At 28.4% G+C, this 62,650-nt stretch overlaps 3 protein-coding genes across 5 annotated transcripts in view; 1 reads left to right on the plus strand and 2 right to left on the minus strand.

The window, feature by feature from the left end:
• Positions 1–9,319, plus strand: part of LOC100165996 (neutral ceramidase) — a 17,254-nt gene extending 7,935 nt beyond the window's left edge. For both annotated transcript variants that reach the window (XM_001948560.5, XM_016807047.2), the window contains exons 3-12: positions 2,337–2,480; positions 3,525–3,701; positions 4,207–4,334; positions 5,927–6,125; positions 6,369–6,575; positions 6,842–7,159; positions 7,266–7,490; positions 8,064–8,330; positions 8,598–8,713; positions 8,794–9,319. In XM_001948560.5, coding sequence (XP_001948595.1) covers positions 2,337–2,480; positions 3,525–3,701; positions 4,207–4,334; positions 5,927–6,125; positions 6,369–6,575; positions 6,842–7,159; positions 7,266–7,490; positions 8,064–8,330; positions 8,598–8,713; positions 8,794–8,983 — 1,971 coding nt within the window. In that variant the 3' untranslated portion in view covers positions 8,984–9,319. The remainder of the gene's footprint in view (positions 1–2,336; positions 2,481–3,524; positions 3,702–4,206; positions 4,335–5,926; positions 6,126–6,368; positions 6,576–6,841; positions 7,160–7,265; positions 7,491–8,063; positions 8,331–8,597; positions 8,714–8,793) is intronic.
• Positions 9,320–11,703: 2,384 nt separating this feature from the next.
• Positions 11,704–18,255, minus strand: LOC100168026 (heat shock protein 70 B2). The gene is made up of 6 exons (XM_001949802.5): positions 17,938–18,255; positions 15,060–15,299; positions 13,711–14,352; positions 12,592–12,861; positions 12,106–12,494; positions 11,704–12,035 (listed from the first exon to the last, which is right to left on the minus strand). Exons 1-6 carry the CDS (start codon positions 18,109–18,111, stop codon positions 11,879–11,881), a joined length of 1,872 nt encoding a protein of 623 aa, XP_001949837.1. The 5' UTR covers positions 18,112–18,255; the 3' UTR covers positions 11,704–11,878.
• A 10,003-nt stretch (positions 18,256–28,258) lies between these two features.
• On the minus strand, positions 28,259–60,731 carry LOC100163959 (pancreatic triacylglycerol lipase). Of its 2 annotated transcripts, none has more exons than XM_016807050.2 (13): positions 60,638–60,731; positions 60,343–60,414; positions 46,915–46,961; positions 39,605–39,733; positions 36,133–36,287; positions 34,868–34,987; positions 34,242–34,388; positions 32,599–32,824; positions 31,573–31,817; positions 30,871–30,997; positions 29,854–29,980; positions 29,544–29,750; positions 28,259–28,623 (listed from the first exon to the last, which is right to left on the minus strand). In XM_016807050.2, exons 4-13 carry the CDS (start codon positions 39,726–39,728, stop codon positions 28,500–28,502), a joined length of 1,602 nt encoding a protein of 533 aa, XP_016662539.1. In that variant the 5' UTR covers positions 39,729–39,733; positions 46,915–46,961; positions 60,343–60,414; positions 60,638–60,731; the 3' UTR covers positions 28,259–28,499. The 2 variants fall into 2 exon arrangements, with proteins under 2 accessions (XP_016662539.1, XP_016662538.1); XM_016807049.2 differs by having other exon boundaries at positions 60,577–60,705.
• Positions 60,732–62,650: the final 1,919 nt, after the last annotated feature.

Consider the following 62,650-nt stretch of genomic DNA (forward strand, 5'->3'; position numbering starts at 1 on the left):
TTGCAGGTAAACACAATTTAATATTTATAATAAATTATTTGCAGACTTCAACATAATTATAATTATATTTTGATAACTCACTGATATCTCTTTCGTATTTATTTTGTTTTAATGACTTTATGAGTTATAAGTTTATAATTAAGGATTATAGTCGGGGTTCAAATATTTCATAAACATCGTGATTTAATTAAATTAACTAAAATCAGTTAACTATAATAATGCATATTATCGCTAGAAAAATAAATGTTATAATGATATTATACAATATTGTAAATTTCACAATTATTAAACATATAGGTATATTTCTGAGGAATGCCCAAAATGCAAATCAATATACATAATAACTCTTAATCTGCTACGCAATATTAAAGTAGCCCTCAACGAAGACGAAGCTACAATAATTATCACCTTACTTCTCAATGTAATTTACTTTTATTTAAGCTATTATTTAATTTACTTTTATTTAATATTAGGTATAAACATTAGCAAATCAAACATTGTAAATATTATCATTCTGTTATCATAAAATACAATAAATAATGTTAGCTATCAACCCTAGCCGTCGAACCAGTAAATCCATAGGTAGGTAATAAAAAATAAATTGTTGTTTGTTCAAAAATTATCAATAATAGGCATTTCTAATATATTATCGAGGTTAATATGCTGAACAGGTTGTGACGAAGTCGAATACAACTCAAAAACTCTGTATTTTATAAATAAAGAAAAATCGGAAACAATTACACTGTATACGTAATTTTTCGAGTAAAAAGTAAACAGTCGATTCAAGACTTCACTTAGTGAATTATTTAATGGAGGTAGGAATACAAAGCAAAACAAGGACAATTTAATCGTTTTAAAGGTGGCACGGGAATAAAAATAAATATTGTTTTTACTAATAATAAACGTCGTAACGATTGTAAAAACACAGAAAGAGTTGCCTAGCAGAGATGCATTTTATACATGGACTCAAATATCGAAGCAATCAAAAACAAATGTATATTATAAATTAAAATTAAATAAAATGTTGAAAATTCATATTGTTCATTTGTTGGTTTATTTATACCGTATGGGTGTATGGGACATAGGTAGTAAATATTACACTATAGAGCGTTTTCAATTTCTCCATCACCATATTTCGACGTTTAAAATAAATATTCATGTACATAATATGCAATATACATAATAAATTTGTGTGTGTGTGTGTGTGTGTATAACGAAAGAAGTACAAAACTTATGATTGGGTTCTTAATCATAACGTCTAATCACTAAAAATTGTGAATTATATTTGAATTTTGCGAGGAGTCGTTGAAAATGTATCATTAAAATTAATTATTATTTTATGTATTTTATGACGGATGGATTTGTATTTATACAGTTTATATTATTATTAAGTGTTCTAATTTTTATTTTAATACGTTGTCACGAGTCAAGCGCGCTATTTGTCGGTCGCGTGATTTCCAAAATTGTATTTTCACTGCAGTTGCCCGTTAGCCATAGTTATAACTTTTATATTATAAAGTCAACCCATTTGTAATTTTAATTTACAATAAAACCTCGCCAAGACGGAATCGCTTGGGACCGTCCAATTTTTCGTCTTAACGGGGTTTCCAACTTTGCGGGGTTCACATGCATTATGTATTTGAATCAGGACCAAAGAAATTGTCCGAGTCACCGGGGTGTCCGTCCTACCGAAGTTTTACTGTAATATTATATGAGTCATCATTACGAAAACCATTCAAACCCATGCAAATTAGTAGGTCATTTATTAGTAGGTATAAGACTTATATGACTGCGTACAATAAACCAAAGATTTGTTAGCGAGTGTACAAACAATTTAACTCTATTAATATTATTAAATATACTTGACCAAGAACAAAACGAATTTCATACGAATATTTTTGACGGTGCAGATTAAGTGGCCTTACGTAAAAATGGAGACGACAAAATAATATTTTTATGACAATACTTCTACGTCCCAACGGTGGTTTAGTTTGTCTTCGAATCTCTCATGACACAATATACATCAACAGTAGATTGAATATTAACACATATAACCATTATAACAATGTTATAATATCTCGAGTGTTATGTATATGCGTTTATAATATATTCCTACTTTTTAATTGAAACCGTTGATTATGTAATATTATTTAGAAATTGATTTATTTTCTTTTATCTCAGATTTTAATATTGTCAAACAGGTTTTATGAAAGTTTTGATGACACGTTATAATAAGATACATATTAATATGTTACCCATACGCTAATCACAACACTGAGATGTATAATAACATATTTATTGCCTATTTTGTATTATGTCACGTGTGTATTGTTTAGTTGGGATACGGAAAAATGGAACAAAGCGGAGAGGGAATCCATTTGCGACAGTTTTCCAGGGCGTTTTTAATTGAAGATTCGACATCTAGAATAGCATTCGTCAGCATCGATTCTGCGATGATGGGTGACCAAATAAAGAAAGACGTGAGTGGAAAATTGAATATACCTATTAGCTATTATTTTATTATATTATAAACTATAATAATACAGTAGATTCTCAATTTGTAAGTTTTGTAAATTCTAAATTCTAAAAAAAAATTGATTGTCATACAATTTTTTCTTCAATATTCATTAATGGAGTCCATATGAGTTTCTGCCGATTGAATTAAATATTATTCTTCGTATTAGTAGAAATGACACAGTTCACAAATTTTAGAATACGGCTTACAGAAATGATTAAATATTCATATTTTGTTTGTATTAAACATATGCAGTGAACAAATCACTTTTAAATTCAAACAGCATTCGTGGTCAGATTTATATAAAAATATAATGCGTCCTAAGCCTTCACTTTTCAGGTATCATAACAATACTATATAATATCGATTTCCAGTGAAATTTCACAGTCTTATATTATCATATTACTTCTTAACGGTATTCATTATTTAGATTACGAATTAAAAATTCCAGTTTTTCCCGATTATTTTTTTTTTAAATACTGGTCATTTATACTTTTTATCCCCCCCTCCACCGTGATCAAAAAAGTATCAACTAGATCCAATTCGCTACCAATAACCAAATTCAAAGTTATAACTGAAAATCGAATCTTTTTTTTTTACTGTTTCCTAAGAGTAAAAACAAAACAAAAAAAAACAAACACATGAGTCATGACCAATACATTTATCGCTGTTTTTAGAATTTAAAAGTGATTAAAATTGAAAAAAAAACATTCAATATTTGAAGTAGATACTTCTTAATTTATTATTTTACTTATTGCAACGCAATCCTATATTATTAATGGATATTGATGAAAACGTTCACGACGAACAATTACATTTTTTGTCGGCCTTTTTGATAAAACTAGAGAATTGGAAATTAAACTGTACATAGGTATACATTTAAAGAATTGTTTTTTTTTTGTCTTTCTACACTCGAGAATCTACTAAATAATATTATGATATTGTCGTAATAGTTTGATTGACGATGAAATATATTGCAATGTAATCAAACGACGAATACGATTTGAAGGTATTGAAAAAATTGAAGGAGAAGCTACCGGGCTTGTACGACACGAATAACCTTATGCTTTCGTCGACGCACACACACTCGACGCCGGGAGGTTATATGTTACATATGCTGTTTGACTTGAGCACATTGGGTTATGTTCAACAAACCTTAAACTGTTTAGTAAAAGGTATTACACTGGTGAGTTTGATATACAAAAACAAGTAATATTTGAATTCTCATAATATAGATACGCGTGTATTTGTAAAAACACCCATCATATTTGTTTTGCAAATGGTGTACGCTTCAAGGCGAATAAAAATACTTCGTTCGACTTTTTTTTTTTCGTTTCTTTTGATATTAAACTATACACCTTGAATAAAAAATTATTTGACTTTTTCGACGTCTTCAAATTCGTTTTTGCGCGTACCAGAAATTAAAGATTTTTGTCACGATTCGGCTTCGATATTATAATAATATCATTATGTTGTTACTAGTAAATTAAAAATATCATTATACATCAATGGAAATACTACGGCACCTATATATATTATAATATCCATTTAAAATATTAATACAATAACAGTATAATAATAAGATGATGAGCAATGATGTTATTATTAGATTTTTTATATTTTTGAAAAGCGGTCTTTTTATAAAACCTTAACATTTTGTATACTTACACTGATCTGATTTTTATAAATAGAGTATTCTACGGGCCCACGACAAATTAGATTATGGACGTATATTTGTTAATAAAGGTGAACTAAAAGGGATATCGATGAGTAGAAGTCCTCAGTCATATTTATTAAATCCGGAAGTCGAACGCGCGCAGTAAGTAGTATTTTATTTCATACTATAAGTCATGCAATACACTCATAGGTACCAATATTACACGCAGATCGAAAAATATTATTATTTAATGTTGTTGTTGATTAATATTTTTTATTGCATGCGGTAATAATAATAATAATAATTCACTAAGGATTTTAATAGAAAACAAATACGCGAAGGTAATCGATTTTTGCTGTTGGCTAATATATAAGGGTTTAATACACAAGCACTCGGTGAAGAGAGAATGGGGGGCACTTTACCCCCTCCAAATTTTTAAGATCAAACGCGAGATATAATAGCAATATTTTCCATAATATTTTCTAATATTATTTATACAAAGTATAGGTAAATATTGAAAGGCGACGATCGTCTAACATATTATATTATACCCTTATAAACCACCTTATGTATTCCGGGTGGAGGTGGCAAAGAGAGAATTTGACCCTCTTCTTCCCTCCCCCCCCCCCCCAATACCTTAGTAGCGTAGTATGTTTTAGCCCGTGTTTTCCCCTGTAATGTCATAGTACATATATCAAGTGTCGCCGATGCCAGAATATTCATATTTACATATAGAGCTGCAGAATTCAGTATTTACATACACGCGAGTTTGTTGTAAACATTGATAAATAACAATTTTCAGAATAAAGTTACCCAGTATAGTTTAGTACAGTGGTCTTCGACCTTTTTGGACTCGCGACCCACTTTTTTAGGCCCACATTTTTCGTGACCCACGTAAGCTTAGTAGAAAAACAAAGCTAAAATTGCTTAATGCCTATATTGTATACTAATACCTATTATAACTGAATAAACTGAATATACTCTGATTTGATATCCATTATATTATAGATTATATAAACTGCATTTTTATTTATTTCATCTATTAAACTTATTTTTTATATTAAAAATAAGACGTATCGCGACCCAATTTTAAAGCTTACGCGACCCAAAAATGGGTCGCGACCCACCGGTTGAAGACCACTAGTTTAGTAGAACATCAGTCATAATTAGGTTTCTTTTTCATAGTTTTAGTGATCGGACTGACTTGGTGACGAAACTCGGCTTGCAGGCGGTCTTTATTTAATCCAATATGCGTACAGGAAATTAAATTTAAATAATTTTAAACGGTCACTAGATAGGTATAGTTGGTGATAGACCACTTTGCACATAACCAAATGTGTCATTTAGAATTCGTTGAATAAAATATATAGATTGGTTAATGCTAAAATAAGGTTAGGTTAGGTAAATTTAAAAATATTTACTAGGTTTTATATTAGTATGGTCCTTTGATTTATTTCCTATATACCTACCGATTCAATATTTGAATGATAAATTATTGTAATAGTTAATGTAACAGGTATACTTTTTCAGTTTAATGAAGTTTAATGCTTTAATGTCATTATTAAATATCAGAAGTTGCCTTAGGTACTTATATAGTAATATCGTTGTAGTATGATGCCCCCCCTCCCCCCGAAAAATTGATCTTTGAATCCGTCAATGTGTATTGTATTATCAGTATAATAAAGTATATAATAATATTAACCACGATAAGTGCCTCACTTCGTTTGTTAATCGGATCGCTGTTCACGATATAGATACGCACATAACGTCGACAAGACTATGGTGCAGCTGAAGTTTGAGAGCGAGTACGGTGTGCCGCTGGGCGTGATCAACTGGTACGCGGTACACGCGACCAGCATGAACAACACCAACAGGCTCATCTCGTCGGATAACGTCGGATACGCGTCGGTGTTGTTCGAGCAAAAGATGAACCCCGACAGTTTCATAGGCAAAGTGAGTGTCGCCAGGAGGCATATAATATTATAATGTCCTGTCGGTATAGGTGCAAGTATATAGGGACTAAGCCAAAAACTCGAAGGTTTCACATTATTACATCCCATATGAAAACATTTTCGTCTCTATGTACAAATCTCAAACACTATTTGCGACTATGCCTGCAGATTCTGGACGCTTATACAGGCGATTAGATTTTTTCGGAATGACCATTAGACACGTGTCACATTTTTTTTCGTACAGGGTCCGTTCGTGGCTGCGTTCGCTTCGTCCAACCTGGGGGACGTGACACCCAACATCAAAGGTCCTCGGTGCCAGAAATCGGGAAAGCCCTGCGACATTCCCGGACCTTCGTGTGACGTCGACGAACTGTGCGTGGCTTCTGGACCGGGCGACGACATGAAAGAGAGCACCAAAATAATCGCGCGACGACTGTTCGACAAAGCGTATGTGAGTTTGTTTTATAGGTTTATACCTGTAGATTATAGGACGTGCCGATTTTATCTATTTGAATAATATTATATAAAATATTTACGAACTCATTTTATTCTTCATTTAGGTACCGTACTCTTATATAACTCATAAAAAATAAAGTTACGTGTCACGTTATAAAATTAATTATATATTAATATGTATATATATATATAGTTAATACACAGAAGAGTAAAGTTATCGAATCCAGACGTAAAGATAATTTTGTATTATGTGTTTTTCAGGAACTAATGGCTGAAAAACCAATCATCGAAATCAAAGGACCGATTAAGTCCATACACCAGTTTGTGGACATGACCATGGAGGAAGTAGACTATAAGGTGCCCGGAGGAGAAATGGTCAAAGGAAAGGGGTGCAAACCTGCGATGGGTCATACGTTTTCATCGGGCACTATCGACGGGCCGGGGTTGTTCTCGTTCGAGGGTGGCTCCAAATCTTCGAACAATCCTCTCTGGGACCTGGTGACGAACTTCGTGCCCAAGCCTAGTCCAGAACAAGTGGAATGCCACGCGGAGAAATCGATTTTGATATCGACCGGAGAAGTTAGTGAAATCAAAAATACAATGATATTATAATATTATATAATATTACGGCCGTTGGACCGCAGTCGTGGTAATACTAGTTTTTCGGACGTATTTTTGGTTTTAGTTTAATTATCCATTGGCTTGGTCACCGAAAATAGTTGCCACCCAGTTAGCCGTTATCGGACCGTTGATCATAGCGTGCGTCCCGGGCGAGTTCACGACTATGTCGGGGAGACGCGTGAGAAAAGCTGTCAGCGACGTCCTTTGCAAAAGCTCATGGTGTACAGTAGTTATTGCGGGACTTTGTAATTCATATACCGATTACATAACCACACCCGAAGAATACAAGGTACTAACAATAGAAGATGCATTAACAATATTAAATTAACATTATTTATACTTGCGTTTAAGAGAAAAGTGTATGGTTCAAATTCGAAGACATAGATCTCGATGTGCCTAATAAAAAATAGTAAAAAGTTTGATCGATATTTTGCGTAATAAAGCTAGTAGGTGCCTATACTTTAAAATTACTTTGTTTGTGAGCAAATTATATTTAAAAGAAGGTTTAAAATTAGGAAGAATTATTTATACGTCTTAATAACTTAGAAATATTCTCCAAACTATATTATGTGTTTATGCATACCTATATAAATCATATTTCTTCAAAATACATGTTTATTAAAAAATCACTGAAATGTGCAGTTAATTAATATATGATGAAAATAAAAACTATAGAATACACTAAAAATTAAAATATGTCGGTATAGCTGTATAAGTATTAAGGTTCTTATTTTATTTCACAACACGCGCTATATGCGACGTATTCTGCGCATTTAATGCGATCACCTAGAAAACAATTGAAAATAAATAAAACCTATGAAATAATTAGTTATAATATTATATTATTATTGGATTAATACAGCTGCAGCGTTACGAAGGTGCTTCCACGTTGTTCGGACCGTACACGTTGCCCATTTACCTGAAACAGTATACGAAACTGGCCGAGGCGTTACTGAACAGTGATGTCAAACTGGACCCAGGTCCTGACCCGGTCGACCTGAGACCCGATGTGTGGTCGCTACTGCCGTCTCCCATGCGCGACTCTCCGATTGGGCGTCACAGTTTTGGAGACTGCATCGAACAACCACCGTACTCGGCCACGTGGGGCCAAACGGTTAGAGCGAAATTTGTAAGTACAGCGTATTACGGTATATCCATTTAGGTACGATTCATAGGTATTATAGCAGTATAGGTACAATTTATAGGTTATAGCAGGGGTCGGTAATAGGCTGCCCGCGGGCCAAATCCGGTCCGTGTAAGGGAAAAACTGGACCGCCAAGAATATTATTTTTAATGCTGTTTTCCGCACATAATAGATATTTGATCTATTTTTATTTTGTACTTGGGTGTATTTTGGCCCCACATATATACATATACATTGTCTTGTTGTCTCCAGGTATCAGGTCATCCTAGGAACAACCCCATGTTGGAACAGACGTTTTTGACGGTTGAACGGCTCACGGACGATTTAAATTGGAACATCGTCGCCACTGACGCCAATTGGGAAACTGAGTGAGAAGTCAAGAGCTCGTTTTTGACGCAGTTTTTCACATAATTCACTAGACATATTAAGTTTTATATGATTTCCACAGATTCATATGGAAGTCCGTTTCGTGGATTTGGGCCAGCAGTGTAGCGGAAGTCAAATGGACAATACCCGAAAACACTACACCAGGGCTCTACCGCCTTAGGCACTTTGGATATTTTAGAATGTATTTTGGAGGTGGCAGACTCGGAAAATACTTTGGCACTTCGGAAACGTTCAAAGTGTCGAAGAATTAATGCTAACGTCAGTTTTGTTTCAAAACACAGATACATCATTCAATTTTTTCCATTTTACCTTGAGAGTATGTTTGGTATCAGTTCCTGTCCATAATATTGTTAAAATAAGAAACCCACTTTTTCCCTCCAAATGTCAATTTTGATTTTTATAATATTTTTATGATACGATTATGGCATACATATCATTATTAAATCATTTAATATACACGTGTTAAACAATAAGCATATGATGTCAGTGTAATTCGATTTATAATAATTGTGGTGCCGGTCAAACTTATCATATAATATTGGTAAGACCTGATAACTAATATAATATATAATCATGTCGACGAAAAAGAAATTGTGTATTTAAAATACTTATACGTAAATAATAGGTATATTGTTCATTTTTTGATATGGTTAATATAATATTGGTAATATAGGTCTATACGTCATAATATTATAACCTGTATACATGTATATTATACTTGTAGGTCAGTATATTATTTTTTTGATAGGTACTGTTTGATAATGTGAAAATTAAAAAAAAAAAAATCACTAAAAATATCATACATACCAATCATCAACATATATATGTCCGTTGACTTTTAAAACCGCACACTTTTGATAGGTTAAAACCACACAATTTTTAAAATTGTTGTATCCAACACTTATGTTTTTAACCCCTAAAAGGTCTTTACTGTAATACTTTAAAAATTATTGTGTATGTGTATATAATTTCTAATTTATTATTTATTCAAACAAAAAAATGTATATATTTTATAAGACTTCGCATGATTATTGTATAGTAGCATGATCTTAGTGTATGGTTTTAACCCACTATAAGTTTAGCTATACAATGACAGATAAAGTGTGCGGACCTTTTTTAGATCAAAATCAAAAGTGTGCTGCTTCGGATGCAACCATACCTATAATATGTCATTTTTGAATTACTTTTTTGAACTTTTCAACAAATTGCTCGTATTAATAAATATTGAATTTTAGTTTTTTATCATTGATATTAAAAATAATACATTTGTAGCGAACCATAATAGGGGTTAAAAACATAAGCTATAAACACGCCCGAGTCTCAAGGAATCCATTGATATAATTTTTATTGAAAACGGTCCAGTAGTTTTTCAGTCTACAGAGGACAAACAATGAAACATTAATATTTGTATACATATTGTAATTAGATGGATAAGCATACTTTATATACAGTAATTTCAATGATAAGGAAAACATATTCGTTATGGTAAATAATCGCATACTACTTAACTTTAAATAAACGTTTTAAATTATTATTTAAATTAATTTATGAATTGTCTTAATATAAAATTATACTTTTTTTGAGAAGAAAATGATATTAGGTATGCATTAATATAAGAAGTATATAGTTACCTACAATATCATGTACCTATTTAAGACGCAAAACATAATTCAACCAAAATACTCTTCGGAATTTTTGTTCGATATTTAAGAATAATATTCTTGTGATATACATATACCTAACATCCTTTTAAATTTTGAGCGGATCAATGAATGTATGGATTTAATGATTCAACAATGTGTGTGTGTTTTTTTTTCATGCGTCTGAAGATACTTTTTACATTAGAAAAAAATGATTAAATTCTAACGTCGATATAATTTCTGATAGGAAGTGAATCTAGTTGGTACGCTAAGGGGCCGAAAGTAAAAAATTCCTAGTTATATTGAATAATAATGAGAAGAACAAAAAAAAATTAGGAAAATCATCATCGACCGATGCGCCATCGCCGCGCCGCCGCCGAACATGAAAGTGAGTAAAGTTCTGTAGATCGATTGCCGTTGCGCACGATTTCACGGCGTTTTTTTTTTACGGCGGTGGTCGTCATTGCCCGATAACAGGTGGCCATTACCTAGTTAAAAAGTTATTTTTTTTTATTATTTTAATTTTAACTAGTTATACTCAATTAACTGATCAACTTATGAACTTTACAAGTTCAATCGACAGTTAAAATAGCTACGCTTTTATTAGTTGATTTAAAAATAATCACAAACATTTCTGTTATTTTTCCCGATAAAATAATTTTGTATAATATAGATATATTTAAATAGATTAGACAGGCATAATATTATATTATGACTTTCAACTGCTATATTTGAATTAAAAAAATTAATATTTATTAAGTTATTACTTATTATTAATTTACATTTGTATAGCTTAAATATTTAATATAGGTACGTCATACGAGGTACACAGTATACGTTATCTATGATAAAAGTTCGATAAAATTGTATATTTTAATTTAGGACATTTTAAAGAACGTAGTCACTCTTTATGTGATTCACATACTAATTTAAAAAAGTAGGTCAACTTTTCGAATTAAATTTATGATTTGTTAACTGTAACTCCTTGGGTATCAGGTATGTATATTTATATTATTTATTATTGTCATTAACATTTGAATTAATACCAACTTATCGTAACTTACAGTTATTAATAGTTACCTCGTATATAAATAGGAAACAGCATACAATTATTGTATAAATGTTTTAAAATTTTAATTTTGTATATACATTAAATAATATACCCTAATAGTTTTTAATCCCCATGAAAAATATTTTTGAATCAGATACCTGCACAAAATCATTAAAATCAATTATTCTTCTTATATTAAAGTCATACTAATTATTGTATATTATGTTTACCGTATTTTTAATAAAACGATATATTCAATAAATAATTATACTCCATAGAATGTTTAAATAAAATATTTAGGTATTTTTATTATAATATATTGACCGCAATATTCAACAGTTCAGTACCTACTCATACTTGCGCAGGCAGTTAAATAATTAAATTTATTAAATATTTTAAAATTGTATACAATTCACATTGAAGATTAAGCACATTTTGAAAACAACTTAAACGATTTAATCAACTTCTTCGACGTTTGGTCCTTTTGCACCAGCTTGATGTAGTTTGGTCATGATTGGTGAACACTCTTTTTGCAGGTCTTTCAATTTATCTTCAAACTCGTCTTTATCAGCTAATGTGTTTGTTTCCAACCACGTGATCACCGCTTTACAGCTACAACACAAGACACGGGTATTCAATTAAAGTGAATTTTTACAATATTATAAACAAGTGGATTTGTTACCTTTCCAATATAGTTTTCTTGTCCGTCTCTGGTAGTTTCGAACCAGCTTCTTCGATCGCTTGTTTGACACTAAACGCGTAGCTCTCCAATTGGTTCCTGGCGGTAACGCGTTCCTTTTGTTTTTCGTCCTCTTGTCTATACATCTCCGCTTCCTTCAACATTTTGTCAATATCTTCTTTGGACAACCGACCTTTGTCGTTCTTTATGGTAATCCTCTCGGATTTTCCCGTGCTGATTTCCTTGGCGGACACGTTGAGAATACCGTTGGCGTCCAAGTCGAACGTCACTTCGATTTTTGGGACGCCACGTGGTGCAGGAGGGATTCCCGTCAAGTTGAACGTACCCAACAAATTGTTGTCCTTGGTCATTGCTCGTTCACCTTCATACACCTAAGACAATAGTTAAACTCGGCTCGAACAAAGCATACGACAACAACAACAACAACAATGTCCTAAGTAGAAAGTGGATATTATTATAAATGCGCACCGTTATCGTGACAGCCGCTTGGTTGTCGGAGTACGTAGTAAATGTTTGCTGTTGTTTGCACGGTATGCGAGAATTGCGTTCCACGAGTTTAGTCATTACGCCACCTGCTGTCTCGATGCCGAGTGACAGGGGAGTGACATCGACCAAAAGTACGTCTTGGATTGCCGAACTGGTATCGCCACTGAGAATGGCAGCCTGGACGGCAGCTCCGTACGCCACGGCCTCGTCAGGATTGATGGACAGGTTTAGAGATTTGCCGCAAAAGAAATCCTGCGCCGAAACGACGTGTAGGTATATTATATTAACATAAATAGATTATAACACATTCAGATAACTACCTACTTAACCAGTAAAGGGCAGTACGACGAAACAACGAAATCGCAAATGGTGAAAATTGCCTATGGTACAACGTAAACTAGCTTATGTATATTATGTAGTTATAACAGCGAATTCAATATTGTTGTAAATATAAATGTTGATAAATAAAAAATGTGGTATTGTCAAAATAACGTGTTTTTTTTTATGTATAATCAGTAAACTTACAACTAAAATTGAATTTCTATGTCGTCATTATAGAAGGTATATTACATGTCGTACTATAATATTATATGCAATTCTATAGGTAATATACTTTAAATATAATTTAGACATTATCTAATATAAAACTAAAATAAATAGATAATTCTCATATTATGATTAATAGGAAGATACAAATCAGGGACGGATCCAGGGGGGCCTAGGGGCCAAGCCCCCCCAGACATATTTTTTTATAAATATAAATTTTATATATTAAATAACAAATGAACAAAATCTAAACTTTTTTCCACATTGTCGCTTTTTATATTAAATAATCAATAATTTATTTATCACATTGATCACCTATAACCTAACCTATATCTACTATTATGTCAACATTTTTAATTTATAAATAAAGTAAAATATTTTATTATAATAAATGTATTTGTGTTGTGAAAAATTGTTATTAAGCTATTTTAATAATATAATTTCACTATTTACGTTTCGCCGTTTCGAATTAAATATAATGTTATAGTATACCTTTACTGTACCGCTACTGCGACGGTGGTTACAGAAAAAAATAACCAAACAATAAACACTGACCTGTAACATTTTCTGGATCTTTGGTATTCTAGTCGAACCCCCGACGAGTACCACGTCGTGTATGCTGCTCTTGTCCATTTTCGCGTCGGCCAGTGCTTTTTCCACGGGAGAAAGTGTGGACCGGAACAGGTCCATGCACATCTCTTCGAATCGAGCCCGGGTGATTTTCGAATAAAAATCGACGCCGTCGTGCAGGGCGTCGATCTCGAGGGACGCTTCGGTGCTCGACGACAGTGTCCGTTTGGCCCTCTCGCAGGCCGTCCGCAGTCGTCGCAGAGCTCTCGTGTTGCCGCTGATGTCTTTCTTGCACTTCCTCTTGAACTCCTCGACGAAATGCGTCACCAGCCTGTTGTCGAAGTCTTCGCCGCCCAAGTGCGTGTCGCCGGCTGTCGACTTCACTTCGAACAACGAACCCTCGTCGATGGCCAGGATCGACACGTCGAACGTGCCGCCGCCCAGATCGAATATCAGCACGTTCTTCTCGCCCTTCAGGTTCTTGTCGAGACCGTACGCCAGAGCTGCGGCCGTGGGCTCGTTGATTATCCGCAACACGTTAAGTCCGGCAATGGCTCCAGCGTCTTTGGTAGCTTGTCTTTGTGAATCGTTGAAGTACGCCGGTACGGTTACCACGGCGTCAGTGACCTATGCACGGTACACGCATGTACGGCCATTAGTCATTATAGTCATTAAAGATAACAATACATTATAATACAACCGATATCAGTGGTTCAGAGGGGTAGTGGTTGGGGGGCTTAAACATTTTAAGCGACCTCAAGGACCAAAAATATTAATATAGGTATTATAGGTACATTATATTTGGTAAAATTATAACGTTTATTTTTCTCGTTTATTGGAGACTTGTTTGGAGACATGTTCGGAATGTTTTCGAACATGAATCTTGGATGTTGATAAATTATATTATATTCGAACCGGCTGTACTGCTTCTATGGACTTAAATGTATTATGCATTATATTTATGCATATTTTATTCTACCTAATATAGGTACCAATAGCTGCTATGATATTATAGTCTATACAAAAACAATGTTTTATATAACATTAGACTTATAGTTTAACATAATATATTGTAATATTATGATCACGTACATCATGCATATCACTTGCTATAAAATAATAATAATTTATTATTCATTTTTTCAATTTTTATTTTTGTAAAATGTTTTATGGAAACTGCCGATGACTTTTTAAAATGAAAATAAATCAAGCTTGTATACACCAAATAAATTAAACATAGTCTAAAATACAAGTTAATAATAATGGTAAACGTCACAAACCTATATAATATGCATTACCTACCGATTAAACAAATTAAAAAACACACTATTTACCTTGCCACCTAGGTAGACTTCAGCGATTTCTTTCATTTTCGTAAGCACCATTGAACTAACTTCTTCCGGAGCGAATATTTTCCTCTCGCCTTTATACTCGACGGCTATTTTAGGCAAACCACCCTCATTGACCACTTCGAACGACCAATGTTTCATGTCCTCTTGTATTTTTGGATCGTCGAATTTACGACCTACCAAACGTTTGGCATCGAAAACCGTATTTCGCGGATTCATGGCCACCTAAAATAATAAACAACGTCAGGATTGATAAAATGTTAGATAACACAAATAGATATTGACGTATATAGTATAGTGCAGACGTGCAATATTAGATAATGCGGTTATATTCTGTGGTAACTATAACACACTAATACAGTGCCTTTTAATAAATGAGAAAAAATATCGTAAACCCGTGTTATTTGTTTATTTTTTTCAAAACAAAATACAGATACAGTGAAACCTCAATAACTCGAATCGGTTGAGGGTGAAAAAAAAATTTGAGTTATTGAAAATTCGAGTTATACAAACATTTTGTGTAGGTACTTGTTGAAACGCAGGGACGAAGGTATTCGATTTATCGAGGTTTCATTATACATATTTTATATTTTTACAACACATTCACTTATATACGTATATTTAATATACACACATTTTTGTCGATTTATTAATTTTATACTGTATATTTTATTTTATACTATATAGTATATTGTACAATTACGATAACGATTAAATTCAACGATTATTATCAAACACTTGTTGTTTTTATACAGTTATCAATTCGTATTATATAATTGTACTATACTTTATAGTATTATTGTATTCAATAGGTAACTTTCTATTTAGAAAATATGCAAGAAAAATATATCTTGCCATATTCTTGTTCACATGATATATGATTATAATAAAAATATGCATTATGTATATATTTTTATCGTGTTCTATATGACTATATACAATTCTATAGACATTTCATATTTGCGCATTTCCATCTATTTGTATTAATCCAAATTATTATAATAACGCATAAAACGGTTCGACGTCGAAATAATTTTTTTTTCGATTAATTATGGAGGGAAATATGTTATTGGACCGTGCGCAGTGATATTTGAATTTGGATGAATCATCGTCGTCTAAGCGCCCGCCTCCATCTATGGGCACACACACACAAACTACAATAATATTTCTCACACTTCTTGCGACACATAAACGAAGTATATCTACAGCTAATATCGTGTGTGCGTGCGTTCATCAAACTCCCGATTTGGTAATTGAATGGTTGTAAACAGGCCTAAACGGGTAAGGTCACCTATATGAGGATTCCGTTCTAGTGGTTTTGATTTTGTTTCGTGAATAATAATATTTTATTATCATTATTATTTATGGTCGGTCTAAAAATACGTTACACGCATCGCGCGACTCTAGAAATAACCCTTTCCAGATAAAATCAAACTGGTAGCATAGTGCACATGTGTCATCGGGATATTTTTGTATCTGCCCAGTGGTGTAATGTCGTTGTGGGTGAGAATAATTAGATACGTGGGTTTGCGTTCGCGTTCGCCAAATTCGATGACGTTTGTATAACGGTTATGCGCGAATATAATGTATCGAATGCATGTGTATTTGTAAAATAATCTAAGCACATATCACAATATTATATATTTATATTATTATTATTTAGAAATTAAAACGGCCGGAGAAATCTAGATGCAAATAAAGTACATGGAGGTATTCTTAAAAATGGTCCGAAGTCAATGAAACGAAATTTGTGAACTACAAAATAAGAAAAATATACATTACATTAATATTATTAAAAAGAAAAATTAAGTGCGTATCTACTACCTACAGTAATTTTAAAAACGTATTATTAAACCAATGAGGATTTATGTACATAGAAAAAGGCACTTTAATTACACTATTACAGTCTAGGTATTATAGTTGGTACATATTATTATTGTTTGGCGCCTAAAATTGTGTGCAGTAGCAAATTAAAGAGTTATAGGTATCTACCAAATACTATTTAAACTAATTTACTTAAGTAGTAGGTACTATTAACAGTTAACATGAATATGATAGGTTATTAAACTCACTACGCAGAAAGTCTGAAAATGTTGATTATACTAATTAAATATAATCATTGAGCATATATTGTACAATATTAATAATTAATATTGTATACTTTAATATTATACTATACTATACTATCCAGTTCAAGACTTCAACAACTCAAAATTTATTTGTTTATTGGGAATAATGCGTTTTCTATATTGTTTCTCTGTGTAACGTAATGTAAATTATAATATTGAGAATGCTCTCTTGTAGTCAATAATTTAACTACCTATATTTTATTGCGTTCTTGAACTGAAATCGTCGTAAGATGGTCGATAAGATGGTGTACATTACTAGGATTTGTTATATTTCGAGTTGTTGCAGTCTTGAACTGGATAGTCGTAATATAATATACTCTGCGATGATATAATATTAATGATAGGTAACTATAAGATAACCGCTTTAATGATTAATTTGTTATTAAAGTGATATTGAAATTTATTATTGTTAAACTTCACAATGCGTTTGATTGTTGTAAAATAAATAATATGTGAACTGTTCCAAATTTTCAATCTTTAATCTAAGTTATTATTTTGGTTATAATCAATTAATTTAACTATTTATTCGGATTTCGGCTACGTATATAAACTATATATAGTGTAAAACGCAACACAATACGATTGGTTCGTTGAGAACAGAGAAACTTTTAGGGGTGAAATTGCATTTACAAATTACGAGGGTCATATTTGATCGTTTTAATCAATATTGTAATATTACTAATTATTTGTAATACCTAAACGTAATAACGGTTAACGTCTGCTTTTTTGCGTACCTGACTCTTGGCGGCATCTCCGATCAGCCTTTCCGAGTCTGTGAACGCCACGTAGCTGGGTGTCGTCCGATTTCCCTGGTCGTTGGCGATGATTTCCACTTTTCCATGCTGCCACACGCCCACACACGAGTAAGTGGTACCCAAATCTATACCCACGGCTGGTATTTTGCTCATTTTACAAAATATTTTAACAAACGAAAATGGAAAAACAAGTTGTTATCACTCTGTTGGAGCGAGCTAAAAACAAAAAAAAAAATACTTAACGGTCACGTCTTGACTGTTGAACTGTCGAAGAAAACGTATCCAAAGCTGAACACACGGTATTTATACTTCAGGCCACCACTTTTCTCCGCCAGATCATTTATAGACCGGAACCACGCCCACGTCCGAATGTTTGTTTTTATTCAACATAAACCGTTCGTAACAATTTTAAAAACACAAACATTATTATTATTATTTTTTTTATAACTATATTTTAAAGATACCCTCGAATGTAGTGGTTGGTGGGAGAAAACATTATTATTCATGTATTTATGTTACCTACAACGTGCAGTTGATTTCAGATTTGTATTTTAAAATTAACACAAATGTCACGTGTCTCATTTTCCATTATAATAATAATATACTCATTGATATTATTACTGTTCTGTAAAAATTGACCTTTAATTTAAATTCGGTTATAGTTGTTTGTGTATGTATAACTACTAACAAATAGGTATCTATTTGCAGATGCCGAAGTTCTTTGATTTGTTTTTACACACATTAAAAAAAATCATAACTTTATTTTAAGCATAACATAGACACATTTTACGGTCAAATGGTTGAAAAAAATGAACGCATCGTCCATTTAATAATTATTGAAAAAGTAACAGTACCTAAGTAGATACTGTTAAAGGTTTATTTAATTCTTTACATTTGAACGCAATAATAAACCAATTGTATAAAATATACATGATTAATAATATCGTATGGGAAATAGTACCTAGTCCAAAAAACTATTTTTGTCGTTTAACTGGTATATTTTTTTGGTGTCTAGAAAATCAAATTTATCGTGATGGTTAAAGAGTAAAGATAACCTATTGGCTGTGTGTCCTAATATTATTTCCAACTTGAGTTAAAATTTCTGCAGTGAGATTTTAATACGTTTACATAATGTTTGGAGCCTGCAGATGTTGTTTTGAATTGTTTTTGATTATCCCGTGCTACTCTTAGCGCAATCTTTACCCTATCGGCTCCAACCTCGAGTTCCATTTTGCGAATTAGCACTCATATTGTTGGATGACAATGTCCTACCAAGTGTGTGAAGTGATTGTTCCACAAATCACATAATATTATATTATTAGTTCTGTGTTCATTATTTAAAGTGGCTTCAAAGACATTCCATGTTTTTGGTAGAAATAAGGGTTTAAATGTTTTTAATTTTATATTCATACTAGCACCAACTCTCTTGTACGAACAATTTACATATTGTGTGATGTCGAAGTAATTTAATAATTCATTCGCTTCAGGGATATTTGTTTGTTTTAAAAACTCTATTTCCTCATAAACCCGTTCAAGGGGAAGGAACTCCAGTGACAGACCATCAGTCGTAGAATAAAAGTGACAAAATTTGTCACCATTCATATTATACGTTATTTGTAAACCTAACTCCTGACTTAATGAAATGTACTCTGGCTAAGATGGTAAAAACACCCTCTTATAATTCTGAACTGAAAACATTATTAGCTTTTGTAATTACTGCCTTTTCAAAATCGACATGTTAAGTCCTATGGTCGGGGAACAAATTTTGCTGTTCATATTTTTCAAGAATTGTTTTAAACATAGTTTCATAAATTGAAGTTGTCTTACGTTCTAATAAATAATATACCGCGGTAATAAAATCATGTAATAAAAATCATTTTTACGGACTCCTATAACATATTATAATTTCATAAAATAATCAGGATTGAGGTTAAAATTTTAGTCACAATACCAAGTACTTGCTTCTCCACAGTGAAAATTATAACTCGTTCATGGTTTAAATCCAAGTTTTCGTACAACGAAAACCGCTTTCCTTCTTTCAATGACCTAAAATACAAATTAAATACAATTTATACTGCATATAGGCTACATGATAACATTTTTCTATTTATGTATAATAAAATTTAACTCAAAAGTTTAATTGGTAATAAAAATATGTACAGTTTAAAAATAATTTATCAGTACCTAATCTTTACGTGTTCAAATAGTTTGAAGTTAATGGTAATTTTTTTTTGCATATTACTGCACATTTAATGATTATCGAATATTTCTGCATAATTTGACAAAAATCAAAATGTTTTGCATGTTAAATCAAAAATTAAAAAAAATATTTTATCAACCATAAAATGTAATAATACATTATGTAGGCACTAAGTGAATATTATTATTATTTTTATTCATTTAGTTAATATTTAATTATAAATTACAATTTTTTTTTTGTTTATATTAATAGTAGCTGTAATATATAATAGTTATTTAATATATTTAAAATTATTATTGAGTCACACTTTTATAAACTATTAAATTGAAAATTTTTTATCATATGCACAATTTGAAGTATTTTTTCTTGCATATTTGTTGCACATTTTTACGATTTTGACTGCATATTATATGGCATATTTTGACACTTTTTAGTGCATACAAATTCGCACACTAATTGATAAACAATAAACAATTATAATTTAAATTTAATATTTGGGAATAATTTATACCTATCTATAATACAAAAGCAACAATCTTTGAACATTATACAAATAATCTGCTATATTTACCTTCAATTTTCAAATCTTCTAAGCAAGTAAGATAAGAAGGGTTGAAATTGCTACGTTAACGTTAAAGCAATTGCTTTTGTATAACGCATTTAACAGAACTTTCGTTTTGTAAATTACATAAAACTTCATTTGGAAGATCACCGATCGCCTTATCAAAAATCTGATAGGGTTTATTGCTAGATATTTTAAAGTTTTCTACTTTCAATGCTGCAGTGTGATTTCCGGCATTATTATGTTCTATTAGTAATTTTGCTTTAGAAATCTCTTTCGGTGTTCATAATACTGCATCACACGTATTGTATTTATTATTCAAGCTATAGCTATACATTTCTATCGTATACTATTACTTAGTTTAAGTTGAATCGTGTACGAGAACCCAACGTACACTATTTAATTAGATTTCAAGCAATTGACATCTTATAATATTCATATTATAACCTCCCTGCATGACGCGCAAACAATTTTCTTTCATGAAATTGTTTTCGTAGAATAGTCTGGTTGTTGCATAGTGCATAGTGCATTACCTCTGCCGTAAATCGTGATCGATGAACGCAGAGGCGTGACAAAAAATAGTAGGTGTGGCTCGTGCGGGAAGGCAATTTCAGTCTTTTGTGAAATGACTGCGGTTCGCCCGCGACTGAAATAGCTCACTTCCAGCCCTTGTCACACAATATACTTTTGTTTATACCAGGGCAACCCAATGCCACTAGAGGGCCAATTTCGAATGTTCAAAAATCTAGCGGGCTAGAGAACATAGAAAGCAAAAAAAAACCGTATAACTATTATACCCCTATAAATTATATAATATTACTTATATTTAATAGTTAATTAACTATAAATTTAAATACTGGATAAGAATTTATATCTACGTTTACGATAAACATAATGCTATCGGTTTTAATAATTTTATAAGTATAATAAAATAAAATACAGAAAAATCTTAACATTTTATATTTTTATAAACTAAATTGAAATATAGCACGGGCCAGTGAAAAATGGTACGCGGGCCGGATGCGGCCAGTTGCCCATCCCTGGTATACACCTACTTCAATGACGTTATATATTATTATTATATTAGTATGACGTATAAACTCTATGTCGTATATAAAATTGACAATATACTCTGTTGGCTAGTATTGTTTAATGTTGACGACGATTGTGCTAACTGCCTATACAGCGTACACTGTTTATTCGAATAGAATTAGCTTATATTTTATTCAGTTTAATTAAACTTAATGTCTTGTAAGCCTTAAACTTTTTTTAAGTTTGGTATTTATTAATTTTATAGTGTTTAAAGTAAAGTAAAGAAAAGTAATGTTTTCAATTAATTTAATTATTTTTCGTCGACTTAAAATAGCTGCCAACACAGTACTGAGCGTGCTGAGTTTCACGCGTGAAGTGATATTCTGTCAACCAATTAAAATGTGGCTGCAGGTCGTAGTTATGCTAAAGTTATAGTTGTAGTTAGATTCTATTTTACTTGCGTCAATATTACTTAACGTAATTAAAATTAGTTATACAATTATAGCTGGTGCACTTAGGACAGATTTGATAAGCCAGATTTATTCAAAAACAACTTTTAGTTAAATAATTTACCAGCGGAAGGCCCATCAGCCTGCAGGCTCGTTATATTATATTTAACATTAATACGAATCTAAATTCCTTTCAAAAAAAATGTATTTAACGACAATATAATTGGAAAAAAAATCGAAAAAATATTATTTGTTGACCCCTATAAATTATATTATATTATGTACTAGCTACTTAAGACTTAAAACTTCTGATCCGATTGCAAATTTTTTTGATTTCATATAGGTGGGTACTATAAGTTCAAAAAATTGATATATTTTACAATATTACTATATTAAAATAGGTACCTTTATTGATTTATTTTTCTTAATTAATAATGGCATCAGCTGGCGGCATTAAATTTTGATTTGTTGAACTTTTTCAGTATCCTTTTGTGATAAATTTTATATTTTTTAATTAGATTAATACATACTATTTGTATACTTATTTCAAATTTTTAATATATCTACATATTTTGGGTTTTTAAAAATGTTGGGCAATGAAAAAATACCTAATTACCGATACACATTTTGATCCCTAGCGATTAATAATTGAACATAAATGGACATATTACATTTGTTTTCATATAATATACCGTCACACTCTGTACCTATAGTAGATACGTAACTATAAACCTACCTAGTTTTTTTGATATTTCTATGATTAATAAATGGCTTAACTGTCTTGCTAATACCAATAATAACATGACGTATTCCAATATATTTTTACAATATTTCTGAAACCTTAATTTTCTAAAATATACAATTATCTATAGTAAATCATTTCAAAATCACCTTTTAAATACGACAATCAAGTTACTTAACCTATTTGATTTTATTGACGTGGCAACGACAAACACATGATTCAATTTACACTTATCTGTATTTACCATTATATATTTTACTACTCAGTGCTCTTGCTGTATTAAGGACTGTAATATTGCATACAATTTTTCTTAATATTACGTGAAATATTACATATAATACTTTTGACAAGAATTTAAACTGGTAAATATATAAACATATAACATACAATATAACGTGGTTGGTATTAGAGTTCATTTTATGGTGACCTGGAGAAGCGCGGTGATTGGACGCAGTCACTAATATAGTAATGTTTGCAGCTGTCGAGCAGGCTCCCGGATGGGTGACCACCCGGGTTCTTTGTGACGACCTCACATAAGAAAAAATGCGTACCAACCGTAGCCCCCACACAAATCAAATGGGGTTGCCGAGTGTCGAAAAAGCGAAGTTCATTTTTGATTTATTTTTGAACCTCTAGCATGACATAGTGAATTGCAAGTTAAAAATAATGGTGTAGAATATTGTCCACAGTAAAAACCAGGTAATAACCATGCAGTTTGAAGTCTTAAGAAAATGATACTTATAACCTCCTAGTTATTTACCCAAGGACTTTAATTGGCACCGACGAAAATAGTGTTTGCACTTTTTTATCTACTATAGTCAGCAATTTCAAAAAAAAAAACATTATATAGGTTTTTTTAAATTAATAGAATTCATTTTAAATATAGTAAAATATATAATAGTATAGTTATTTGAGATTAATTAATGTTTTTTAAAATTAAATCTAAATTGACAATAGCAATGAACACATTTTTAAATTATCAAAAAGTTAAGTGGGTATAAGTAATTGTTCATTTCCACACCTAAAAAAATTAGTTTCACTGAGTTTTGGATATAATGTTTGAACATATGTACATATTTTTTTGGTTATTAATTAAACCTCTTCACCACTTTTATCGTAAAAAGAAAATTAAATACCTATATTTTGGCGTTCTTCAGTTTAGTATAGTCTCATAAAAAAGGGAACATCACTGACTTGAAGCTAATTTAAATGATTCTCAATTAGAAAAAGATTTAGTAAGTTATAATATCAATATGTTGATACATTAAACAATGCCCTTCAAATTCTATGTGAGTAATAATATAATTATATAGATTATTAAGGATAAATTTATCTCAACTTTATTTTATAAAATACAATATCTTATTATTATTATTTTTTTATATATTTCCTCGATTTTTAAAATCATAAATAATAATATGTTTAAATAAATCTAGATTTTAAATTATTAAAATAATTCGTTTAATTTTTATTTTAACATGGAATGTGTCATTTATTTTAATTTTTATTTTCTGAAGTTCCTGTAGGTACTAGATAACTTGTTGTATGACAGTTTTCATCAACATTCCACTGGCTTCCCCTAAATAAATATTCTGTTAAATTAAATTATAACTATAGGTATACCCAAATAATATTATATTATACAATTTGGGTGTGTACGGTTGGCCCAAAATATACGTATATTAAATGTTGAATCGTGTCACATTTGCCTATCAAATCAACTTTGAATCCATTTTTGGATGTTGATTTGTGGACGTATATTCAATAGTGATTCAACTGAATTTGCACTTTGGGTCAGAGGTGTGACACAACAAATTTAATATTAGGTAACTTGAACGGGAAGGTACTAGTATTTTCACCCACCTAGAGTGTTTGTTTCACTTTAATAGAAGTATAGAATACAAAACAGTTTTCAGATAGATGATATATATATTATATTCAAAACATTTTATTCTCATCATCGACGAGGAAGAATAAATAAAATATTTGGTTTTTTTTTACTTGACTAGGAATTTTTACTTCAATAATAGTTTTTGCATTCATAGATATACTTACATTTTTACAATTCACTGCTCCCATTTGTGTTAATTCTATCCTTACAGTATTTTTCTCTAACAAACGTGTGTCATAAATTTAGTTAGTCTATAATTGTTCGATGAAGAGATTAGAATTTTGTAGTTTAAATATTTAATAATGAATGTCCACGATAAACATAGAATCGGAAGCATACACCATCTTAACAGTTTGTTTTCTACAAAACTCTAAAGTAATATATCAATTTGAGTTTTAATCATTTTCTTTGGTACAGAAATCACGGTGATAAACACATAAAATGATTCATCAAAACCATTTCTGAGGGAAAGTTTGATCTCAGAAGTTGAAATAGTTTTTTCTTCATTTAATTTTTTCCAATCATTAGATGTACTACTAGTGTTATTGTCTGAAGAACCTTCAAAAAATAATATAATTTCTAGTCAATATTTTAGACATTTAGAGAATAATGTAAATCATTTACAATCTACATAAACAAACAAGTGATAAAATAATACATTTTTTTTTATACATTTTCTAATATCATACTTATAAATATTTGATTTTCTAGACTTTGAATTAAATTAATTTTGGGGAGTTCAATATTTTCAATGTCCTTTTCTTCGATACATTTAAATTCTTCTTTCAATCTATAGAAATTATATTAATTTTTTTTTCTAATTTAATTATTAACTATCAATTTTTTACCTATTCGCTTCAGGAATGTCAGGATTTATTATTATTTGTTAAAACTAAATTTTTCTGGTATTTATATTCTCAAATTTTGACGTTTCTGATAGTATTAATTATGTTATGTAGCATTGACTTAATTATTTATGTACCTATACGATCGTAACTCCACAAATTGTACGCGTTCTATACGGAATACCGATATAACTTACCGATAGCATTATCTGCAGTATGTTTTCTATTCGGATTATCTCCGTCATCTTCAGGCGAGCGTTTTCGCTTATTGCACACATTTCTTGTAATGTGTGTTTTCTATTAGTTTGCCAATAAAGTTTGTTTTCTGACATCGAAAACGATCTGTCTCGTATAGTATCCGTAGTTATCACGTTTGTGTACTTTTTTTCGTTTTCACCCATCGAGAAAACAATTAGTTATTAGTATTTTTACTATCATACATTTTTACGCATATTCACGCTTATAAACAAATATCGACCATAGTAATATTTAGCATTTCACGCGAATATCTGTGATTTACCCAATTAAATTTACCTACGTTTTTGGATACTGCACTTGGGGCTGCGTCTGTATGAAGAAAGTGGCTCTTAGACCAAAAAGCCAGACAACACTGAATGGATTTGGTTTGATGGATTTTAGTTTTGAAAACGGATTACGATTGATTAACAAGATTATTAGATATAACGTACCGATAGCATTATCTGCAGTATGTTTTCTATTCGGATTATCTCCGTCATTTTCAGGCGAGCGTTTTCGCTTATTGCACACATTTCTTGTAATGTGTGTTTTCTATTAGTTTGCCAATAAAGTTTGTTTTTTGACATCGAAAATGACCTGTCTCGTATAGTATCCGTGGTTATCGCGTATGTGTATTTTTTTTCGTTTTCAGCCATCGAGAAGAAAACAATCATTAAATAGTATTTTTATTATTATATTATTTTTACGCAGATTCACGCTTATAAACAAATATCTGCTATTGTAATATTTAGCAGCGAGCGCGAATATCTGTGATTTACTTAATTAAATTTACCTGCGTTTTTATGCATTTGCATTATATATTATGTTAAAACACTTATTATACACAGCTGCTTCAACAGTTCAATACAATTCAAATTTAACACAGCCCATTGCAGTGACCCACTCAACACCCACTGCACAGTAAGCTTAAGAAATATTTGTACCTACCCATTTGATATCATGACGTTTTATGTTAGAATTATTCTATTATTTGACAATTTATCGATCACAAATTTCGTTGACGCAAGGGTAAGCGTAAAAATTTGAAATATGCTGTAGGACCCATCGTTAAGGGCACCCACGTTTGTCCAATAATTGCGCTACTGCAGTGGCAAGGAATTTGAATATTTCACACCAACAACAGTAAAACTCGTTTGAATACAATGTACGATTATTTATATATATATCATGATTCATAATATTATTTTGTTTGCTCTTGTCCGGTGGTAAATTCTTGGGATATGGTCGAATTGCACTTATTTTAGTCGATCTGCACTTGGGTTTAAAAAAGGTAATGGTCGAACTGCACTTGGGCTTAGAAAAGGTATTCCAACAAAAATATTATGCATTTGAGCCTTGAGGGGATTAAACGTTTATAAATCACTCATTTCCCTCCCACTTATAGGCTTAGAACTGACAAAGATTTTAATCATTTGCGTAGTTAAAAATTATTGTTTTACACATACCATCATGTCCATGATGTTAATATAATATTATATATACATATATTAAATCATAAAATAATATTATTGTCATTATTAATAATATATATAATTTTGTTGTTCTTTTTTTTAAATCATCAAATATTATTTTACAATATTACTGTGTTTGAGTAGAGGTGGTTTTTAATATACCGAATGTCGTTATAGTGTAACGATGAATAATATAAATCAAAAATAACATATTATTTGCATTCATTGATATCACAGCTGAAAAAATAGATAGGTACTTATTCAAAATAGTCGCTGTAATATTAATAAAAACAACTTTTTTTAAATCAATATCTCTCTTGCAACACGCTAAATCTTCTATAATAAAAGTATTAGACGCTAATCTAAAATAAATAAGTGGTAGTAGTGTTATTAGTAGAGGATGATTTTATTAATTTTTGTCATAACTATAATTTGACCATTTTTATTATGGCAATCTTGAAACGTTGAACATTATCACTATAGCTATGGGTATAGGTACTTGATAATATTAAATTGTATAACTCCTGCTATAGACGTAAGCTATTAAACAGGAAATGAAAAATTGAAAACCAACATCTCTATAAATCAACACAGAATTTAATGACTGGTTTTAGTTGTGTTACATAATTTCTCACTATACCTATACTCATTAAAAGTATAATAATAATAATAATAATAATTATAACACTTTATATAATTTATAGGAGAAAATCAATTATTTAATTTATCATTAGGTATATCATATTTCTTGTTAGCTATTTATTCATACTCAAAATTATACTTTTTGAAATATATTATGATATTTTAAGTAAGCACAACAATAAGGTACCTATTAGAATATTAAACTTAAAAAAATAACAACACAATATCTCAATATATAAAAACATTATATTATATTACAAAATATCTTATAACAGTATATTTTTGATATAAAATGTATAACATTTTGAAGGTAGGTAAGTAATATCTATCACACATTTATGTACATAATATTTTCAAAAGTACACACTAAAATGCATAATACATGTTTAATGTATATAACTTATGTACATTAATTATAACCAATCTTAATAATATTATAATACTAGAGCTGTATACATAAACTATTTCATTAGTTTAGAAGCTCTTGGTCTTCACATTTGTCGATGAACACGGCTGAAGTCCTTGAGGCAATATCAGCATACTCTCTCGGACCCTGGCTGCACAACTTAGTATCCACTTGGATACCTCGTTTACTAAAGATTAAACAATAATTATAAATTTATACATAATTAAATAGCAGTCATGGATTCTATTATTATTTTAGATTATTTTAGGTATTTTAATATTATATGACATATAGTGTTATATTAAAAACTAAGTGTTTGTTTGCCGATCACTCGGATTGTTATCGGTACACTAAACGAGTGATTCCCTAAAACTCGATGTATGAAGAAAACAAATCAGAAGAGAAAATTAATTATTTGTTAAAACGCAAGTTTTTTATTTCTAAATTACAATTTATAATTTTGGAAATATTATATAGATATTAAAATAAGAAGGTGTTATCCAATACTATGATTTTTTTTAAATGCATATTTAAATACCATATTTATTGATTCTCTAGGTCATATATGCATGCATATTTTAAGGTTTTTTAGGGCACGAAGTTCGTAGCTCTAATTATTATAATCTCGAACGAGTGTTACTTGCAGGTTTATTCAATAGATCGCGACACGTATAAGTACATTGTTCAAAATATAGTGTTAGTACCTATTGAAGTTAAAATAAATATTAACACCTATCAATAAAACACTATAGTTTATTATTTAAGTTAATTTAAATAATTTATTTACTATGGGACTGTTGTTTAAAATGCAATAAATCGTATTTATTAATTCAGTTGTAGACGGTATATTATATCTAGCCCACTTAATACTAGATTATTATACAATATTTTATTAATAAAATTGTTATGTGCGGCAACCAGTACAACTATCCGTGTTGATTTAATTTTAGTGTAAATACGAAATATAATTTTTTTTCATTTTCATGGATTTATTGTTACTAGCCTACTTGATTGGGATGATGTCGACATGTTATCGTTATATATATATGCAAAAATGTACTTATAAGTTACTATATCATGAATATTATTACAATATGACAGGCATACCCTCTATTTCCGTCGTCTTCGGCTTCTGTTACACCGATACTAGACACGTACAGATGGTCGTTGCACCAGAAGAAACATATGGACCTGGGTTGTAGCACGTCCATGTCATACTCCCAGTAAAACTCTACTCGTTTCACTTGTCCTATGTCGTCCGGATGGGTGACCACAAAGCTCCGACTGGTCCCGTGCTCCATACGCTCATAACCACTATGGCGTTGAGAAATGCATTCATTAATAAAACAATATTATGCGAATAACGCTATAGGTATATTACCTATACTGTTATAATAATAATATATGGTCGTCTTACTTGGGAGTTAAATCTAGGTTTCTGATAACACCGTTGTCACTATGTAGCGACACTTTCATAAAACCTTGAACCCAAGACTCAGCCCTAGGTGGCTTGGCCAAATCCAACATGACCTTGTATTGTCGTCCTAAAAAATTATCAGATCAATAGCTTAAATTTAGCGTTCCTATATAATAATTAATTATTGATAATAAAACTTAATTCATAATAAATTGACATATTTTATAATGGCTAATTTCATGTAGGTAAGAGCCGTAAACAATAAAATATTAATCGACAGGTGGCTATAATCTGATAATGATTGTTTTCAAATATGTAATCGTATTAATTGTAACAAAAATCTATAATTTTAGGTAAGAAAAACTTTTTTATCAATCAATCGTTTTAACTGACTATTACAGACTTAAAAATAACTACATAATCTTAGTATTAGACATTAGTAGGTACTGGGTATGCATTTTAAATCTATATTATTCAAGTAAACATTAATTTATAATAATTAATAACTATCAATTACTTTTAACTATAAAACTTTTATATTTAGTTGGTAGGTATACGCATGATTTTATCTTAACGATATAATATATAGTTATAGAATAGTATAACATATTAACATAATACCGATCAGCAGGAGCGTACCGAAGAAAATTTTATGGGGGTCAAAGTTATTGGTTCGGCCAACTCTAAAAATTGATCAGGGACAACATGTATTTGTTATTTCGTTGGAGCCATTTTATCACGTACGATGCGACTGCCCGGCCATTTCTAAATGTTGAAAAATGTTTGCCCCAATATTTAGTAAGAATTTGCATGGATAAAATTAAAAGTTGCATGATATTGGTTATTAACACCTAAAGCCAACATTTGAAGGGCCGGGCTGTCACAGCGTACGTCGTTTCAACATCAAGTTGTATAATATACAATAATATTATCATCTTAATTAATTATAGTTATGGAAATTTAATGTAAGCTTCAGGTTCGATAAAAATCAAATATTCTCTTTGTGGGTATACTCACTACAGTATGGCGTATCTTTCCCAGTAGATATGAAATACTTGGAGCCCGGTGCATGGTTTGGTCTTACTGTATTTAAGCCCATTATGGCACAACCTGTATCATTCTCCTTGCACGAGAAGCATTTACCCTTAAACATAATTTAAATTAAATTCTTGTTATAACACGAATACTCAACACGAATTGGTTGTACTCATAATTTATTATTTCTCATAGTTAGTCAAAACACATTTTTCTTAGTTCTCCAACCGATAATTGATGGTATAGATTATTGTGCAATAACGATAGAGCAAGAATATTTTAATGTAATATGTACTTATTATAATAATAAGTAAACATTACAGGCGAAAATATTGAGTACATTTCGTAACTTAAAATATTATTTCCAAGACAATCTTTAAGAAATATGCAAATGACTGAATTACACCTCAGATCATGACATAACAAAACATTTTTTTACATTTATTTTATAAGACTTCATTCTGTACACTAATATATATTTTTCTTGAAGTGCTATAAAATGCAGTGATGCAAAAGGCAAAACACTCAGTATACAGACTTTGTTTATTGCGCAGTTATTTATATACAATTTAATAAACGTTCAAATAGTATGTGTTTGTAAAAATTAAATACCTAAGAATTTTCGTTCTAAAATTCATATTGGTACAATTATAATATATTAAATACACAATTTTTTTTAATTACCTGTAAGAAGTTTTGATACGAGTTGCATTTGTGTGCGACGTATGGACATTTTGAGTTTATAGACTCGATGAACAGTTTTATGGCTCTTACGTGATTACAAGCAACTAAAACACGACTTGCTTCTTCAATTCCCTCTTTGATGAGAGTGAGAGGTAATGGAGTTTCCGTTAGATCACAGCCAGGCTGTTCCTTACCGTTGTTTGGATAAAAGTCAATGTGGCCACAAGGTTCGCTCATCCCGTACCCTAAATAAATATATATACGACGTTAAACGTAGGTATACTGAAAGTGTGTTTTACTCAAGTTCAAGGGGAAATTTGAGTATCTTTTTCCATTGGTTGATGAATTTAACTATTGAATTCTATATTTATTACTGACTGATTTTTATAAGGTAACATATATAATAAATTAATCTAGGTCAATATACCCACCGCTTAAAAAATCTAGAGTTAAAACATAAACGGATGAAACAAATGTCTGCTTATATAAAAAAAAAAAAAATAATTATAATAATGATTATAAGATTATTTGGGTATATGATTGTTTGAAATGTTCATAATATGTAAGTAGGTATACTATTATTTCTCGAAAAACTATTCCCTATTTGCCTATATAATATTATTTTTTATTTTTAATTGATTGTTGGCACTTTGAAATCATTATTACATTTAATATTTGTATAATTTATTTAAATCTAAATAATTTAATTAGATTTTCATAATTATTTAAAATTTATAATTTTTTGTTATTACATTGTTTTTTGTTTATTACGTTTATACGTAATATTTCATATTTGAACACCACACCAATAATTATTGTTAGGGTTCAACCCGTCAACTTGTGATTTTAAAACTTTATCAAATCTACGAAAGGTTAATGAATAAATAAAATTGTGAATAACTCATATACCTATTAATTCTTCTAGGTCTGTCAATCAAACGAACGATTTGAAAATACGCTCAAACACATTTTCCAAAAACGTTTGGAACGTCCGCAAACTGTATTCTTAAGTGCACCGATACTTACCCAACAGAAATATGGAAGACCCGTCGGTGTGTATGACATCCACAAGTTGCGCATCGGAAGGATCCAGTCTGGAGTGTGAAGGCATTCCTTGGAAATATGGTTCAGCAGGATCAAGTCCGGTGATTCGTCCTAGCCCTTCGATCCGTTCACCGGCGTACCCGGCAGTGTGAGCGCCCAGACTGTGTCCTATCAGATGAACATGTTTCGGATTTAAGCCCACGTTATCCTAATACGTTACAAATAGAAAAAAAAAATAATAATAATAACACAAGAAAGTAATAGGACCAATAGTGAGAGTGGAAAATATTTTTGATTAAAAGTTTTATTTTATTATTTTTATTATCGTCGGTGTCAGTACTATACAATATAGGTACGCTTATATTTTGTTATTATAGCGTTAATATACTTCAAAGATTTATGAACATTTTTTTTATCAGAACTTAGAGGTCACAAACACTTTTCGTTTAAGCATTTAGAAATAATCCGATGTGAACGAAATTGTGCGACGAGTCGGAACAATAAAATAATACGATACTACAGTTAAAAAAGTAAAAACCGTTTAAAACCTGATATAACTTAATGCATGTTATATAACTGAAAAACATAAATAGCAGCTGTTACCGTAATAATATTACACAATATAGTAAATAATAAATACATAATTAAATACGTATTTCCTTAAGTTTTGAACGATTGTGAACCAAGTACAATTATTATTGGACCATGGATATTTTAAATATAAATTTGTATTAAAATAACTAATTCATACGTATTTTAGTAATATAGAGTGACTACCTTTTTATTTCATACTTTTAATCATCTGTCCACGATAATATCAGTCACTATAAAATGTCTGTACTTGCTTATAATGAAGTAATTTCTTTACTTCATACAGTTGTTAATCTAACGATTGAATCCATACGTTTTAATTTCTTAAATAGGTATACAAGATTATATGACGTATGCAATGGTCGTATAAAACCTTTATCAACATATCACACGTTATATAATATTATTGTGTACACGTAATAATTTATATTATTTATAATCATTTTGTGGTTAATCTATATTGAACGTGTGGTTATATATATATATATATAGGTAGATGTAAAATTTCCTTTTAAAATACCTACCTATCATAAAAAATAGAAAATAATAATAATAACGAGCACGCTAATATCCTGCAAGTTTCACAATAGTAGGATCTTATGTATGAATTTGTAAAAATGAAATATAAACAACAATATTGATTTTTAATTTTCTAGTGAAATACAAAAATAATAAATTCAAACCTAGATACATTGTATTTACTATAAAACAACACGATTCTGAATAGATTCAAATATTTGTAAATATTATAGTGGATTATAATTATGCGGATATATGTGGATATATTGTATTGAATTATTTACAAATAAAAAACTATCAAAAAGCATTTGGTTTATAAAATATTCTTATATATTATATAAAAATACGTATAGTATATATTATGTATATTTTTTTATTGCTGGTATGGCTATCAACAGTATTCTATCGATGTTTTAGTTTAATTCTTATAATTCGTACTAAAACTGAACATATTTCGTTTCTGTTCAATCGATCCAATAATATGTGCTTAATGCTAATCCAACCCATTACATTACTTTTAAATAGTTGATGAAATAGGCGATTTCTAGTCCCACAAGCCGCGTATTGGCTGTTGCCTGCGTGTATAAAGGCAACGACCCGCCGGCCCAGTCCACTACAATTACATTCCAATCAGAATGTTTCAGAAGTTCTCTCCTCATTTCCTATGGACGAAACAAATGTAAATAGGTACATTAAATAACGATAAGTTTATATTGTTTTCATGAATAACATGAATTTAATTCAGTATTGTGACCCGTACACTGTTTTTGTATAATATGTTTTGGGTTATGCCCGTGTATAATATTATTGTAAAAATAAATTAATAAACTTCAAGAAGAAAGCTAAAGGATTTTAGCCAACAGCTGAATTCATTAATAAATTATTAACTTGAAATAATAAATTGATTTTAAATCATCTCAAGGACGAGCCATCGGTGCTATTAGTTTCATTTCGTAAGTACCCCTTTTCCTTAAATGGGAATCGGAAATAATTTAAAATTTTAACAATATAAAATCCGATAGCAAAAACGGCCTCGTCTTCAAAAATAAATATGAATTAATTGCATTACGAATAATTAAAAGCGATTTTATTATCACTATTATTATTATTATTGTCATTATTATATTATGTTAACTATTACCTTGACCCAATTGCTCAAAGGCGTGTCTATAAAACCGTGTATAATGAATTTTGTAGGTTTTTTGGGATCAAAATTGGACTTTTGTATTGTTTTCTCCGATTGTACTTTCAGCATTTGACCCTAAAAAAAAAAAAAAAAACTTTTGTTATAGAAATACCTAAGTTTCCGGTTCCATTTTCAATACTCATCAATGTTTAATAATTACTGTAGAATAACTAACTATAGTTATAACTAAACAATACTACAATTTATTTTAATTTTAGCTTTCAAAAATATCAAACAACAAAACACTTTAATCAAAATATTATACAGAATTTAATTCAAGAACTAATTTTTCAATAATTACGATTCATGTACTGCAAAAATGTTATATAAATATTATTGTATTTTTATTATGTCTATTAAAACAAATTATTATTCTAAATATAAAGTAACTAATGTCAATAGATTATAAATGTAGAGAATCTACTATGATTTATTTAACAAGTTTCATAAATCAAAATAGATTAATATTAACTATATAAAATAAGTGATAATAATACTTTTATTAGGTAAGTAAAACACTAATTGTATAGTAAAAATGTAAAATAAAGATAAATTATAATTGATTTTAAGTTATTATAACAAGAACAACCAATAGGGCATAGGTATAATAATTATACTTGTGCAATGATAATATTGTAGCTGGTGAAAGGCGTATACTGATATAAAATATTAGTTCTAATGATTAAGTATAATTTTTATTTTTCGAACAGATTTTTATATACCTATATCTGAATGGTTTAATCTAAGGAAGTCAATTTAATTTTGTTTTTAATTTCTTAAGCTAATATTTAAGAATAAATATTAATATGAATAATTGTTTAAATTGTATACATATAATATCTTATAGGTCCTAATTTTGTTATTTCCAATAGGGATAATGTTAATAATAACATTATCCCTATTGGAATTATGGTAGTAACTATATTTGTTATTAATTATTTAACCAAAATAATTAAAATAAATCCATTTATTCCTGTAATACTATGTAATTCGTTGCAATAATAATAAATACATTGTCTTTAATTGTTTGATTAAATATATTAAAGACATTTCGACAATGCTCTAATGAAAGCTAACCTTGTTGTGGTGAAAACTCTAAAAAAAATAGGTATCTTCGTATGTATTTTTTATATTTTTTTTATTAAGTTTTTAATATGTTATATTCACTTACACTAATAATGTTTTAAAAAATGTATACTTAAAATATATTATATAGTTACCTGTAATGGATTTTTTCTCGTGTACAATATAAACCGTGTGTCGATGACTTGCCTCGCTAATGGAAACACATTGAACGGCCGATATATAAGATGATACCAATCTCGGGTGATATTTAAACACCCTAGTTCGTCGTAACATCTTGTTTCGTTTTCAACTGAAAATTAAAATAATAAATTAAAAATTGTATTATCTATATTTACTGAATAGGGAGAATATAACAAGGTATCCCATAATAAAATTTAAATCTTATTTTATTGTGTGCAATTTGAAATTATATAAACCCCACAGTTATCCATATTATAATATGATTGATTTTTAATTTTGCACATTAAATTATATAAATTATATAAAACTATATAAATTTAAATGATCTGCTTGATTAGTATTATAAATTATGTTTAGCCTTAGTATGATATTAATTGTTTGACATTTAAGTCAGTTAAGTAAAATACATTTTGAACATTTTTCTAAAAATAATTCAGTATTCAATTAGGTAGGTTAATTATTATCGTTTTAAATGTATTAAATCGATTATAATGGAAGTTTAAAAACTATCCAACAGCTTGGATTTCAAACGATTTTTATTTGAGAATTCACTTATACTGAAGCTAAATATATTTAACTTTTCTTGTATAGAATATTTAAATGCATAAACTTTTAGAAACTTAATTGTAAAATACAAATAATGTATGCATATTATATATCTAGATGATAATATCATCATAATATTGTCTAACAAATAATATACATATTATATAAAATTATATATTGTTCCGATGTATTTCGAAGTTAACATTACATACTTAGATTATAAAACAATAACTAGGATCATTATTTGTGTGTGATAAAAAAAATAATCACGAGGGAGACCAGACAACGGTGGGCTGATAGAGTCAAAGATGATCTCAGGATCATTGGAGTGGAGAATTCGGAGGAAATTTCAAGAGACAGGGAACAGTGGAAGGATGTTGTTGTTGCGGCAATGAACTTTAATGGTCTTTAAGACACCTTAGGAGAAGAAGAAGAAGAAAATTATTGATTAATTATAGAAAACGTATTTCGATGATTGGTAATTGCAGTAAAAAAAAATATTGACAGTTTTTGTAACTGTTAATAATTATTCATTTTAAACTCAAAAAACAATGTTTATTTAAACCTGGATGTCGTTTACTATGTAGAAACATATTTTATATTATGAAGTAAAGATGATTTATGTAAATTGTTGATGCATTGTGTATGTTGATTATTGGATCATATACAACAGTTTTGTTTATATACATTTTAAATTATGGTAAATAATTCAGGGATTAATGCAATTACACTAGGTACAGAATGAACTCAACACGATTTTGCACCTAATTCTCTACTTAGCTGCCCAATTACTTACCTAAATAGTAAACATGCATTTAGGTACATTTGTAAATCCTATTAAAATTTTCTATCTATTAAATACAAAAGTTTACAAGTGTTGGTTAAAATGTTTGCTATATTTAATTTTCAATGGTTTTCAATTATTAAATTTGATTATTATTATACAAGTATGCTATAACAGGATGACATACCGTCTCAGCTCAGAATAGCTTTTCCTGTGGAATGATTTATCATTTGTATAGCAGAAAGGTACCAACTTGTCCACATTTTTTTGAGCGTTATGTTTTAAAAATCTTTAACACATACACAAATCATATAATAAATATTACTGTCCATAAAAAACCTCTAGTAAAATAGCACGGAAGTTCAAACCCATGTAACAGTTTTTTTCTTGTTTTTTTCGTGTAGATATAAATCATAGTAACATTTTTCTTTAATAATATTACTGAAATAGGGACACGTATGACATATTACTACGCATTGCGGATGAAATAATGTTCACTAAATAGGTAGGTAGAATTAGAACAGTAAGTACACCTACAATTGTTTTAGTAGGTACTTTAAACGTAAAAAAAAATGTCAACGTTAGTATTTAGACAATACATTTTAATTGTTTATATGTTACTGACCTCAAAACATATATTTCTTAGAAAAATTACTAATTTTATTATAATATTATTTATTTACAAGTTTTACCTAGCTTGTATTATATTTATTTTGACAGATATACAACTTTAAGACATAGGTTACCAATAATATCTTATATTCTGAGTAAATCTTCTATTGTATTTAATAATATAATATATTATAATATATTATATTATTGGTTTTTCAACAATGTTTTTTTTTTTGTGAAAGTTCTTTTGTGTAGAAGTTTACTGAAAAAAAGTGTCATGTAGTATATTTTAATATCGGAAATCGAATCTAGGTGATAGGTACTTTGAGAATGTATTTTTATTTTCTCCGTAGTTTCTCTAAGTATAGGAAAAAAAACTACTGACAACAGTTAAAATATTATCAAGCCTATTTTCATTTGAGCTCAGCGTTCTTTTTAAATGCAATAATTTACTATTGTTTTAAATTTTAATAGCATGGTTTTTGAATCGAGGTGACCGGAACGTCATCTCATAGTATCGCTCGTCGTCACGGTAATATCTTATATCGGTAAATATTTTTTTAATAATACAAATTTGAAATATTATATAATTTATATTTGCAAGTTGCAACAAGTAGGTATATAAGGTTGTTCGAAAATAGTATGTATTATTATTAATATTAACGGTATACTATATTAATTCATATAGTACCCAATACCTGATTCGAATAAATATTATAAATTATTAAATAATGTGCGATAAAAATGTTTTTTATGACTAATTGTTAATTTAAAAATTACACGAATACAATGATCTTTAAATCTATAAAGTTTATCTAAAATCCACAAAATATCGTTCTCCAAATAGTAGGGTAGCTTGGATTATTTTACTATAAGTACTGTTTCAATAATGTGAGTCACATTTAAGACTTAGGTACCTACTTAAGTTCTAAAATATATAACAAAATATGAATACACAATCGATTATATTAATCTGTCTAGCATGCTTTATGTGTTTTAACATTAATTTAAACTGCAGTATAGGTGCTAAATGGTTTTGGAAGATTTGTAAAAAATTAATTTTATTCATACGTAGTTCTTATTGAAAATGAAAGTAAACGTCAATAATTCGATGATTTATTAAAATTTAAAACCAATTTATTTCTTAGTTCCCTGTCATTTTTTCGTATACAACCATAACCGTTTTACTTAAATGAGTTGAATACTTAAATGTGACAAATGACAATAATGACCCAAAAACAATTACTTAACTAGGTACCTATTAAAAATCTATTTATGATTCTACTACTGAGTTGCATAAAAAATAATAGATTAATTTAATGGTTCAATAAAATGTAATGCACCTAGGTAAAACAAAATCATGTGCTACTAAATCATGTTTAAGCGGTCATCAGTTCACTATATTGATTCATTAAAATATATGATCTGTTATTGTCTATGCAACCTGGTATAATATGGTAATTAAAGTTAGACGAAAAACTTACATGGTAACCAGGGTATGTTGACCTCTATGTGGTTGGATCGTCCCCATTCGAGAATGCCCGCTGCGCCTGACCGCACAAACGTCGCGAGCGTCGCTATGCACAAAGCCACATGACCTCGGACCATACCTCCTGTTGATAAAAAAATAATTCATAAGCATGCTGATTTCTTATTAAATACACGCAAAACGCATTAGGCATCCTGACGAGTACTAAGTAACTATTGTTGTCACGAAGTCATAAAAAGTTATTGTTTGTTAGTGAATTATTCAAGAAATATTATGTGGTTGTACTTTAGTTCATATAAAGTTTGACTTTTGGAAACACTATTTAATCGAAAAAAGCTGACATTATCTCACTTATTGATCCAATAATATAGGTATATATTCAGGGGCGTATATAGGCATTTATTTCGGGGGGGTGGAGGGGGGGTATAAAAAAAATGTATTTAATTATTATTATAAATTAACTTTATTCTAATAATAAATTATAAAAACTAGAATATTATATAAATTAAATTAAAGCGAAAAATCCAATTTTCGAGGCAGGTTTGTAAAATTATTAATCACTTCTTCAGTGTCTATTGAAATAATGCGATGAATTGACACGAGGGCTAATCCTGTTAGTCGATTTTCACTTGTACTATTTCTTAAGTAAGACTTCAATCTTTTTAGCGTTGAAAATGATCTTTCCGATGATGCTGTTGATACCGGTAAAGTTACTAATATTGAAATCAAGCACCATATATTTGGAAAAAAATCAACGGATACTTTATTGAAAGTATCAATAGCAGACTTTGGACACTCATTCTGAGGAACTTTTATCAATTTTTCTATCCATATATATATAATTCTGATTCAAATTTATTGTAACTGGGTAAAACATGTTTATAAAAGTCTATACATTTTTCAATATCATTATAACTAGGTTTAAATTTGTTGAGGAGATTTGGAAACAACTTTTGTAATACAGAAATAATTTCATTGTGTTTAGAAAATCGTTCTATTAATTGATTTTTAAAATAATCGATAAATGGTTTAAATATTGTTCGTTTATAATACTGTTCTGATGATTCAGCTGACGTATTACTACAAGACTATTGACACCCAGTTATTCGAGGTATTTGAATAGTTTCATCCAATATATTCAATTTTTTTTCGACTTCTAAAAACAATGTTTGAAATTCTTTATCGGCATTTATGCTAATAGAAGATAAAACTTGTATACAATTTTCAACATTTTCACAACATTCAGATAAATCACTATTTACTTTTTGTAATGCATTACAGAATGGCAATGTAAAGACAAAAAGTTTTTCTATGATATATTATGTTATTAGAAATTGAGACGAGTGACGAGTCTTAGATAATTGAAAAGCGAGTTGTGATGTTTCTATATTATGGTTATTTTCGAGATTATGTAATTTATAAGCTATAACTTCGTATAAATCTTTGAATCTCAACATAGTACTTTCGTGACGATCTACCCAACGTGTTTCACACATTTTTATAGGGGTATTTTGTTGGGTACTTGGAATATGTTTTTTTATACATTTTTTTAAAACTTCAGACCTCATTGGAGATTTTCCAAAGAAATTTATAACTGTTGAGACTGAACCAATACAATTTCAGGAATGGTACATGATTTTTCTATCGCTAAATTGAGCGAATGAGCCGCGCAGTGAACGTAAAGCACATGACGTGGTATTTTATCTCTAATATACTTTTGGACACCACTATACAAGCCACTCATTGCACTCGCCCCATCATAACCTTGACCGATTTTATTTTCCATTTTAAGTCCTAGTTTTCCTATTTCAGATATAACTGTATATGCCATTCCTTTTCCACTATCATCATAAATTGGATCAAATTCTAAAAAATCTTCTCTAATAAAACCATTATCAATATATCTTACACACAAAGACATTTGTTCGATGCGAGATATATCACAAGTTTCATCTGCCAAAATAGTAAAAAATTATGATTGGTTCACTTTCAACACAATTTCTTTTTTAATAAGAGAACCGCATATTTATATTATTTCATTTTGAATTATGGGACTAATGTAAACCGATTTCCCCGATGAATTCATCAAATGACTTTTTAGTATTAAATCACCACTTAATGCTCGATATCTTAACAAAGCTCGAAAATTACCATCATTATTATCTTTTTCGCAATCAAAAATAGAGCCACTATCATCGTGACCTCTCATTGCTAACTCTTGACGACCGCAAAAAATAATAGTTTCTATTATTGGAATTAATTTTAAGCGATTTTCAATAACTTGAGCTTTTTTAAAAGAATCTACTTGTGTAGCTACATCAAATGTTTTATTTGCTATTATTTTAACAAACTCATCCGCTCTTAACGTTGACAAATTATGATAGTCAGCATTTGAGTGCGTTATAAAACATTCGAGAGCATTTTTCCAATTAATAAATGGTTTATTAACTAATGCACCGACTTTTACAGAGCTACCTTTTCCCGATGTTTCATTTGAAAACAATACACACATTTTACAAAATACACCTTCTAGTTTTTATGAATATACTAACCAGGAAAAACGAGTAATACAAGAAAGTTAAAATTTTAATTTTCTTTTTTAAACTACCAGAAAGTTGTTTGAAGTATGAGGCTGCCATTGTTTTTTCAATAAATCATACTTAAGCTTATCGTCAGATATTCTTGTATTAATATATAAACCAATATCATACATTTCAGTTAATTCAGTTAAATTAGTTGTATCCAGTGGCGGTTTTGATAAAACATCAAGGGGGGGGGCTATTTTAAATTTTTTTGGTTCCTCCCACCATAAAAAAAAAATTTTAAAAAAGTTTTTATATATTATATTGTGAAAATAGTATGACGTACATAACATAACAGTTGGCTCAAAAAAAATCCAAGGGGGGGGGGCTCGCGCCCCCTTCGCCCCCCCCTAAAAACCGCCACTGGTTGTATCAGTGTTGCTTTCAGTTTCAGTGTTATTAATAATATTTGATGAACAAGGAATATCATCACTATGATTAGGCTCGGGCACAGCGGTTTTTTTTATTAAAAAAATGTAGTAATGAAGGTTGTGATGTCATACTTAAATACTTGATAGTTGACGCTTATTAGAACTTGATACCTCGTGGATTGTTGGATCGTAACAGAAATATTATTTTTCGTAATTTAAATGATACATACATACATACATACATATGTACATACATACACACGCGACTCGCACAAAGCACTGAATTGACCATAATATACTGAAACAACCAAAGTCAGAAAACAAACTAAATTCTGTTCATCGCGTCTTATTGGACGTAACTCGTAATAACTAATAAGTATATTCTCGTGAATTTGAGTGGCCGTTAAAGTCGATACCACGAACTGAGATTTATAGAATATAAATAAATATTACTATAGATAGTATAGATATTATGACTATCGGCGACGCACGAGTCGTACGACGGTCCGTCATTACCTCAATTACCTAGTAATACCTATTTCATTTTATTTTGAAAAATATTTCAAGAATACTAATCCCATATATGAATATTTGATGACAATTTCAAGTCTTCGAAGTTTGATATTAATTTTTGAAAATTTTAGTAAAATAAAAAAAAGATTTTACCAAAAACTGGTTTTACGTAGAAATTTCAGTTTTTTTCATTGTAGTTGTTATGTTGTTTTTCCCGATTATTTTTAAAAGTACTTGACACAATATTGACTTTTGCTCGTCAAAACCAACTATAGAATCAATTTGCTACGAGGAACCATCGTCAAGATAGAACCTCGAAAATTATTCCACTATAAAGTGGCAGGCAAATCTATTTTAAATATTTTACAAATTATAATTTCACATTATCTGAAATTTAAAAAAAAATGCTATTATATAATATGTGAGACTGATTGAAAATCGGTAATTTATTGATAATATATTTTGTGGTATCTAAAGGATAACATGATTTTTATTCAGTATTTTTATTTTCAACTAAATACAGCCATCTTTTTATGTAGGTTGTTCCTCAGAAATATCCTCAATAACACATACTATTTTGAGGATAGCCATCACTATAAAATATATAGTATATAAAGGTACAGAAACAAAATCACTAAAACGATACAAAAGTACAATAATCACATTCCACAATATTTTGTTATATGTAATATACTTTCATATTTACAAATGCGCATAAAATTAAAAATGTACTAAGTTAAGATATAATAAAGGTAATTTCCAACATAACATTATGACAATTTTAATTTTACAAATTGCATTGATCTATCAAAATGTATTATGCTATTTATATATAAAGTATAAATCAGTTACCCTTTATTCATAGATACCCACCTAAATAAATATAAATTAATTTTAAAAATATTTACTAAACGTAAATGTCATTATTTTATTTTAATTTATTAAAGTTAATTAATTAGTACCTACCTAATCGTTTTTCTTAAACTATGTTAATAATGTCTAAAATCTGTAAATTACATTAGGTACAAAAATATTTTTAAAACTAATATAAATACTAAATTCTCTGTTTATAATATTATAGAACTTAAAAATATTGATAAAGGTAAATTTTTTTAATCAAGATTTGTATAATATATTTATGCACTTGAATCATGTTTAGTTTTGAATAATAGTGTTTCTACTTTACTCTATTTACAATCTTTTAATAACTAAATTTGAAATATTATCAAATATTTTATTAGAAAGTCGAAAGTTCCACATTGTACGAATTTATTAGTTGTATAACTAAAATAAAAAATGCAATATATATAGTTGTATTAAAACCAGTTATATTTTCTTACCACAAAAACAGCTTTAAATTACTCTAAATGTTATGTACCATTATTATTTCAGGTCTATTTTATTAATTACATTTTAACTTGTATTTGTATTAAATCTTCTATTTCCATATGATATATTATTAAAATATTAACATATGTCATATATATATATATATATATATATAGTTATATATTACATTTAAAATTTAAAAAAAAAATAAGTTTATATAAATAAAAATAAGGATGATAGGTAACAAGAAATAAAATAAGAAAATAAGTTTAATAAATTAAAGAATAATATTAAAGGTATAGTTATTTTAAACCACTGTTTTTTAAAAATAATTATACTTTGGGAAATAAACTAAAATTTAAACATCATTATTATTATGAAAATATTAAGTAATTTACCTGAACTAAAATAGTGTGATCCGACACGATAGCAATATTGCTATTGTCACGTTGTGTGGTAGTTCAACAATGAGTACCTAATGACTGATGAGTTATTTTATATTATTTTACTGTTATTTAATCATAGAGATGCCCATTCACAGGCGCTAATGATATTTTAGTAAATCGTTTTGACATTGAATGTCATATAAATCTACTAAATACGGGCATACCAATTTTAATAAATGGGAAAACTAAAATATTTCAATAGTACATTTTTGTACAACAATCTACAATAATTTAATTTAAAATTAACTGTGGAAGATGGAAATATGAACAAACATAACATACTAATTTATTGTTGTAAAGGTAATTTAATAATTTTTCTAGGTTTATCCACAAACAATATTTAAAATCTTCAACAAGACTTAATTTATGATTAAAATATTATAAAACTTTTGCATATTATGATTCATTTTATGCATATAATCTCATATAGGTATTATCTATAATAATAATCATATTATTTGCACGAACCATTCAATTCACATTTATGCTCATTCAAACAAAAACCTTATAACCTTTCTAAGTTTATACAGCTTTGGTTTTTATTACTTAAGGTATCATTTATTATTAGACCACTATGCGCCATCAAATATCGTTATTTCGTGTTCTATATACAGAATGATCCACCAAGCATGCTCACCCCCGTTTTTCTTTTAATAATGAATTTGTAAAATTCAAATTTTTGGAAATTTTAAATACACTTGTATATTACATATTCAAATTCATGAGATTATCTATACTACTTAATAAGTGTCCAGTGGAGATACATATTTTTTTTTTCAAATAAGAACACCACTATTTTAATGTTAATTAATTAATTAATGGATGATTTTTTTTTGAAAATTATGTTCTACATAGTTCAAAATTCAAACGAGTTCCTAGTTTTTCAGCTATTAAAATGTTTATATAATAAGAATAAAAGTCCTTAAAAACGGTTTTCCAAACATTTTGAATAGGTATAATATGTAATATTAGATCTAGTATTTATTTCACTTGGACCATTTTTACAAATTATATTTTATGTTGGAATAATATTAATAACTATAATATTCAAATCACTATAGTCTTTGTATCATCCAAATTCATTATCATTACCTATTGTCAAAAAGTATATAAAGTTAAATAACTCAAAAACGATTCGTCCGGATTTTGATTTTGATACTTCATAATTTTCGGAAAAATTATCCGATAAATAATTTACAGTGGAAAACGGAAGTTCTTATTTGAAAAAAAAAGTTTGTATCACCACCGGACTCCTTAACAGTGGCGTAATTAGGAATTGGTTCTGGGGTGGGATATAGGTTTTTATAATTATAGGCTATATCCTCCACACCCCTCTAGTTCGTTAACTTTCATACTACTAACTTTCATAATATTAAATTAATTTATTATTATAAATTAAATGAGGTAAATGGTAATTCATTTGATGGAGTTTTCTCATTGCAGCATTCAATAAAAATATATTCCTTTCAAAAATCTAATTATTTTTATAAATTTATAAATTTATTATGTGTTACCTTAATACAAGGTTAAAAATTAAATTTTTTTGTAATAAATAATAAATGCTTGAAAATATATACAAATAGGTAATTGAATAATACTGAAAGGGAACAGTATAAAATAATATTTCTATATCAATTCTATCACTGGGTGTATTCACTATATTATAAAATACGAGTATTAATTATACAACTATTATGAAGATATTATCAGTATATCACATAGGTAATAATATCATCTGCACTGTAACTTGTAAGTTTAAAATATAGTAAAAAAATATATTACAAAATATATTACACAAAACACATTCTTAATATCATATTCAAGGACAATTATAGTGTAAGTTTTGCTTATAGATAACAAATTATCCAATTCAATAATTATTAAAAGTTAGTAGTTTCTTATACTTTTTTAAAAGTATTAGAAAATCGCAAAATATACGTAAATTAAACAACTATTGAAAATAATATGAACTAGTATTATTATTATAGTTTATATGAAACATAATATATTATACTATGTTAGATTCTTAGATCGACAGTTTAGTTTTCTAGTTATTAAACTCACCGTCCAGACAGAACCTGGTCCTTACTGAGCGTCATTCAGATAAAAATCTAGAAAAAAAAAATAATAAACAAATTAAAAATAATTTTTATATTTATATGTTGACATTTTGAAAATCTATAGATTATAAAATAAACTCAACCTTCAAAATTATATAATATTTTTAAAAGTTAAAACTATTGAACTTTGAATAAATAATATAAAATATGTCATAACATAGGTACAAGAACACAATTATATTTTATATAATCTTGAATGTACCTACATTTGTAGGTACCTTGTACCTGTATTTATATAACTTAATAACTTATATATTATAAGCTTAGATCATACACTGTGGATGGAGCCACGGCGTAATTTTTTTTTGCCGATATTAGCGACGAGTCTCTCGATTAGGTGCTCGTCGATGGTGCCACCAGCTATGACCTATAATTACTACAATGTATGGTAGAATTAATACTTTTGAAGATATATTATATGGTAATTCAACACATATTTACTGAACCATATTCTAAATTAATCATCCTATAAGTACATATTTCAAACATATACCATATTAACTATTAGATTATATTATAACCATATATTTTATTTTAGTGCACTTCTGCGGTCAGCATTCATTTTTAATGTGTGTATCTCTATTTAAAATGTATAATAATACAAGTATTACAACAGACATCAGATTACACCAAGGCGAGAAAAGTATATAACGCCTTTTGTGGCTAAAATCAAGTGTACTTGTATGATGGTTTTTCTGTAACATTTGTAATACGGAAATTAAATACTTCTTTGAGTAAAATGTATTTTATTTTATAATTGATCATTATTTATTACTAAATACGCAAATTATGCCGAAGTTTAATTATGAGCATTACTAAAAATTCAAGCTTATGTAACTGCAGCACTGCGTTTATTACGAAACACCTTATATTTTTTTTAATAAATACTTGACAAGAACTAGGTAGTAATATTTTATTACAACTATTTTTGTGTTTACAACTTTCTTTCCAATTTTAAATTTAAGATCAATAAATAATAGCGTAAGACCCGTGATAAGTTATATTATTTAAAAAATGTACAATATATGATTAACTAATAAATCATTTACATTTAAACTATATTTTTAAATATTTTAATAATTTATCATAATTTGTCATAATGAATGCATAAAAATAATACAGGGCAATTCACCGATCACGCTAACACCCATACTTTTCTTTTCTAATGAATTTATTCAAAATCTGATTTAAAGAATTTTTTTAAGTAGGTACCGATCTTAATAAGGACAGTAGATCAAATTCATTAGATTTGTATTTAGTTTTAAGTTTCCTGTGGTGGTACCGGTATAAAAACGATTTTTTTCAAATGAGAACCTACTTTATTTTACTATAAATTGTTAAGCAAATGATTATTTTGAAAATGTTGATGTAAATGTTGATGTTTAACGTTAAATTAAAACGTGTAGTTTCTTATAATACTATATTACTATATAGTTTTAAGGTTTAAAAAAAAATATATGATGTGTTATATTGGAGCTAATATTTATTATAGGTACTAAGAAAACTATAATAAATTATAAAATTTTGATTGCCATAGATTAATTCCTCACATATTATCTTCGAAACCCATTACCATTAATCTATTATCCTTATTATTACAAAATCCTTATTGCAAAATAACTAAAAAACTGCTAGTTCAAATTTTGATCCGGATACATCGACATTTTCAAAAAATTCATCCGAATAACTATTTATAGGGAAAATGGTAATTCTCATTTGAAAAAAAGAAGCTCATATCTTCACTGTGTACTCCTTAAATGATATAAGTAATTTTAATATTTTAATATACCTCTACGGCCCTTAAGTACCTATATTTAAAAGTTATAAAAACAGAAATAAAGGACTATGTTGGGGAGGAGGTGAATATGCTTGGTAAATCATTCTGTATATTCCTATATTTTTAAAATAGTTTATAATTAATGTTCACTGTTAGTGTTTGATTCACTGTATATTCAAAATTAAATACAATTTTAGGAAAAATAGGAATTAAGTGACCACGTCTGATCAAATATTAATTAATGGACTAGGTTTTATGAGTTTTATATATATTACAGCTATATGATGCATTTCTAAATAATGTATTTTACGAAATGCTTTAGTTAAAATGAAACGAAGAATAATATAATAATATCAAATAAATCATTTTTACTTAATACCATGTATACATCTAAAGTATTTGATGTGACAACAAAAACAATGTGGCATATATTTGCAAGATGCAAAATGTCGGTGAAAAGAATAACATGAAACATATTAACGTAGAAAACTGCCATTTAATATTCTACTAAGTTACACTGCAGTCTGTAGACACTAGACATAAGATATATGACAAATAACAAAAATATTTCGGTATATATATTATTTTAAATAATAATATCGTACGTGTTACGTCTTACGTGTATTTGGTACGAATGGAATGGAAATTCCATTGGTTTCCATTCAACTCTATTTAAATAAAAATTTTATGAACATAATATACTGCATCGCTTAATAATAATCAGAATAGGTGCCATATAAAGTCCGAGGTACATATAACATATTTAAATATTTACGTATTATACCTATTTATGTTTTTTTTTTCATTAGTAAACATTATAAATTTAAAACTAGAGCAAACAGTTTTCTCATATAGACAATTTTAGACAAGGTATTACACTCACCGAAGTAACGTATTTTTTATTCAATTATATTAAAATTGAACGGGCCAATTGTACAATTGGTTACAATTTATTGAGTATAATATAAAAAATTCATAAGAAATCATGAAATAATACTTCAACTCTGTATAGTGCTTATGAATTATCGTTAGTTAAGTCTAAAATGTTCAGCTTATTCAGAACCGAATAAAATAAATAAAAGAACATAGTACTAAGTAGGTACCTATACTGCAGGTATAGATGTAATTTAGGCAAGTGCATATTATAGCGTTTATCACGTATATAGGTACGTTTTTATATTCTATTGTCGTTATAATAATTTAGGTACGAATAGCCCTATTAAAATTTTTTTTTTCATTTTTTCCCCCCGTCTACAACGCGTTCGAACTATACAGTTAAATGAACTACTATTTCCCCCTCGTTGGTAGGTACGTATCAAAATACGCACGTGCTTGCAATGATTGAATATTATTTCCGATTTTACCATGCGAGAAAGTAGTTTCACCCGTAAAAGGTTCATAACCTTACACGATAAGAAGTGCAACAGCATTCGGATACTGCAGCGGTGTTATACTTACAGAAGGTCAACGTTGTTTTGTTGTGGTCCGCACGCGACAGACGGCTAATGACGTTATGGTATTGTTTCGGTAACCGATTTTTATTACAGTGCGCGCGTAACCGATGTAAACACTACAGTGGTCATACACAGACATATACCTCACCGTGTCTGGAACGCGTTTGGAATTTCTTCTATACGTCATTTTTTTTTTTTTTTTTTTATGCTTCTCTCTCGTCGACACTATTATTATATTTTTTCTCGCATTCACGCAAGTCTTAAAAAAGAAAAAAAACCATAAATACAAAATTGTATACATTTTTTTTTACGTCTCAATACATTCTAGAACTACGTAACACACAATATCGTTCATCGAAATCCCTACTTACAAGTAGGCAGATATTATATCGATATGTGTGTTATGGCGGTTTGTAGGCCATTTGTATTTCGCCGCGCGTTTATAGTGTTCTATTATAGGCGGTCTATAGTTTTTATAGTTTTACCGATAATAATATTAAAATATAAAACACAATACAAGTACATAATAATATATTAAACTGTGTACTATATTATAATATACGAGTGACAGGTTAGACTATATTTTATAGCAGAGTTGAATAACATTCAATATTTTCGACAAATTATTGAAAAATATCATGTTTATTCACTTTTATTGTTTATCTATATCGAGTTGGTTTGTATTTTTACCGATTTTAGAACCCAAACAACTTTAACATTAGATATTTGTTTTATACACTCGCACCTACCTATTTCATTATTGCATAGCAATAATGTTCTCTAGAACCGAAAGATTAAAAAAATATCAACTAAATATTATAACAAATTTAAATTTAATTTCACTGTTTTTTCTTGAATTATTTTTCGATCACTTCCTGAAAATCGTCTTTTATACTGTCGTTTAATTTCAAAAATATGTCATATAACTACTGTCGGTTACCACACACTGCGGTTTGTAGCGATAACCCGTGTATAATAAATGTATACAAATTAATTTTACCTACCTGCATGACTATTTTAACGATCATCTCGATGACTCGATAATATCACTCGACGATTTATTTCCCAAACACAATATTCAACGTTGGATCCAATCTTGCGATTATCGTTATCGTTTAAATCTAATCAGTTTTTTTTTTTTTTTTTTTTTGTCATAAATACTCTTTGATTGAAATGACAAGTTCTTCTGAGTCTATTTCGCAGTCAAATGACTTTCTCCAACATGATATTCCTTATACGCCTCCGTGTAGACCTGAGGGGTATTATACGGGTAGACTAAAATAACAGTAGCGGCGGTTAGAAAGTAACGCATGTTCATATATTTTTATATACCTTCGGTCAGCCTGCACCATGAGGCATTTCAAAATGATGGAACACCGGGGGCGAGCAGTTTTCACTTTCGCTTCCCGATTCCTAGACATGAATAAATCTAGATGATACACTATATACAAATTTATTATAATATGCTCATTGCTCGCACGAGTAGTTTAAATATTCTAAGAAAATTATTTTTTATTGCCTACACGAAAAAATCAACATATTATATGCATACTTAATTTTTTTTCTCTATAATATAATAATAATGTACAATATATTATATTATACATAATATATTCTAAATGTGTACGATTATTAATATATTTTCAAAGAGTGAAAATGTAATGTCATAGAAATGAGTAAAACTATATAGACATGATTTAATCATCAATCAGTAGAAATGATTATAGGTAAGACTTTTTAAAAAGGAAATAGGTACTTAAACATATGCATATATGCAATATTATTCTTAATGAACTTGCTATATTTCAATATACCTACTCAATTAAATATACCGATCCAATTATTTGCATATTTTACTATTTTGCTCTTCCATTGAATATAATATAATATAATATTCATACTATTCTATAATATATTTATATATATATAATAGTTTATTACTGCCACCGAAAAATAGGTATTAAATACTAAATTGGTATGAAATAGTTAAGTATCTAACAACCGTGACCGGGTAAATTAAAAATTTGTCATAATCAATGCAATATTATTGAATTAGGTACGTTTACCACGAGTTATTAGCACAAAATAGATTTATGTTTCAGATATATTTTAAATGAATTGAGCATAAATATATATTTAAATATTGAATAAACTATTAAACAAATTTCCATGTAAAATGATATATTTCAATGCCATTTATTGAAGTAATTCAATATCGTTATCTACTTATTAGTTATTACCAACGTAAATCAATATCAAATTACTTTATTACCTCGGTGAAAATAAAACAACACCGGAGTATCATTGAAAGGATACTTAATATATAGTATAGCAGATAGGTAGTTAAGTTAATATTACGGTATGTTTCTAAATGATCAATGTCTCGTCGTGAAAATTATAGTTCCCTCCTAATGTTGCGTATAATATTTTATAGCCTATAGGTATATGATATTATAGCCATGTTATTAACATTCCTTTAACTTTTTTTATTAACTGATTTTGCTATGAGCCCAAAATTCAAAGACGTTGTTGATACGATTTTAAAATGATGGATATATTTCACTAAAGAAAGTGTTTGAATGTTTGATAATTAATAAAATATACAGAACATCGCCACTAACTATTCGGCTGGAGACTTGCAGAGTCCTATTATGCAGCTTACATTTTATTTGAAAGTGCCTAACGCATTGATATATTTTATTATTTTGTTTTACGCGCAAGACCACATTATTTTGTAAGTGTACCGGTTATACAGAGTGAAATGTCAAAGATATTTCGAGAAGTTACATCTGATTGCAAAAACTCCTACAAGAGTTGCAAGATGACTGCGATTGAATATACACACAATAACAAGCAGGATGATATGAAGTGTTGTGGGTAATATTAATGAGAGAAGAGATTAATAAAACAAAAAATTCAGGTCATTAAAAACGATAAAAAAAAATAATTGTCATTCTAAAAGCACATCAAACACTTATCGAGATGACAATCGTATCGATATGTATAAATCACTAAGTAGTGATGATTTAAGATTGAATTGCTCAGGTCGCATAATATTGTTGCGCAATGCACATTGTATTTTTTTTTTTATCAAAAGTAAAACAGTAATAATCCTTTCAGAGAAAAGACAAAAGATTATTCAACAGCTACATAATTTCATACTTTTATTATTTTCATTACAAATTTAAATACATATCATTTTAAATTGTGAGTTTTTTAATAATATGTTTTCTTTTATTACCTAAGTACCTACAGTGTCTTAAATTATAAGTTGTTCAGTTTAATTAATGTTTAAACCTCTAAGCGGTGCATTAATTGTGAAAAAGAATACAGAAAAAATTGTCTTTCATAATTATATTTTAAATGATAAGTTTAAAAGCAGGTAAAAATAAAAATGCAGCATAGGATACAGAAAAATTAATTATTTTAGAAACACTATTTTAACCGTACCTCATTGTCCCACTATCATATCGTATAGTATCATTACAAAAAATAAAAATAACAGAATATTGTGAAATCAAAATCTGTCATCTTTCTTTTCTTTAAATGTAAGATGTAACCATTAATTAAAATATAATTTAAAAAAGACATGTACATAATTAATAACTAATCATTAGTCATTACAATAGTTAATTTATGTAATATGAAAATTGTATATTACCTAATTTAAAGTAGGTAAAACCGTAAGTATTATTTTAAATAACTACCTATATAGTAGCAATAAGCTAGGTAGCTAATTGTTAATTTGATAAATCTTTCAAAGATAAAATATCTTATGGGTAATCGTAATACACTATAATAAATAGAAAAACATCGATTAAATAATGAATAGATATAATTTTAATTTTACTACGATTCATCTATTTATGCTTGAAAATAACTCCAATATACCTACTTGGTATATGAACTTTAGAAAAGTTATTAAGGTTAAGCCATTATGAATAATGACGGGTTCCACTCAAATGTAGTAATCTGAATAATAATAATTGATTTACTCAACAACTATGACTGTCCAATCTTAAACGATAATAAACGATGATGTATTTGTTATTTTTAAACAAAATTATTTGATTTATTATAAGTCTTCCAAAAAAAATTTGATCCCTAATAATTTTTAATATACGATTTTGCTAATCCATATTATTATAACCTGTATTAAATTTGGAAATATCGCATTGTTTTATAATTGTAGCTACACATAAATACTGTATTAAATTACAACGAAAAGATCTTGGAAAGAAAATTTAATGTTCTCAAATAGGTAATATTAATACTCAAAAAGGAAATACCTGCCTACATAAGTACATAACTATAAACTCTTAAAATCTCATTGTAATAAACAGCTTTAAATGATACGTTTTTTGCTCAACAAGTTATTTTTGTTTCCTGCACTTGTATATTGGGAACATAATAATTATGTATAATAGTATTATTAATAATATATTATACTTTTTTAGTATCATATTGCGCTTATTTGCACACACGTGTCATTTATTTAACTTAAAATTAAATTAACGGACAGAATATTTTTACCAGGTGTATAATTATCTATTATAGAGTATATTTTTTATTTTATAATAAGACGTTTTGTAACTATTATTGTTATCTACGACTATGGTACAAAGCTACGTATTTATGTATCTACAGATTACCTATTACAATTAATATTGTGATGACTGATGACAAATAATGTTTATATGTCATATTATGGATGACCTTGTTTTAAGCACCGTTGGAGTGATGCTGCTGCTACGTAGACATAGATTTTGGTGTATAGTGACTAGCAAACCAGATTATTAGGTATAAGCCATTATGTTTGAATTGTAAGGCAACAATAAATTGTGTTTATGTTGAATAATAAGTAGAAGATTCTTTGTTAAGAAACTCAAATTCTAATAAATATATAGTTGATGAGGAATAGAAGCACAAGAAAATACTGTGGAATTTTCATCGTCAGAATCCATAGAATAAAAACATAATTTTAATACCAAAGATTTCATCCTTATTGCTTAGCTAGCCCAAAATCCTAAATAATATAAATAATAGTTAATAACTGGTTTAATTACCTAAATAACACGCCCATACCTAATACATAATTCTCAATCAAAACTGCCAAACATCATATAGGTACGTAAGATTTAGATAATAAATGCAATTTTATTTTTTACAGTAGTAGTTATGTGTGTAATTTTTATTTAAATATTATCAATTATTATATATTATTCTAATAAGAGGAATGCTCTAAAAGTTTCGAGTATAAGAATCAATTGAAAATGTTATCAAGTTGAGATTTTAAAACTAACAATAAGTCATATTTTCGTTAATTTTTATAAAAAATTAGTTTAATCATTTTTAAATATTTTTATGAATTTTGGAAACATTAAAAAATTGTACGAATGATTGTTTATAAACTGACCGATTAAAATGTATTATTAGTATAAACTGGAAGCATAATTTTTAATTTTGATAAATTACTCTTTGTTATTAGATATCTTCATAATATTGAATCAAGAAAATTTAGTCAAGAAAAAAAATACATAGTATATATCTGATTTATACGATTTAAGTGGCATTTAGCTGTTATATTGTTATGTTATGTAACTTTTATTTTAACTTATTAGTTAATCAAATAGTGTATCCATAATAATATTAAAATTATCTATATGAACGTTGAGAAAGATGTTTGTTCATAGTCCTATATTTACCCTTCTTCTCTCAACATAAAAAAAATGCTTTACCGCAGATATTTATTAAAATATGTGTTCGTTTTATATAAACAGTTTGATGAAACAAAAATAAAGCGGTCAAGAACACCATATTCTACAGTCACTATATATTTATATTCATCATGCTATTAATTATTTATAAGTTTACATACAATAATTTCATACAAGATTGACATATAAATTGATAGGGTTTAAACATTTTACTATTATTATTAAAAAATTAAAAACAAAAATTTGTATTGTTTATTGATAAGTTCAAATATAAAATACCATTAGACATACAAATATAATTTTATATAATATAATTTAATATTTATTCCATAACCAATAATTATTGATCCAATTTGGAATTATAGATATTAGGTATAATGGTGCTTAATAATCTGCATATATCTTTATGGGATCAATGTAAAAGATTCAGTAAATATAGTTAATAATAATTCACACATCATAATATATCAGTTTGTTTTTGTACCTACTTAGGTTAAAATAAATATTTTTTTATGAAGTACAATTTAACTATATAAGTTAGTCATTACGTATTTGTAGTAGACATTTTTTGGTGCCTAAACTTAGTAGGTACATCATAGTGATTGTACTGATTAGTATTTAGTACAGTAGGTACCTACTGTATTCATCAGCGTGACGATTTCATTAAATAAAATAGTTTAAAATACCTATAACATAATAATGTGTTTAGTACGTCTGTGTGAATAATTGCTCATGAATTTGTATCACATATTAATTATTATATGATTTAAAAGTGTAATATTGAGTTTTATAATAAATTATAACAGTACTGTATTGTAGCTGTAGTCAAATATATTCTCAATAACTATTAACTAATAACTTTATTTTATAAATCATATTATTGTAATATCAGAGATATTAGATAATATGTGGAATGTCTACATGCATTTTTGTTTAGTAATAAATATAGTATAGGTACCTACGTTATTATAATATAATATAACGTTCTTCCAATTTAATATTACAAAATGTGGTGGAGCTACATTTGAATTTCAATATATATTATACCTACACTATATAATAAAAAGTAAAAACTCGTTTTCATAACATAGAATTAAAAAAATTCTATATAAAATGTAGATACATAATAATTTCGATATAAAAATAGAAGAGTGGATATTAATACGATATTAAAACATGGTCGAAAGTGTTGCTACTCCATGTCAGTGACTAACTCTTTAATAAGTAACCTTTTTTCATTAACACGAGAACTTAAAAACTCCTGCCTACAAGCTACAACCACATGATATCCAAAATTAAAATTAATTACTATTAAAGCAATGACAACTATAATATCATTGCATTCGAGAAAAGATTCTGCTCAGAGATCAGTTTGATACCTTTGGATCCAGTTGGATGACAAAATAAAAAAAAAAACTCAACTGTAAACACCAGTTTGTCCTTCAGAATTTAAAAAATAAAAGTTTATTAAATTATTGAGTTGTCTATTATTACTTATTTTCATATACTCGGAAATTATACTAAAACATTAAAATACAGTTATACAGTTTATTGTTTTTAATTTAGTCTTAATTGTCCTCGTTTTTTTTTTTAAACATTACATAGAGAAAGTAAATACAAATGAATTCTGTGTATCAGGTAGAAGAATACGTTTCCGTCAATGATAAAGAGCAATTATTATACGAATATAACGTTAATGAACTTCCGCAGGCGATCGACCTTCGACCACGAAATTGTTTTTGAAAGTGAAAACACCCGTTAATACAGGGATACCGGTGGTTTTATTTTAATTTTATGAATGGATTTATATAATAACATGAATTCAATTTTATTAATACAGTTTATGTTTATTAGTCGCAGTACAAGGGCGGTGGTACAATAAGCTCTACAAACAGTTATATTTATATCAATTATCATTTATTTTTAAAGAAGACCCACTATAATGTTTTTTTTTTTTAAAACCTAGATTTTAAGTTAAAATAACATATAAAGTCCACAACTTCTCGTGTGTTATCATTTAACAGACTTAACTTAAACGTAATAAACCTACTTTTAAGTTTGTTGTTATCAGTTATTGATTTATTATGATAAATACATTATGTTATGTTAATATACCTAACAATTATAATAGTTAAAACAATTATTTACAACCAACTTATTACTACAGTGTGTATGTGTTCATATTTATTAATATTAACGAAAAAATACCGCAAGTGTTAAAATTACGAATTTCTGGAAATTGTATAAAATATAAAACTTCAATGTACCATGGAAGGATATACACGTTATACCAAACGGTTACCTATTAGAGTATCTATGTAAGAATTAACTACTTTAATACTATATATAATACTTTTTATGACCAACAATAATACTTACCCATACCTATGTCATAACCAATTAAACCATTACTTCATAAAAATGTAACTAAATCTTGTCGATATGTTCTAGATTTAACAAAGTATATATTTTAAATATCAACTCTCGTATTCTTCAAAATTCAAAGCATGCATATTTGTATAATTTCGAAGAGCAATTGCCGTTGAAGGTTTTCATTGATATTAAAATAATTTAACGCCAAAAAAATGAATTATCATTGGTTCATCAAAGTCAACATTTTTGATTTGAGCCCGTGACCTATGTTCTTGCAAAAACGATTATCAAAAATCATGTTAGTACCACGGTATAACTATGCATAGACAAATTATGCATGATTTTCTTGCCCGGATATAATTTGCAAAACATTCAATTTGATTCTTATAAAATTACGTTACGTAATAGCTACTGCAACTGGTGACATAGAGTGAGAGTACATTTATGTCTACCCAATACCCATGTCTAGCAGCTGTATTTGAAGAGGGGAAAATATGCGAAATAAAAGTTGTCGGGGATCAGTAACCAGATTTAGTGTGTATCTTAGTTGGTTTACATCATAGTGTCCGACCTTCTTTCCTATGGGCCAATATCCAACAATTTATATTCGAATAAGTGTTTGTTATCTAAATATAATAAATACTGATTTATGACTAAATAATAAATAAACCTTATCCTTAATAAACAATTTTCACAATAGGCACCATTTTAATTACAATAATATTATCGTACATGCTTTTTTCTACTAAAATATGGCCAGTTCTAGCAGTTTATTATTGCTTAAATCATTCTTTCTACCAATGTTGTTAAATTTTCTAAACTCATCGGCAGTTTTATAATTCCCTTAGATGTCAATGAAGTTTTTATTACTTATATATTTTAGTTGTGGTATTATAATACTATAGCATATACTATTATATTTTTAACTTTTACATCCTCAACCCAATAAATAGACTAAATCAAACCATAACTTTGTCTCGACATGAAAACAAAATACTCACTTGTATTTACATAATTAAAAAAATTAATAATATAAAAATTATATTTTACATTATAAGAGAAGGAAAAGAGTTTGATTTAATATGGCACATCGCACCTCTATAAATTAAAAATTTAATATAAGAATTATGGTATATATATTACGTAGGTACTTGAAGAGGTTGGGGACTTTTTCAATTTACCGGTGACTTGAATACGAAAACCAGAAAGATCACGGGAAATAAGCAATCAAAAATCATCCATTTTAAACAAAATGTTAACCATCTTTACATAGTAAACTAATCTATGCTAAAGCTCTGTTTTAAAGTGCAAAGTTTCATTATTAGATCTAAATTTGAAAACACACGTTCTATTAACCCAACAAACTTCTTTAGGTACCTAATTTTTTTTTAAATTTTAGCCTTTGAATAATCATTTTGTGATTCATATATATTATATATTATACTTATAATGTATCCGATATTTGTATTAATATAGATATTGATTCATCTAATATCATATTTAATTTACTTATAATGTAACCAAATAAACTATACTTATTTAAAACTATTAAAATACTTGTACAAAGTGTAACACTGTGGTTAAAGAAACAAAACAAGTCCTTAACACTCCATGTCTATATATCCTAAAATTATATTTCCAACTTTAATCATTAAAATTTAATTAGGAACCTACAGGATTTTTTAACATTTTTAACCGAGACAATTCAATATTTGACACATATGACCCATGTAGAAGTTTTTTTTAAAATTAAGTTTAAGAATTCATTAGTGAATCATCTTCTCGCCGTGTTATTCCTATACTTGTATTAAATTTGCCTAATTTTATTACTTGTAGCTTATAAGTTATCACAAACAAATTGTAGTTATTTTTAGAAATTAAAAAAAATTTTAATATTGATATGATGACAATAAAAACTGATTAAATATTGATTTAAGTATTTAGCTGATTATTTTATTGGACATCTACAATTTTGTAATTATTATAAATTAGGTATCTGCATCCTAGATTATTGACGTATAAACGTAAGTAGTTAAACAATATGAATTTACCTGATATTATGAGGACCAAATTTCATATTTTGAGACAGCTTGAAGTACTTGGTCTTTCGGCTCGTTGTCATCCTAATATTATAATTTATAACAAAATATAAGCAGCTATATTTATTAAGAGCATAAATAATCTGTTTAATTTAAAAAAATTAAAAAACCCACTATACAGTGATAATATAAAACTCAATAATTTTTGATAAAAGTTTAAAGTTTATGTTTATAAAACGTACTAACATTAAAAAGTTACAATTTATTTAACAAACCACGCGGATAGTTAACTGATTACGACGAGTACCTTGTTATTATTATCTAATTTGCTTTTGTCCATCAAACATTATGTCTATTCGGATACTGAAGCGTCACGACAGAATCGCTTTCCATTTCAGCTGCCCCACTATATGGCATTCATACGTTTGGATTACGTCTGTGCAGGAGTACCGTGACTCGAATGTCGAGGACCGGTTGGGTTGGGTCAGGTGAACGTGTTATGAGTTGGTCATCTGTTTAATGTTTTTATTCTCTTTTACTCCCGGAAAAATACCGTATTAAATGTGTTATATTATAATTATTATTATTGTGGAACCTATGGTAAAAAAAAACAAAAAAAAACGTTTTTGTAGGTAGGTACTCGAAAATATATTAATTAGAACAATAATTAATACACAAAAGGTATACCTACTTTGTGAAAATAGTAATAATCACTCATTTTTATGATTTCAACAATGTATTATTATGACAAAATACTAGACAGTTGATTAAACACGTCCGAGTTAATTGCAATTACCTATCTTCTGATTATGCAGGATAGATTTTATTTCACTATCATTCTACGCAGAATACAGTATTTACAATAAATCAATAATTATATTTTATGAGTAGATACAACAAAGAAACATGGACAAAGCCATCACTCTGATAATTACACTATTTTCTTTACATGATTTTATTGTATTTTAAACTTAGTAATTTTTTTTAAATTTTGAGTAGTTTGATAATAAACTTAGTCGATATAAATTAAATGTTTGCAGCGTGAATGCACGAATACGCATCGACCGAAAAAAAATGTGAATTTACCTTAACGAAAAATCATGAATAATTATTTACTGACAGATTTACTGGATCCATAAAACTACAAGTATAGGTACCTTAGTATTAACATTAGTATATTATTATCTAAATTAGCTATTATAGTATACATAAGCCTAACTATATCAAATCACTAACACATAATTTTTTTTTATAGTTTTGAACAAACGTACATTTTTCTTAAGCATTCAACTATGCCAAGAGTCCACCTAACTTAAATACTTCATTAATATTCACGGATGGAAAACAATTTAAAAAAAAAAAAAGAAGAAATGTTTACCTCAAAAAATGTTAGAAAAAAACATTTTAAATTTAAAATTATTTGATTGGTGGGTAATTTATTGTATTGCGATTGGTTCACGAAAAAAGTAAAAATGGAAACGGTTAATACCCATTAAGTATGCTTATATAAAGACATGTTTATTGTTCATATATCTATTGGTGTAAATTGATTAGACAACCAATTAATATTATTTTGATAGTTAATAATTGAATTATAATAAAAAAAAACCGATGTACCTAAATGTACGCTACAATATATTAAAAAATATAATATATGAGTGCAGTGAAAAATAATATACTAAAACATAATTATTTACTTTCTATATATTATATAGGACTATAGGTACAGAATGCATACATTTTCAAAATATTTATTGTAAATATAACTTAAAACGATTTAGTGTCGTCACTAAATGTTTTGTAAACAGTGCTCGACTTGGGGGGGGACGCAGGGGGACGGAGTACCCCAACTAATTTTTCAGACATTTTAGCGTACCCCTACTCTCATTTTGAAGAGGCACGCACGGGACGCTGCATCATTCTGCATTTTTATCAAAATGCACGTGATCAAATCATAATTTTTCTTACCATAGATTTAATAATTATTTATATATTTTGTATTATTATTTAATCAATTACCTTTAAAATATTATTATTTAAGATAATAAAGAACAAACCTATGATAAATTATGGAACTATTTAAATAAATAGGTAGTTAAAATGAATTGTTTTTATTTAGTTACTTTTGAGTTTGTTATTATATTTTATAAGTTGTAACAAAAATATACAGTATATTTTTATGTGATTTTTAGAGTGGGTAATAGGGGGTGTGTGGGTTTACACCTAATATCTAAAATATATCATCAAGTACCTATAGGAGTTGATAATATAAACGAAAAAACGTTTTTGAATTACAACAAAATAAAAAAAATCGCTAGGG

The sequence above is a fragment of the Acyrthosiphon pisum genome, chromosome A2 (genome assembly GCF_005508785.2).
Source record: "Acyrthosiphon pisum isolate AL4f chromosome A2, pea_aphid_22Mar2018_4r6ur, whole genome shotgun sequence".
Lineage (NCBI taxonomy): Eukaryota > Metazoa > Arthropoda > Insecta > Hemiptera > Aphididae > Acyrthosiphon > Acyrthosiphon pisum.

Excerpts from the sequence above, each read along its gene's own strand:
- LOC100163959 (XM_016807050.2), bottom strand. The coding sequence starts at position 39,728 with ATGGTCCGAGGTCATGTGGCTTTGTGCATAGCGACGCTCGCGACGTTT. Across the intron at positions 36,288-39,604 it reads CAACATACCCTGGTTACCAT|TTGAAAACGAAACAAGATGT; the intron begins GTAAGTTTTTCG and ends TTTAATTTTCAG. Across the intron at positions 31,818-32,598 it reads GTCTTCCATATTTCTGTTGG|GGTACGGGATGAGCGAACCT; the intron begins GTAAGTATCGGT and ends ATATTTATTTAG.
- LOC100168026 (XM_001949802.5), bottom strand. The coding sequence starts at position 18,111 with ATGAGCAAAATACCAGCCGTGGGTATAGATTTGGGTACCACTTACTCG. Across the intron at positions 15,300-17,937 it reads GAGATGCCGCCAAGAGTCAG|GTGGCCATGAATCCGCGAAA; the intron begins GTACGCAAAAAA and ends TTATTATTTTAG. Across the intron at positions 14,353-15,059 it reads AAGTCTACCTAGGTGGCAAG|GTCACTGACGCCGTGGTAAC; the intron begins GTAAATAGTGTG and ends TACCGTGCATAG.